This window comes from Pipra filicauda, unplaced genomic scaffold (assembly GCF_003945595.2).
Source record: "Pipra filicauda isolate LSUMZ 115617 unplaced genomic scaffold, ASM394559v2 scaffold132_size2486313_pilon, whole genome shotgun sequence".
Classification (NCBI taxonomy): domain Eukaryota; kingdom Metazoa; phylum Chordata; class Aves; order Passeriformes; family Pipridae; genus Pipra; species Pipra filicauda.
Window position 1 is genome coordinate 1,887,141 of NW_024103796.1, and position 60,925 is coordinate 1,948,065.

Below are 60,925 nucleotides of genomic sequence, written 5' to 3' on the forward strand. Positions count from 1 at the left end.
CAGGAAATCATATGTACACACGGTCCTACTCCTGTACTCCTAGCCTGCTGAGTAACCTGTGGGAGATTAGTTCATCTTTCTGTGCTTTTATTTCCTGCCAATAATGATGCACAGCCCTACTATGCAGCTGTAGTAATGTCCTCCTGTGCCTGTGTGATAACTACAGTCCAATGTCTAAAATATTTATATTTCTGCTGAAAAAGAAGGATGTTCACTAACAAGGTGTTATTAAGAGAAGTATCACAGAATCACAGAATTGTTAGGGTTGGTTGGAAGGGACCTCCGGAGATCATCCAGTCCAACCCCCACCAAGGCAAGATCACCTGGAGCAGGTGACACAGGGATGTGTCCAGATGGGTTTTGAAAGTCTTCAGAGAGGGAAATTCCATGACCTCCCTGGGCAGCCTGTTCCAGTGCTCTGCCACCCTCAATGTAAAGAAGTTCTTCCTCATGTTGAGGTGAAACTTCTTGTGTTTTAGTTTATGGCCATCACTCCTTGTCCTGTCTCTGGGCACCACTGAAAAGAGTCTGGCACCATCCTCTTGACACCCGTTTTTGAGATATTTGTATGTATTGATGAGTTCCCCTTTCAGTCTTCTCTTCTCTAGGCTAAACAGGCCCAGATCACGCAGTCTCTCCTCATAACAGAGATGCTCCAGACCCCTCATCATCTCTGTGGCCTCCGCTGGACCCTGCCCACTAGCTCCTTGTCTTTCTTGTACTGATGTTCTAAGTCACCTTTGTGACGTGTTTGGCGACAGTGACACAATCTAAAGGGGAAGGAAGGGCAGAGGTTTCCCGCCGACAGCGCGCGGACCGGCTGATGCGGGTTTCCCTCGCTCCGTGCCGGGCGATGCTGCCGCACGCGAATCCCGCTGTCCTACACTTCCCGGCGCCCCGCGCGCAGGGCGGTGCCAGCGGAAGCGCGGCGCGGATCCTTCCGGCTGTGCGCGCGCGCGCCGAGCGGAGGCGCGCCCCGAGCCTGCACCGACGAGACAAGATGGCCGGGCTGCCCCGCAGGATCATCAAGGTACCGCCGCCCGCCCGCGCCGCCGCCGCGCTCCGCCCCGCCCCGCCGCGGGCTCCGGGCGCGCCGGACTGGGGTCCCGCGCGGCGGGCAGCGCCGCGCCGGGCCGGGCGCCGCTTCCGGTGTCCGGGAGTCGGGCCGCGCCGGGGCAGGGCCGCCTCCCCGGCCTTCCCCTGGCCCTGCCGGGCGAGGGGCGACCCGCCGCCGCCGCCTCCGCTCCCCCCGCCGCTCCTCTCGCTGCCGCGGGGGCTCCCGAGCGCTGTGTCACGCGCGGGCGGCGGGAACGGGCGGCCGCTCCTGGGCCCGCGCCCATCGCGAGCATTGCCCGCCCCGCCGCCCCGGCGCTGCCGACCGCGGGGCCCGGGGCTCGAAAGGCACCGGGAGCACCCGCCCACCCTCCTCTGCCTCTCTGCGGTTCCTCAGCGGCGGCCCCCGCCCAGTCCCGGTCGCCGGCACAGCTCCCGCGTTGCTCGGGCCAGGGCAGGGCGGCGGCGCCGCGCTCGGGTTCCTCCTGTGCGCTGAGGGACAAGCCGCAGCGAGTAGTTAAACCTGGGCTTAAGCTGTCTGTGAGTCGGGACATCCGCACCGCTGCACGCTGGGTCAGCCCCGTCAGTACGGCGTGCGCTCGCAGCTGTCGGCCCGTGCGGTGTTAACGTGCCGCACTGGGGGTTCAGTGTCGTGTTTCGGCTTTGATTTACCGAGCTTTGTAAGGGTTCTCAGCTTTGGGGCACTTCCAGCTGACCCTCCGAATTCAGTTTCAGCTTAAGACTGGAATGATTTGGAGTCACTCAGCGGGGATACAGGTAGCTGCATGGCAAGCTATCCAAAGGCAGCTCGGTCCTGTAGCTAGCGTGGCTGATCGTGCTGGGCTGCTGTCTCCTGCTCAATTTGCAGTGATGTGAATTGAAGCCCTCAAATGGGTGATCATTTTCTACAAAAGTTATTTAGTGATTCCAGTAAGGTTCGTTTGCCCTCGCAGGAAACGACAGCATCCTCATCATCTATTGAAATGAACGGATGTTCATTTATAGCACTGCAAAGCTCTCTTGGTTGAGCATGCAACGTTGGCAACCATTGTAAAACACATAAATGTAGAATATGTTAAATAGTGGATGAAAAACCTCCCTATATTGTCTCTTAAGAAGTCAAATTGTCATGTAGGTGATAGAGAAGATGAGGTAAAAGAAGTAGTGTTCGTCTGGTGTGAAACAGACTAAACCATGATTACTGCTCAGAATTGTAAGCACTAAAAGTAAAGAAGACAAATGTTACAGATTGAATTTGATGCTCATCCAGCTACTCGAGTGTACAGCATGCTAAGCTGAATGTATTTCAGGTGTGAGAAGGAGCACTGTAATTTGGTGGAACTGGTATTTATCACAGAGTTGCAGTAAGAGTTCAGTCATGAGGCTGGTGTCTGTATTAAATTTTTTTGATTGCTCTTGACAATTCCTCGGAATACAGAAGTCCACCAGTTTGTAAGCTGATGCATAAATTTCATTCTTGGCACTTTTGTGTCTTTCATGCTTTTCTAGAAAAAAACCTGGCACAATTTACACAACTCACTTCAAAGATGTGTGATGGTGTGGGAATGTTTCTTTTCCTCCTGGAGAGGAAAGTTGGAGGGCAAAAGAGAGACTTAGAAACTCCAGATTTTCTTTGGAGGATCCCCCTTAGACATTTTTTTGGGATTATTATCTATTACAGGGTGGTCTGTATCGTGGGTTGAGTATTTCCATGCATGCGTTATCAATTGTCTGCAGCCAGTCTAGAGCTCTTAAATCTTGGATTGGCTGTGTTAGATGACCAGCTCTACAGCTCCTTCACTGTGTGTGCACTGGGTTGCCAGAGGTGCATATGGTCCAGGACTTGAATCTGACTAGCTACTACAGCCTCAAAAATGTGCAAAGTCATATTTTGAAATATCACAGCTGCAGAGGTGCAGACACAGAAATACACCTGCTTGAGACATCAGGAGTCTTGAGTGAGAATTGTTTTGACCTTTCCTATGGTGTCAATTTTGACGTTAGTGTTAAATTTCCTATTCCTTTTACCTTAAAGGGACGGGGGGGGGATTGAACTCAGTCGCTAGTGAGAATTGGAAAGATTGGGAAAGGAAATGGAAGAGAGCAAAATAGGAAAGAGCTGTAGAAAGGTAAAATGGCTCCAATAAAGAAAATTAGATGTTTTTGTTATGCACAGTAATAAATTTTATGATAAATAAATGGCTTAGGTTACTGTTAGGAAAGACCGTCTCCCTTTGCTCCACATACACCCTTTGTGTTGTCATCCAAGGGAGACTGTGGATGGCTGATTGGGGATAGGAGAGCATATTTGGACTGTAGGGTCTAGCTGGCTGCTCCAAATGCAGTTGGCATTCCTTGTCTTGACCGACTGCTGGCAGATGGCCTGGCTCTCAGGTTGACTAGCAGCCCTATACTCCTCAGCCTGCGTCTTTGCTATGCGCAGGCTGTCATCTATCCCAGTAGGAGAGCAGTAGCTTTCCTTGTCTCTGCAAGAACTTTATTTGTATTTCCCATACTTTCATCAAATTCAGTGAAGAGGTGACACTATGGATGTTGCAAAGCAGTTGTTGCAGAAGATACAGAATTATTCCTGATCTGCTGTCCTCAGATGACTTAGAAACACAGACTTTAATAAAATGTGGGGGGGAATGACCTGTAAGCTCAAGAGATGACTTGCCTTAGAGTTATGACAGTGTTAGCACATCACGAATGGTGAGTAGAAAACGTTGATGTAGTTTTGGATCTCCAGAGATATAATCAGAATTGGAAAACCTATCTTGTGAATAGAGAAGAGGTATTTTTGTTTTCTTCAGTAGTTCAAAACCAGGGGTCTTATGAGAATCACCTTGCCAAAAAAAATCTATTAATATAAGATAAAAGCGGTATGGCACATTTACGTAGATATGTGGTTTTGATGCTGTAAACTTTTTTTCCCAGAGTGACCGTTTCCAGTATTTAAAGGTGAGCCTTTGCAACAGACAATAAATAAACTCCGTGCTTTTTACTTTCAAGCACTTATTACATCAATTCTTTCCCATGTTGCAAAGTCACGTACCTCCAGTTGAGTAAGGAATTGAATTGTGTCTGAGTTTTTTTCTTGGCTGACATTCAATCCACCTCGTTGCTGTGTCAAGTGCAGTCAGTATATCTGAATGGGATGGGCAATGCTGCCTCATATAATCTTTTATTTTTTTTCCCTGCTGTTTTCTTCGCTGCAGTGATCTCATAATTCATGATTTCATGTCCAGGTCTATGTATTGACTGTATAGCCAGTTGTTGGTAGCCTTTGTGTTACAATCACTGCAGCTGCTCCTATCATGAAGTAACCATCTGAAGGACTATCTGAGACTCCTTCAGATTTTTTTCTTGTTAATAAATTTATCAGTGTTAAATTACAGAGGCTTGGATTTCCTTCTCTGCATGGTAGTGTGGTGTTGTCTGAGCTACTTGTTCCTTGCTATTTACTGTGAGAAGCTATTTCCATATGGCTGCCAGTGAACTCCTGCTTGCAGTATTTTTTGAGACTCTGGGAACACTTGGACTGCTAGTTACAAAATGCTGCCTCAAAATGTAAAATTTCTGGGAAGTTTTATGGAGATGCTCTCAGTGTGTGTGGCAATAGGCACCTACAGCATTGTATATTAGAGCTCAATGTAGTCAGCTTTATAAGTTTGGGGTTTTTTAAAATATAAATCAGATATTTAGGCCGCAACTGAAACTTTCTAGAAGTTCTTAAAAAGTATTACTGGCAGCCAACTTGAAGTTTCTTACTTTGTCTTGAAAGCTGTGGGCTTCTGAGGCATATACTTCTGTCTCCACATGAAAATTTAAATCACCTCTGCTTTTTGATAACTGACATTTCCGACCACTTTTTTTTGTTTCCTCAATAAAAAAATTAAATAAAAAAGACTTGAGGTAAACTTAATACCTTTTTGTGGTATTTTCTATTTTTTTGGTTGGTGATTAGGCACAGAAAACATTACTTTTGGACAGTGCTGTTCCTTGACATTTGTCAGAGAAGCCTGGTCTTTGTAATGTCTTTTTGCATCTTGTATGCTGTTTGAATCTTGTGGACAACTTCAAATTTGATAGAAGAGTGAAAATTTTTGGAATTCTTGGAGGTGGTTTTGTACTGTTCTTCTTAAAACCACTTTCTCTCTGCCCCCCCCCCCCCAACAACAAATGCAGGAATGTGGGAAGATAATACATATGCTGTTTTGCAACTCTCATTGAGACTTCTTGCCAGGTGACTAGTATGGCATATGCTGGCTGTGATAGTGGAAGGGTATTTAGGCAGGTATTGGAATCCTGAAGCTTGGCAGGACAGATGCTTTGTGCAGATGTGGGAGGGAGGCTGAGAAGAAGGCTCAAGTCCAGAGGATAAGAAAACTTTCAAGTCAGGTCAAGGTACCAGTTTTAAAAAGAAAATGTGGAGTCTTAATAACAAATCCTAAAAAGGACACTGATAACTTTTTGCAGCCTTTTCCTTAAAGAAGCTTTTAGTAGACACTGTAGAATAAAAACTGAGGAAAAACCAAGTAAATAATCCAGCTAGAGGCAGTAATGTTGCTTGAACCCTCTTGTATAATACTTGAGCAACTTTGAGGCACAAACTTATAGTACACTAGGGTTTTTAAGTACTGATGCTAATGGATTTTTATTGCTTTGCATACAATTGTTTTATACTCTATTTGTCTGTTATGTTTAGAGGGCTTTCAGAGTATCATCAAAATTTGTTGTGTATAATAGTACAGAACAAAATCACATTTTCATAGTTACATGTGACTGGTGGATTAATAGTGAGAAGCAAGTGGCAAATTTTGCCATAGATGGTGTGGTGGGTTGACCCCGGCTGGACACCAAGTGCCCACCAAAGCTGTTCTGTTACAGCCCTGCTCAGCTGAGCAGGGGAGCGAAAATACAACCAAAGGCTACTGGGTCAAGAGAATCACAGGGAGGGATCACAGTCATGGGCAAAACAGACTCGGGGAAGTTAATATCATTTATTACCAATCAAATCTGAGTAGGGTAATGAGAAATAGAACCTAAATCTTAAAACACCTTCCCCACCCCACTCTTCTTTCTGGGGTCAACTGAATTCCTCATTTTCCTCTCCCCCTCCACTGTGAGGGGGATGGGAAATGGGGGTTATACTCAATTCATGACGTTGTCTCTGTTGCTCCTTCCTTCTCAGGGGCAGGACTCCCTGCTCCAGGATGGGGTCTCTCCGTGAACTTCTTCAACATGAGTCCTTCTCATGGGCTACAGTTCTTCATAAACTCCTCCAGTGTGGGTCCTTTCCACAGGGTGCAGGACACTTCAGTATGGGTCCTCCACTGGGTCACAGGTCCTACCAGCAAACCTGCTCCAACGTGGATTCCTCTCTCCACAAGGTCCTGCCAGGAGCGTGCTCCACTGCAGGCGTCCGATGGGGTCGCAGTCTCCTTTGGGCACATCCCCTGCCAGAGGGGGTCCTCCATGGGCTGCAGGGGGTACAGCCTGCCTCACTATGGTCTTCCTCATGGGCTGCAGGGGAATCTCTGCTCCAGCACCCTGGAGCACCTCCTCCCTCAACTTCTGCACTGACATTGATGTCTGCAGAGTTGTTGCTCTCACATATTCACTCCTCTCTTTGGCTGCTCCTGCCCAGGTTGTTGTTTTTATGTTACCCCAGAGGTGCTGCCACCATTGCTGGTGGGCACAGCCTTGGCCAGCAGCAGGTCCATCTTGCAGCTGGTTGGCATTGGCTCTGTTGGACATAGAGGAGGCTTCTAGCAGCTTCTCACAGAAGCCACCTCATTGCCCCCCGCCCCCCGCCACTAGCAGAACCTTGCCATGCCAACCCAGGACAGATGGCATTTGGACAGAAGCTCTGTATGAATTATTGTTTGTTTTAACCACACTTTGATAATTGACTCTACACTGTGTATTAATGCAAACCTCCAATGCACACGTGCTCCATGAATATAAGTGCAGGAATGGTTTACACTATCAGCTTAGTGAATTTAATTATGCCTCACTTTACTATAGCTGGAGATGCACCATGAAAAGCTTGATCTGTGCTAGTACATAGATAACCCTCTAGGAATTTGCATAGGATCTGAGATTCACAGTTCTAAAATCATGTAATCTGTTGCGGAAAATTCAGGAATGTGGTCATTCTCAGGGGAGAGTGATGCTGACCTTAAAATGCTCCCCTTCATGTTACTGTTTGGCCACAAAGTCTTCTTCCAAGAGTGGGTAGATTCTGGATTATTGTTTTTTTTTCTTGTGCGAAGGCACAGTTACCTGGAGTACACTTGTTTTCATCTCACTGCAGGTGGCTTTGCACTGGTTAACATTGCGTGGGGATGGGAGCTGGAGAGCCAGAAGTCTGTGAGGGAAGATTGTGAGCAATCCAGAGCTCACGGTGCTTGCTTAGCACACCTGTAGTTTCAATTTGCTGACAGTTGTCCATAGATTGAGTACTAGTTAAGGTTTTCTTACTTTTTTGTAGGGAGGGGATGCTAGATACAGTCGGGGCTGGTGGTAGGGTCTGGGAACCTGCAGAGTGGTAGAAGCATTAATGTACAAGAGACATTAGCCCAGTAATGAGTTCAGGAAGCGGGGACATGTGGAATGCTGACACTTGGGGATTATATGGCAAGGAATAGAATTAATGTGGAGGCCAGCTATTGGGAACCACAAGTGCAGCCTTCTATTTATGATGTCTGACCTTTGCTTTACAGTCTGATGGGCTTTGCTGCTAATTCTTTCTTTTTTTTTTTTTTTTCTAAAAGGTAGATGTTATTTTTAGAAGATTTTCTTCAATGAAGTTGTTTTGCAGTGATAAAATTTTAATGTAAACATTCTGAAATCTCTTTGACAATTTGACATCTGCTTAGGTAACCAATTTATTTTCAGTAATGCTGGTTACAGCCAGATCTTTACATAATTGTAGCTAATGAATTGATAGACCCTGGAAGAATTTGTGCCAAAATGTGATGTAATGTTATACTAAGTTTTGAATTAAGTCTCTGTAGTTTTCTGAGGCAGTTTATCACTATATGTAGAAGACAGTTTTGACTGATAAGTTTCACTTTTTCCTACTACCTCCCCCTCAAAAATCGAAGCAAAAGCATGCATGCTTTTTTACCTTCTTATGTGCAATTTGTCACTTCTTGGTGCAGGAGATCAATGTGATCTTCCCCCTTATCGCACTGTGACAGAACAGGAAAGAATTGTCATTGGCAAGTAGTTATAACTTGTCCATGTGCCAATATACTGCTTTAAGTTTAGCCCTATGCAGCTAAAGCTTTTAGTTTCGATTTCATACCCCAAAATTAATCTGGACTATTGGGTGTAGTTGGAAGATAATGGCACTGGTAGCTGGTGAGGTTTTCCTACATTTAGAATAAAAATATGAAGCAAATGTATACTGTACATAGTCTGAATTGAAATGCAAAAGTTGGTTGCTGTACTGTTTTTTTGCAGAGACCTGGCACAAGATGGAGAAGTTACCACCTAGTGAAGTTAGATTAACTATAAATTCTCTTAGTCTGTGGTTTGTTCTTCTAGCAGCTTTCCAGTACCTAAAATGGGCCTACAAAAGAACCAGAGGAGGACTTTTTACAAGGGCATATAGGGATAGGACAAGGGGGAATGGCTTCAAACTGAAAGAGAGTAGGTTTAGATTAGATGTTAAGAAGAAATTCTTTACTGTGATGGTGGCGAGGCAGTGGAACAGGTTGCCCAGCGAAGTGGTGGATGCCTCATCCCTGGAAGTATTCAAGGCCAGGTTGGATGGAGCCCTGAGCAATATGGTCTAGTGGAAGGTGTCCCTGCCCATGAGAGAGGAATTGGACTAGATGATCTTTAAGTTCCCTTCCAACCCAGACCGTTCTATGATTCTGATTCATGTTGAAAAGCCTTACTGTATGAACAGATGTAGCTTGGACTGTGCTGGCACAAAAGTTGTTATGCTGATGAGGTGAACTTAGGCTGAGGAACCTATTTGGCTCAGAACTCTGCAGTAAAGGTTATTTCTTAAGCCAAATCAGTTCTGTGATCTCATCTGTTACTTGACTTTGTAAACGCCTGGGCTGATGATGGGTGTTTATGGAAGGGTGACTGTACAAATAAGCACTGCTGCTGAGGAGTTAGAGCTTCCCATTTGGGCAAACTTGTGCATTTTGTGAAGAAGGGAAGTGGTGGAGATAGTCACAGGTGTGAGTGAAGTTGATCAAGAAGGACGAAGAACTGAAATGGTGGGGAGAAAAGCAATGTGACTCAATTGTAAACTCAGCAGCTGAAGCCAATGAAGAATGAAACAAAGGACTTCCACTCTCAGTGACTAAAAATTTCTGCAACTCAGACGTAATTTTTTTTAATTTAAAAAAAAAATCTCTTTTTGTTACTGGTGGTGTCTTTTCATCTGTTTTAGAAATCTTCCTGGAGGACTTGGCAGGAAATGTCTGATTTCCCCTGGAAGCAAATATTGACGTGATTGATGAGCAATCAGTTAAACTGAAACATCTCTCTTTTTCCCCATTACATATTCTCCCACATAAATTGTTATGTGTGGTAGCCTCAAAGTGATAAGTGTTATCATTTCAAGTGTAGCAGAAAATGGAGCTAGTGGTTTTCATTTGAAGTGTGTCATCTCTTTCTCAAAAACTCTTAATTTGTAATATCATTTACAGAGCCTGAAGCTGTCTTGTGACATCCTCTCTAAAAGTGTTCTGGATACACCAGTTCAAGCACATCCCAGATTAAAAGTTACCAGGTGGTTTATGCTGTGGTGGGTTGACCTTGGCCAGATGCCCACCCAGTGACACTCTCTGTCCCCCTCAACCAGGCAGGGGGAGAAAATAAGATGGAAAAGCTCATGGGTCAAAACAAAGACAGGGAGATAGTTTACTGATTACCATCATGGCAAAACAGACTCAACTTGGGGAAAATTAATTAATTTGCTTCCAAGGAAGATAGAATTGGATGATGAGAAACAAGGACAAAATTAAAACAACTTTGCACCCCTTTTCCAATACTCAGCTTTAGTCCTTCACTTCTGACTTCCCAACTGCCCTATCCCTTATGGATGCAGGGGAATGCGGGTTTGTGGTCAGTCCACAACAGCTCCTCTCTGTTCTTTCTTCCTTGTGATGCTTTTCATGTGACCCGTGGGCTGCAGTGTGGGTATCTGTTCCAATCTGGTCCTTCATGGGCTACAGGCAGTCTCTGCTCTGGTGCTTGGAGCTCTTTCTTACCTTCCTTCTCTGGCCTTTGTGTTCACACTAGTTTTTCCCAGGTGTGCCACCAGCTTGGCTAATGGATTCAGCCACATCCTGTGGCAGGTTTATTGGAGCTGGCTCTGTCTGGCATGGTGTAGCTCCTGGCCTCTCCCCTCAGAGGTCACCCCTGGAAGCCTCCTCGTTGCGAACACCTTGACACCTACACCCTGTACATGTGCTCAGATGGTTATGCACTTAAATTAGATCATGCCAGGTACAAGTTTTATGGCCAAAAAAAGTGAGGTAAGCTGATTTGGATTTCTTTCAATCCGAATGCCTTTTTCATTTTACCAGTAACTTTTATTTTAGGCCATTTTGGGACTATTCATACAGTGTTGCATCCTATTGTTCCTTTTTTAAATCGTCAAGGTTACCAAAAATTTGTTTCGTTTTTGTAGCCAGCTGTTTGGAGACCTTTGCTTGTAGCACTCCTGGAAAAATGTGTCAAGAGATGTGTAGATTTCGTTCATTTGTACTGATGGAAGATGTTTTTACCCATAGCCAATGCCAGTTGTTCCGTGGTTTCTGTTGGAAGTTATTGTCCTCTGCTGGATGGCAGTAGTTTGTATGTAACCAGTCAGCATTTTTCAGGTTAAAGATCTAGTTAAGATAACCCAGCTTGTGTTTTCTGAGTTGCATTGAGAATGCTGACAGGGTTTACTTTCTCAGTAGATTTGCAGGATGGTGATTTCTGTAAAGGGGACAGCAATAAACACTGGTACTTGAGCTGTAGTTCCTGTTGTGGAGTAGGTCCTATTAAAACAAAGATACTCATCCATCATGTATCTTCCCCGATCTGTTCAGACAGAAAAAAGCCACCTATGGTTAGTTCAATCTACAAATAAGGGTGGATGCTACCTTCATTTTTTCACTGTCTGAAGTAGATTAGAGAGGGCTTATATCTGGCCTCAGCCTGACCAGGTTGTAGGAGTGTAACCTCCATTTTAGTAGCTGATGCTGAAGGAAAATTTCTTGACTATTGCATAGTGAGTTGAGCTAGTAAATGTGCTGCTGAAAATATGAGGAAAGATTCATTCCATTGAGACTTCGTGTAAAAATGTGGCATTGTGCCATTTTAAATACTTAGCAGCTTTAAGACCTGCAGTGTTTTCTCTTTATGTAAGAGGCCATTAATAATGTTTTCTGTTTTGAATTTTCAGAATAATTTTATCACAAATATGTCAACCTCTGAAAGGCTTAATGATGTTATCTTTCTTTTTAAGGTACTAGCATAAAGTTGCTAGCCATAAGGATGCTTTTCTGTAGTCTTAACACTATATAGTTCTTAGATAACTGTTTATAAGTAAGAATACATGCAGAGTCTTTGGTGTTTAAGACTTTTATAAATGGATCAAGACTTTAATTTAGCAGTTTACCATCTGTTACTGAAATTAGCCCTGTTGGTAGTTAAGCTTCTTCCTTTGGAATGAGGAGGTAGCCTCTGCATTTCCTTTTTAGGTTGGTTACAGAATAGTAATCTGTTATGCTAGTATCTTACTGTGATTAACACTGCAGTCTCAACTCTTTAAAGCAGCCCTTTCACCAAAAGGAGCAGTCTGTTCTTCCATCATTCTGACAGCATGTGTTTGTACCCTGCGTTTTGTTGGCACAGCTGTTTGCTGGACATGTGGTGAACTGCATCAGGGACTCTTCTCTCTTGCATGGCTTTGTTTTTCTTTCTTTTCTTTTCTTCCAGATTGGCTCCTGTTTATATTGGACCGTGAGGTCAAGAGCCGGCTATACAGTCAAAATTGAACGGGCCTAACAGGCTGAAGTGGAAAGGCAGCACAGCTTTTATTTTTTTTTTTTCTTTCCCCATTGGCCATTCATTTAGCAGCTTAAAATATGCAGACCTTGTAAGGTGTTGTGATTTCTCTTAGCTCCCGTGGTTCTAATGGTTCTTTACGAAGTTCGTGAGGTGAATTCACAGCTGGTATTAAAGGACAGTATAGAGCAGAAGACCATTCTGTCAAAAAGTGTATTCCTTCAATTGTAACACTCATTAAAGACCACTGTATTTAATATGTGGATTAATATGCAGTATTTTTCACTTACTGAAGGTAACTGTATAGCAGTAATATTGAATACGTAAGAAGAAAACTGGGGTGTCAGGAAAATGAACATGCAGGTAGCTGAATTACTAAGCAAAGCAAATTTGGCTGGAGATAAGGAGGTTGGATTTCTTCTTTGAGCGACTTTGTGCTGACTTTGCAAGCAAGCTTTTCTTAAATTCTAGTGGCTTTCATACAGTAGCTTTGAAGTTCATGTATTTTAGAGGTGATAGATATTGATTTGTTCTTAATTTTTTTTTTAGCCACATCTCTTGGCAGGCAGTGTAAAATTTGTGGTGATTAACTATTGCCATAGTATGGGGAACAGAATTGCAGCTACTTTTCCAAGCAAAGAATAGTACTCCTTTCTAAACAGCAATGAAGAAGCTTTAAAAATTGTCTAACCCCATGCAGAAATTTCTTCCTTCAGTACTGGAGTGGTCTCTGTCAGACGGGGAAGCTTTAGAGATTACAGTTTAGCTGCAGTAGCTCTGTTGTGTAAGAAATAATGTTTGAGTGTTTTTGCAAATACTTGCATAGGAGAGTCTTCTGATTGTAGTTATTTGCCACTTTTGTATTTTGCCACTATATTTGTAGTTATTTGTTTGGTCCTGCCTTAGTCTGTTGATAGCAAACAAGACTTGTGAAGTAGCTTTTTGTTTTTCGAAAATGTAGCGTACAGAAATCTTTTTTCAATTGTTTTGACTGAGGCCTTGGCAGCTTGAGGCTTTTGCAAACACTTCTGCAAGGCTGGGAGTGATTAGAATAGTATATTTCTAATGGATTCCTCCTTTTTAGCTTGTTCATATCTCCACGTGCACTAGCAGTTGATTTTCTTGTGTGTCTGTACGGAAGCATCTTCCAGGGTGTTCAGTTCACTTCCTTAAAGAAGTGCTCTGTCTTGTTCTGTGTGTAAGAACAAGGAGAATCCTGATGGTTATATCTGCTTTTCAGTAACTTCTTTTTCTCTTTCACTGAAAGCAGGATGACCAAGTGAAAACTCAGTGTGAAACACACTCTCCTGCAGATCTAGCTCTCCTGTTTGTGTGGCTTCTCTTACTCTTGGCAATTTCAAAAACCCTCACCCACCCCTCCTGCTCAGTTGGTCTCTTCTAAAGATCCCAGTGTTCTCTCTCTTCCTGAGGCTTCTTGTCCTCACAGGTTATTGTAAAAACAGGTTGAGAGCTTCTTCCCCCTCAGGTACAATTAGTTTTCAATTTAATGTCTTCATAGAAGAATAGCTATGCAGAATGTCAGCTACACCATCTGTCCCATCCGTATCATCTGTCACTTTGCTTCAGGCCACCTGTGATAATCAGGAAAGCTTAGCGTCTGCTTGTCAAAGCACTTTCAACACTTCCGTATTTTCTAACTACTTAATTAAAAATAAAAAAGATAAAATTGGGAGGGGAAGCATAATCAGTTGTGAATGAAAGATTTTTTGATTTATTTTTTTGAAGTACTGACTGGCATATATCTTCCTTTTGGATTTGTTAATTTATTTTAGTCAATGGAAATTATGACATTATTTGGAATTGGAAAAAGTGGAGTAAATGTGGGATCGAGAAGAGATCTCAATCTAAAAACATTGCAGAGTATGACAAATAGAAATAACTGCCTACGGCAGCATGGGACACTTCATTAAAAGCCGTAGAGCTCAAAATATGTCCTGAAATCTCTTCTGTGAAACTTACTTAAATATGTTAGAGGAGAGGTAATAAAAACCACTACAAATTACTGTTCCGGAACACTTACTTGATGGGAATTTCTGTTCTCAAGAAGACAAAATTAACTGTTCTATTGTAAAAACATTTATTGTGAGCAGCAGAAGTGCAAAGCCCAGTTTTCTCAGATTTATCCTTTATCCTTTCTAGCATGTTTATATATGAGTGTTCCAGCTCTTTCTATCCTTATTAGCAGGGATTTTTGCTGGGCAAGGTTAGTATATACTTCATTGGAATAAACTGGCCAAGCAGCAGTAGTAGTATCGGAGTTCATGTCTTCCTCTTTAGTAGCACTGAGCTTGGTTAGTCTCAGTCACTGACAGCTTACAAAATGTACAGAACATGTGAAATTGGACAAAGGGTTCAAAGGCAGTTTTGGGGAGAAAGGAAGAAGTAACATTGCATAAAACTCACTTCCTCAGCTAAAAAAGTGTTAGAAAGACTTTGCCTAAAAAGATATGGAAAAGTCGGGTATTGCATATGCTTGATTGTCCTGATTAGTTTAAAAAGGTGAGAATCTAAAATTTTAATTAGAAGAGATTTATTTATTTGAATGTGTTTGAGAGATTTTCTTCATTCAGTAGCCATCCTCTGGGAAAAGTAGTATGAAGTTACAGAATAAGATTAATATGTAGTTAAACATTTCCTTGTTTGCTTCGCATCTCATGATTCTCTTGTGGGTGATTTACAGGGTGATAGGTGTTTCTTTTTTGTTTTGATGTGTGTGGTTTTTCTGGGTTTTATTTTTAATTTGGTAATGTACACTTAAAAAATTAAAATCTCAAGGCAATTCTGTTTCCTGACCTGGTGCATAGTGTTGCCCTGTATGCTCACAGTTTTTTCTCTCAAATATTACTTATTTCTCCAATTTTTGTGGCAAATCAAATTTATTTTAGTATCTGCATGTCTGTAACTGTCCATCTTACTGTAAAATGTGCAAAATCAAGTCTCTGTAATCACCTTAGAACTGGGCCTAGTCGTCTAAGCATTTTATGTGCTTAAACCTTAAAATGTAACTTTTTGATTAATTTCTCCCTTTCTGTTCCTTTTCCATGGTTTCCCCCAAAATATGTTTAAGATATTATTATAAATGTCTTCATGACTGCAGGACAAAAACCTTAGTTACTCTCAGAATTTAGGAGGTGGTGTTGATGTATTTAAGTACAAACATGACACTTTCTTTTAATAAATGGCATCTCTCCTGGGTTTTTCGTAGTCTTAACAGACTTGTCTTTGTTATAGCGTTTTAAAAAGATACCTTTTTTGAAGCAAAGATGCTTCTCAGCTTTTGCTCAAAGCATTTTGTCTATATCGGAGAAGTTTAGCCTGGTGCTTGCTCTCTACTGTGTCAGAGCCTGGCAGGTGTGGAAGATGAGTGTCAACCAATTCCCTCACAGATTTCTTGCAAATATTCCTCCTCATTTCTGTTTGGAAACAGCTTCAATTATCCCAGTAGTGATGGAGCTCCATGCACAGCGCAGGAAAAAAGATGTGCTTGCTTAAAGGATTTTTCATGTAATAGTAATGTTCCCCAAGGAGCTGTGGGTTCAGAGTAGCCTCAGTACTAGTGTGGCTGTGCTTTTCTTTGCACTCCCCTTTTCTGTGGGATTTTATAGCATGATGACCACACCCATGTAATGTGGGGGCATAAAGGATCTCCCTGAAAGGGATGACACTAGCAGTGGGATAGCCCCTTCAGTATTATGGGTGTGTTGATTAAAAGAACTGTTTTTCCCATATATGGGCTCTCTCTTTGTTTCCTGACAAATGGTTTTTAGTGGCACAATGTGCAGCTTGCAGCTAGGCATTGCTTCCTCAGTTATGCTGGCAGGTAGAAGTGCTGAGGCTACTGCCAGAGAACTGCTGATTCTGGGTTATTTTAAGCCAGGATTGGCTGCCTAGTATTGTTACAGTCAGCATACTGGCATAACTAGGGAGGCAGTCTGGGGACCAGAGGGACTGGGGGGGAGCAAGGGACTGCTGAGATCAGCCCAGCTATTAAAATGTGTTATCTTTAATATTAAAAAAAAAAAAAAAAAGCCTCTAGCATGCCCATCAGAACCAAAGCCACAATTTGCCTACAAGCATATCTGGCGAAGTCCAAATGGTAGCAGCTGTGAAGAAGTTTAAGAATTGGTCTTTTCCTTAAGTTCCTTATTTTTAAATTTTGATTTGAACTCGCTGCATTAATTTGCATTTGATATAAGACACTTTCCTCATGCAGAACTGTCGATAAGTATATGGTCCTTCATAGACGGAAATCCAAATTGTCCCATTTACCTGTGGCAGCACTCATACTGACAACTTGCCGAAAGAACCTGAGAATGTTTTATGCATTTACAGGGATAATCTATAGTTTCTTACTGACTTTTCATACCACTGAATATAAACTATCAGAAATTGTTATAACTGCTTTTCTACATCATTAGTGTACAAGTAAATAGCCAACAGCGTACGAATGAGTAAGTTATAAATTTTTGAGTATTATTTAAAATATACTCATAGAAGTGAATGTAGACAGCTCAAAGAAGCTTGGATGGCCTTCCAGCAAGGTGTATGAGTGGCATTGGCAGCTAATGTCTATGAAGATAAGTAGGCAAAACAAGGAAGTAGACCAGATATATTTATTTTTAGGTTTGCATATGTACATAGTAATAATGTCAGTATTATGATTTGTAGGACCCTGACAATTCAGAGATGAGTAATTGAATTTTGGCATTAATTACTGTGACTTCACTTTAGATATTGATTAGTTTTTGTAATGTGAGGTGTTGTTTAACTGCATCGAGACAGGCATATCGCTTAAATGCTGTGTACATTTATTTCTACAAAATGGTATTGTAACAGCCCAGTTATGTTCAAAGAATTTATGAAGCCAAGGAGAGGTAATCTGTCTGTTTTGTACTTGTATTAAAGAGAGACTTATTGTATTGGAGAGAGAGTATTTACAGCAGCATGTACTGACAGGACAAGGAAGAATGCCTTCAAACTGAAAGAGGGTTTAGATTAGATGTTAGGAAGAAATTCTGTGCTATGAGGGTGGTGAGGCACTGGAACGGGTTGCTCAGAGAAGCTGTGGATGCCCCATCCCTGGAAGTGCTTAAGGCCAGGTTGGATGGAGCCCTGTGCGATCTGGTCTAGTGAAAGGTGTCCCTGCCCATCACAGGGGTTTGGAACTAGATGATATTTGAGGACCCTTCCAACCCAGACCATTTTTTGATTTTATGATTATTATTATTGTAGGCATATGGAATAAATATTCTATAAAACTGAAGTAATAAATCAAATTGTTACACCTACAAGTTGCCATTTTTTGTCAGTAGAAACAGATAATTTTTCTTTGTGAAACCCAACACAGAAAGGTGGTGAAAAATTGAACTGTGCATAGTAAAAGCAAGCTTGAAGAAAAATAAGAAATTACGCGAGCAAATAAGGCTTCAGCAGGATTTCTTGTCCCTGCCTAATGTCCTTTTGCCTATTTTGGCCTCGAGTTCTTTTTTATAAGGAGTAGAATGGTGTCCATAAGGCTTGTGAAGGCTGGCACAGGAGAGGGAAAGATGTATAGGACTTGGTCTGTCTGCTCAGTGCATTAGCAGGATGAACGATCAGAACGTGGGCAGCTCTTACCTGTGGTCACAGCTTGTGCCCGTGGTAGGATTGGTGCTATAGGCAGAAGAATTGAGTAACAAAGAATATAAGTCATTGTAGGAAACCAGCCTTCCCTAAGTTTGCTGCTTATAGAACAACTTAACTGTCTCCTACTGTCTGTTATGGTGACTTTAAACATGATTCTATTTAGGCTGAAAGTGCTCACACCAAAGCTGTGTTATTTATGCATGTATATGTGTAAATATATAAAACATCCTTAAAACACACAGTGTTGCAGCAGAGTAGCACTTTAAAGTCTTTGATGTTGGATCTGATTCCAGTACAAATGTTCAGCTTAATAAACCAGTTCACTCTTGTTAGAGTAAACCTTGAACATTTTATGTGAGTGATTAATACCTTTGGCTTTTCACTTAGAGGAGTTTCTATTTAAGGTAGAATGGGAAATGCTTTGGTGTTTTCATTGTGATATTCTTTAACGTGCTTTTAAGTATATTGAAAAATATAGCACCTTGGCAGTAGTTTAACCAAAAGTTAAGAAATTTGAGGACAGCTGAATTGTTATCTGTTACTGAGTGCTACAGAAGCACACACAGCAGGTGAGGGATCTAAAAGGAGATGAGTACCAGTTTACCGCAGCCTCGTCTTCTTTCTGCAGGTATTATTTGGCTTTAAGGTATTTGTCTATCATTGTTTCTCTGAATGTAGGCAGAATGAATGCTTATTATTTTTAAAATGGTTTGTACAGGTCATGTTTATTTGACATGGGTTGTATTTGTTACATTGCCTCCTCTTCTTCTAGGAAACCCAGCGCTTGCTGGCGGAGCCAGTCCCTGGGATAAAAGCAGAGCCAGATGAAAGCAACGCACGCTATTTTCATGTGGTCATTGCAGGTCCACAGGATTCCCCCTTCGAGGGTGGGACATTTAAACTTGAACTATTCCTTCCAGAAGAATATCCAATGGCAGCTCCTAAAGTACGTTTCATGACCAAAATTTACCATCCTAATGTAGACAAGCTGGGAAGAATATGTTTAGATATTTTGAAAGGTAAGTGCTACTGTGTGCTACTTTCTTTTTATCTTATTAAGTAGAGAAATTTTTAAATTGACCCTAAAAAGAGTTTTCATATGTTTAGAGAATATCTTTATCCGGAAAACTTGCTGTTTCTGTAGACTATGGTGAATATGGTGTTTCATAGTGCTATAAATGTCTCTTCAGATAAATGGTCCCCAGCTTTGCAGATTCGTACAGTTCTGCTATCAATCCAGGCTTTGTTAAGCGCTCCCAATCCAGATGATCCACTAGCAAATGATGTAGCTGAGCAATGGAAGACCAATGAAGCCCAAGCCATAGAAACAGGTGATTATCTTATACTTCTTTTTTTTCTTGTTTCAGGAATAGCTCTTTACTCACTGGCTGGGGGATGTAAATCCTGACCTCCTGTTTTATGTCTGCAGCTTTGCAGCTTGCAGAAACAATTATTGTGTACTGTCATAGTCCAGGTACCCTACATGTGCCTTAAATGTTCTATTTTCAAACCTGTGAGGCTTGAGTTTTCATGGTTTGAATTTGTTAGCCTGTCTAATTTGCATTTGTGGTAAAATGAAAAAGCACATCACTGCTTTTCCTCTAGAGCTTAAGGAACAGATTATCAGGTTCCAAAAAGTACATCTCTTTGATACCTGCTTCTGTTGCAGGCTATAGTGGATCGAATTACTATGTTATGCCTCTTCACTTTTGGATCCACTGCTGTCGGGCTGCTTCTTTAATGTACAAAAGTTGACAGCTGCTGGAATTCAAAATTGCACTTTAAAATTTCAGAACTGATATATTTTGTGTGCTTGCAGCAGTGATATAAAAAGAGATCTTTAAAAATATGTATTTGAAATTCCTTTAATCAAGCCTGAAAAATACATCTTTTCTTAAATGTGTTTCTTTTTCTTTACAGCCAGAGCATGGACTAGGCTATATGCCATGAATAATATTTAAATGCGCTTTGAACATCAAGTGTGCATCACTTCTCCTGTTCTGCCAAGACCTCTTCCTTTTTTTGTTTGCATTTAATGGACACAGTCTTAGAAACATTACAGAATAAAAGCCCAGACATCTTCAGTCCTTTGGTGATTAAATGCACATTAGCAAATCTGTGTCTTGTCCTAATTCACTATTGTACCGCATGAGCAGAGGCTAGAAGTATCATCTGGATTGTTGTGAAATTGTTTGAAAGCAGCAGCACATCTCTGCTTTTAATCATTTTTCCCGTCATGGTTTAAGTATAAGCACTGTGAATGAAGGTAGGCAGGGTTAGCTGCGGGGCTTTTTGTTTTAATTTTGTGGGCTCCTCCTCCCTTTTTATGGTGATGCTAATTGCATTGGTAAAAGCAGCTAACCAGTTATACTTTAGAATATACCCTCTAGCCCAGTCTAACTTAGACGCTGTAGATGGACAAGCTTCATTGTTTGAACAAAAAATGGGAACATTAAACATCCACCACCTTCACTAATAATATTGTGATTCTGCTTTCAAGTGTAGAAAAATCCCTCCAAGAAAAAGCTTGTGACCATTTTGTATGGCTTGTCTGGAAAATCTCCTGTAAATCTTATGTTTTAGTAAAATATTTTTTGTTATTCTACTTTGCCTTTGTACAGTTTATTTTGCTGTGTTTTCATTTCTCTAATGTGACAATCGTATTTAAAAAAATTGAATCCAGAGTTGACAATTTGTCTTCACCAGTCTGACAGATTAAACAGTAAAGAGGTGGAGTTCACAAGGTTTTTTTTTTTTTTGCTTCCGTTTGCTGACTTTTTTTAATAGTTTGTGTTATGTGGGTGACCTTACCTGGTCAATTTAACATGAAATTGCATTTGGAGTGACTTTTAGAAACGAGTCTGATGTAACAATTGTAACCATAATTTTAGTAATGCGTCTATATGTATTTTCATGGAAATAACCAGAATGAAGTAGGAGGTTGAGAGAAAACGACAGCACTAATTATGAGTATCTACATAACGTCTCATTGCTGATTGTCATCAGATGTTATGCAGCACGGTTTTCTAACTACTTTAATTCCTGCCCTCTCTTAACATGAAAAACCAGTGTGTAGAACCACTGTTATAGCCAGCTTGTGTATTGACTGATGTCTGCTTAACCACTTACAGCCAGCACCTCATAACACTGGTTTTCTCTACAAGCCTTATTAAGCTACTTACTTGAGCAACTGCTCATCTTAAATAGCAACAAAGCTTCTTTATTGGAGGGAAGGAAAGTGATGAACAAATTCCTTCTCATCCTTGTATTTTGTGTATGCATCTTGTCTGGGAACCCAGGATCTTTTCTGGGAACCCATCTAATCGCTTCCCTTCATTTCTTGTGTTTCTATTCTCTTTGTTTCCCTAAGCCCTCTCCCTCACAAAAACAAACAAACAAATAAAAAAAGGAAAAAATAAAAACTTAAAAGCTTTTGGTGAGGCCAACCTGAAGTGTATAAATGATGGCTTGTAGTGGTTGCAGTAGGGGGTGTTTTGTCATGCAGTTCAGGGGTATGGTTATGTAGTCTGTTGGTATTCTCCCTCTTTCACCTCTTCTTACTCGTGTCATCTGAAATTTCTATAGAATGTGGTGTATTTATTGTGCTCTTATGTAAGATGAAGAATATCTATTAAAAACTACGTTTTCCAACAGACAGTGCTTTCAGTGGTTAGTGACCGGTATTGTCCCTCAACGTCCTCTGTAACATGGTTGAAGCTTAGTTCAGAATTCAGCTTTTTCACAAAACTGACTTATAAAAAAACTGTGTTGAATGTAAGCCAAAGTTGTGTTCAGGGCTCATGACATGTCCTTCAGCTTGGGTAAGCACCATTAACCCTGCCTTCTCCTTACAAACGAGCGTGTGTTTGGCTTTAGCTGGCGGATGTCCCATAGCTTCTGTTAGCGCAGACAACTTTCACTGCAGGCAGCTGAGAATAAGTGAGCTGTAGGCTCTGGATTCACTTCTCCTACCTCTTAAAGCTTTACGTTACACCACATATGCAGCTTTCCTCAGCTGTCTCTCGCCCAAGGGTGAGTGACACCCCCAGAGGACAGTCAGACCCATCTAAGCATCCTGTTTGAAAGTGGCTTTCCCTTCCTTCAGTAGAGAAACTGGACCTGAGCTGGCACTTAAAACAATGAAACTTCATAGGTGGGATGAATCCAGACCCAGATGATGTATATTAAATAATACTTATTTTACTTTTAAACCTGATTTAAGAGCCCTGTATAAAGTCAAGCTGGGAATTTCATTCCAGCTTATGCCGAGGAACATGTGAAACTTTTAGGCTAAATTCTTCAAAGCCAGTTAGGTACAACCTTTTCCTCAGTTAAGCAGGTGTGTATTCCCAGCTGTTATGTGAAATTCAGTTATTTCTGTTACATCTGCCGTTGCAGCTGATTAGCAAATGCAGCTATCTTTTAGGGAGCAGTATTATCTCAGTTTTTAGTATGTGTCTATTGGAAATGGGTTTCCTCTACCATTACTGGTGCTATGTGTCAAATGTCCTAAAATCCTGAGCAAGAGTGATGAATTGCATTTTATATGTTAGTGTTTGGGTAGTAACTGTGTAGCTGTTGAGCCTGGGTTGTTGCATGGGCTCTACAGCCACACATGCAAAATACTTTTGCGGTAGTTTCCTGTAGATCAAGAGGAGGGATTGGAAGGCTTTTGGTTTTGCATAAACATTCAGTGGTGGTTTCTTAACGTGTAGCCATGTTCTCTCATGGATGTGAAGTGTATGATCATTTGGACCTGATGGAACAGGTTTTTTGTATTTTAGCTGACTAGTCTAAACCAAGTGAAACATTGCTTCTATAGCTTTCAAGAAAGTGTATTTCTATCACATCGAGACTATTGTGAAACATCTTAATGGACTAGTGACATAAAAAATTGTGACATCTCTATTTATATACATTCCTTCTTGGTTTGGTTTGGTTGTTTTTTTTTTTTTTTGAGGGTTAAAGTAAATGTCTGGTAGGTTTTGTTAATAACATGTCTTGACTGTAATGTAATGACACTGAAATAAAAGGAAGAGTGATTATTCATTACTTAAACACTGAGCTTCATTTAACTGTAGTGGGCTGCCATCAGTGTGCAATGGAGTTTCCTACTAGTTCTTAACATCTGGTAAAATAAGGAAGATAACCATGATAACTTCTCTTATAACTCACTTTTCAACTGCTGTGGCTTCTCCCTGCCATAGTAAGGGGAGAGAAGAGCAGCACCTCTGTTCTAAAAGCCATCAGAAGAGACTGTTCTGGTACACAGCTCAAAGGATGGTGGTTTTTTTTTTTTTTTTTTTTTTTTTTTTTTTTTTTTTGTGTGTGTGTGTGTTTCCCCTCCCCCCCTTTTTTTGGCCTGCATCTGTTTAAATCTGTCTGGTTCAAGACTTTCCTACTTATGTGCAGTTTGGACAATTTCTAGTGCAATCAAATTGATAGATTTAGCTTTGCTAAACTGTGTTACATCATGGCATGGGTTAATAATTACACGCTTACTTTTTTTGAAGAGTTTATTGCAACCTTTCCTGTGGAAGTGTGCAGGAAGATTTTAAAGCAAGTATCTAAATGTTATGTTGCATTGAAGTACATTAGAAAAGTGGCATCAAACAGCATGACTGCCTTACCTGTGGTGCTTTCATAAACTCCCCTTGACACTTAGATGGGGTTAGGTGAGAGCAAGTAGAGTGTTTGTCTGCAGGACAGAAAACTATGGGGAAAGACTGCTCTAATGGAAGCAGTCAGCTGAACACTGCCCACTGGCTGATCTGTGTTAGGAAAGGGAGCTGTATGATGCATCAGTTAGCTCTGTTAGTTGCTAGGGAGTTGTTCAGCCCATCACTGAGACACTGAGTGCTCTCTACCTCAAGGATTCTTGAGTACTGGAAGGTGCAGTACCTGTGGTTTCTGTCTATCACACTGCATGAACTTTCCCAGATAAAGTGATTGATGCAAATGTGGCACGTAACAGAAGCATTTTTATTACTTCATTTTTTTCTGAGAAGGTATATATAATTAATTCACATAAGAAACTTATCTCTGACTCCACTACTTGTTGCAAGGTTGTTCCAGATACTTTGGTGGAAGCTGGGGTCTTGTCTTCAGAGCTGCAGTGGAGGAGTATTTTTGGTTCAGGCCTTATCTGCACCTTCCTACCCAAGCTGCCTACCAAGGCTTGCAAGCTCAGTTGTAAATCTGAAAGATTTCATGTGTGGTGTTCAGTTGTTGCTTGCTGTAGCACATGTGCTTGTCTCAGCCCAAATACCTGGTGTGCCTTCAGAAGTACTGCTGCTGTAGTTTACCCATCAGCTACTCATTTTATATAGGTAACACTGAAGGCTGAGGCTGGGTACTGGTACATTTATGGAAGGGTGTCTGTGGTCCCATGTCCCATGCACAGTTACCAAGGGCAGATAAGACACAGTAAGGTGATTCTAATGGTGTTTTTCCTTCCTTCAGTTGCTTTGCATGTTTGCCCGCCTTATTCAAAGACAGGTTATGTTAGTGTCCTACTCAGAAAGGAGGAAAGAAGCATTCAGGAGAATTAAGCAGTTGAATGATAGCAAAAACTCCCTTAGGACACAAGTCTTGTTATAGAGTCTGTCTGGATCTAATGGGCACTAGGTCACAGGTAGGCCGAGAGCAGGGAAGTGCAGAAGGTGATGGTCTGGCTAGTGTCATGTATTGCTGTATGTGCTTCATTCTGTCCCTCCATCAGAATTGGTGGCAACAAATGAGGGAAAGCTGTTGGGAATGAGTGCTACCAGTGAGAGCTGCTGAAAGTGCAGTATGTGCCATTAGGCAAGCAGCAACTGATCACAGAGCAGGCTCATTCAGTGGTCCCCAGCTTCCAAAACAGCTCTTTGAACATAATTTCCTGCTTACTTGAATGAAGAAAATTGTCTGAGAGCAGTGTCCGGGGTGGTACGTAGCCCATAGCAATGAGATCGTCACAGGCAGGGATATGCCTGTGATTGCTGAGTCTGCAGATTAAAAGGTGATACCATTCCTTGTGTGGACCACTGTCCTAATGTTAATGTGGTGCTGGTTTCATCACTTGAGCTAAGGAGGCATTGTCTTGCTTAATGCCATAGCAGCATTGAGGCCAGAAGAGTGTTGCAAGTAAGAAGGTGAGTTTAAAACAAGGTAAGAAGAGGTAGGTCTGCAGCAGCAGGCTGAAGTCTGGCAGCAATTTCCAAGCTGGGGTGGGTATTAGACATCTATTCCTTGGAACAACAAAAAAAATTACACCTGAGCTACAAATGGTGGTAGACAGGGGGGATACTTGAGGCAAATACTGTCCTGTTACTCATTTGTCCCCACATTGATGGAAGGGAGGCACTGGGCTAGATGGACTTTTGGTTCAGTCTGATGCAGCTGCTCTCACTGTTATTGTACAGATATTTAATACACATCTATGCTGTGACTGATATGCACGAAGGTGGCACAAAGATTTGGAGTTAGAAATCTCTGTTACGGGCAGCAGCTATGTCAGAGAGCTGTACAGTGAGCTAGGGCAGCAGTGCTGGGTAAGCCCATCAGATGGCTCTTCCACCAGACTAAGTAAAGCTTGAGTCCAAGGACAAGGCAAGAAGTAGGAAACATTAGATGAAAATTAAGTTTAGATGGGATTGAAGACTTGCACAAACACTTCTGTTGCAGTATTTGCAATGGAATGACTACATCATCCACAGGACTAATTTAGATTTTATTCTGGTATTTCTCGAATATAAAAAGTCAAAATTCTTACATCGATCTTGAAAGAAAATCCATGCAAGCAGGTCAAAATGTTTACAACTTAATTTCCCCCCCTTCCCTTCCATTTTCACTTCGTAACCCAAGTGTCCGTCCCTCAGGTTTTTTTCACAGCACATTGTTAACAGAACAATGCTAGGCTAAGTCAAGGGTGCAGTAAGCACCAAAATAAGAGTTTTCATTTGAACAGCCTCTCTGCAATAGCTCAGTATTTCTTGTGGTGTTTAAAGCACATCCATTTCACTTAATTCTGGCTCCATGTGGTTTTGAACTTTAAGGCTCTTTTTTCTTTGATACCACCACAATCTTAACTCGTGAGAATCTCAAAACCTAACAGTCACGAAAAGCAGTGGTACGAAGTACACTGACAGTTGCAGATGACAACCTGTCTCTTCCCTTTCTCCCCAGGAGAACCAAATCTGGATACATTGTACAGAATTTACGGCATGAGAAAAATCCCAAATCTGTATGAAATAGGTTTGGCCCATTAAAATAGAGATTCACGTAATAACAAAATGCTTCTACATTTAAATTGATAGGTAGTAGAAAAAACTGTAGCCTTCCTATTTTCATTTTTACACAGACCCTTTCTGTTGTCAGATTTCATTAGTATTGAAGCCATACTGCTGTCCCTTTACCTCAGTTGTTCCCTGTAGCATAACTGAAGTGTTTTCAGTTTACATTTCAATTCACAAAACACTTATCTTTGAAAGGGAGTAGAAGTCAAACTAAGCAGTAGAGCTTCATTCTGAAGGTTGCATAGAGACTGAAGAGATTTATACAACAAATGCTGTGTAAAAAAAAATGGCACTACTGAACAGCTCAAATGTGTGTGACCAAAAAAAAAAAAGTCAAAATATTTATAGGCAATCAACTCTTGAGTTTGTTAGCAACAGCAACACTGTACATTTTACATTATTATCAAATACATAATTCAGGAGTTACAAAATAAGGTCATGCATTACCACTAAATCTCATACAAGCTTGGATTGGTTTCATTCCAAGAATCTGAAATGGAGACAACGCATTTTTTTATGAATAAGAACTCAAAACTCGATCTTGTTTTTGCTTTCACAGACTCAATATAATCTTGTTATAAGAAAACCTGTACAAGTTTGCTCAATTTAAAGTGATAAAATAACTACTGAACAAAAAAGTGAGCATTAAAGTGATCAAAAAAGGGAGCTAAATGATTTACTCTTTTAAAGGCAGCTTCAGAGCCAGAGGTACCCTTCTACACCATGGGTATGATTTTAACGAAGATTAGACATTCATCATGCTCAACTCCACCTTCTCCTGTTTCACCTGGCAAAACAGTGCATTTCATAGTTTAAAGTAGTGAGCTGAGCAAATGGTGTCCCATTCTGCATCAGGTTCAGTGTAAAGCAGGCATACCTGTGTGTGCACTAATGAAATAGCAACACTCCTTCCCTGGCCCCCTCCTCACATCTGAAAGGATGGATAAGCTGTTGGCAATACTTCCACCTTTAGGTGCACCTGAACAGTTGCGTGTTCTTTCCAGTTCTGGAAGTGATCTGGACCAGGAGCTAAGAGAGATGGAAAGGAGCATCCTACCCACCATTTCAGAAGTCTTCAGCTTTGTGGCTCATGCCTCTTGTCAGTAGTATTTATGCCTCTTCAAAGAGAGCAGCATTAAGAGATCAGATCATCTGTCTCCCTAGTTTCACTGCATTTACATATGGCACAAGATTGGTTTTCTAAGAGTAACTTGTGGCAACAACCTTTTTTTCCTAAAAAAGTGTAACAGCACAAAAAAATTCATAGCAGCATTTTCCACAATTTGTGTTAAAAAAGTAGAAGTTAACCATTTGTGTATTGAGTAACAAAAGGTTTAAATTACATTTATTTTCCATTTTACACTCACTATTTACTAGGTGGACTATTTACAAAGGTTCAAATGTTATATAAGAGAATGAGCTTTACCCAGAATTAACTTCACATGTGAGGTAGTGGTCTACCTCAACCTCTGTTTTGGCTGGATATAAAGGAGGTACAGTTGGGTTTAGATCCTAGAAAAAATTCAGAAGTAGGAAGTTTATGTGAATTAGACTGTGTTCTTGTAGAAGAAATCATGCACACACACACATATAGAGAGAGAGAAATCCTATGGTAAAAACATTAAGACCAACAGTGGATTTCATTTTCATCTTTATGGCTGAAGAAGAGGAAAAAATAATTAAGAACAGGGTAGTTGTCAGCTGTACCTCATTTATTCCAACTAACTTTTTAATCAAGAGGCCAGCTTTTAGTTGAAGAATCTAAAGAAATTGATGTTAAAACACTAGAGGTGAAGGACTTAATAATTAACTTAAAATTGGGGTTTTCAGCACACCCACCCTCTAAGTAAGACAAAGGAGTATTATTTCCCTACTTAGTGTAGTAAGTATCCTGTCTCAAGCCTGGGAGGTAGCATTACGAGCTCCTTGCAGGGCAAGACATCTCAACACATGGTTGCTAATAGACACCTTTGTAACGTAATGGTGCCCCCTGGCTAAGTCTTACTTTCTTCCGAACATTTTAAAATTGTAACAGACTGCAGGAACACTACATGAGGTGCTTCTAATTGAAGATTAGAGGTTTTTGGAACCTGCAGAGTAATTATACCACAAACAAAACATGTATCAATATTAAAAGGAAAAAAGTGGGTGGAAGAGGGATCTACAATGCTTTTCACACAAGTCTTCTCACAGTTCATCAGTTGACCAAGTTTTGGTAGCTGCAAGACAAAGTTATTTTTCTTGCTCTAGTTATACATTACATGAAGATTGCATAGGACAAGGCAACCTTTTGGATAACTGAGGCAAGCAGTGCTTAGTGTCGGTATCCTTTGCTCTTGACGGGCTGAATGTGGTTTAGTGCTTTATTGTAGTCACCCTTATGCATCTCTGCCTTCAGCACATCCATTTACTCAATTACTGCCAGCTTAAGATCCTAGCACTTCATCTGTGGATACCAAATAAGAGTTTAGTAAAAGACTATTTGCTCAAGCTTTAACTACTGACTAAAACTCACAAGTCTTAAATAAGCTGAACACCACTGAGATGCATATTTTATTTTAGCAGATATGGAAATTTATATACTCAAGTTTTTTTTTAAATGGCCTATTAAGGCATCTTAAAAAAATCCCTATATGGCTTTGGTTTGCTGAAATACTGTTTTACATTGTTAAAAAAGAAAAACATGTTCAAATAAATTTGACATTATGACACATTCACATATTTCACTTAGAGCGGACAGTTATACAGATGCCTACATGTGATCACAGATGTCTCCCGATGTGATGGCATGAATAAAAAGGTAATCCAAATGTTTATCTCACAGTAGAGGGCAACCCAGAAGTCTGTGCAGAAGTGACATATAGGGAGTTGTTATCTGAAAGAGGGGGAACCCCAGAGTTTCCATTGGTGGGTGAACAGCTCAGTTTCAGTTTTTCCAAATACTCTGCATGAACAGGCTTGTGACACTGAAGGACCTTGATTGCATCTTCTACTTTAAACCATTCTCTTTTCCTTCCTGAATGAGAAAGAACAGAGTTACAAAATTTAAACAGCACCATTGGTTGCTATCTAGTCATTCACTTTTTCTCAGTTCTTCAGAAGCTGAGGTTATCAGGTAAAAGAGAGTGAAAAGACCTTGAAAGAACTGATGAATGCAAGAGATTCACTCTTGCAAGCTTACTAAAATGCAATTCATAATAAAGCCTCTGAGATAACACTCTTGAAGAAGATGCTGGACAGAAACTCATGACTGTTCATATGCTCCAAAAGCCACATCTAGTCATTAGAGAAAAGGATGATATAATTTAAATTACTTCATACTGCCTTCCTACGTTGTCATGCCTAGTGGAAAACCAGTCTTTAGACTGAACATGCATGCATGAAGTTACAGAAGAATGAGTTGGTCTGATGTCAAAAGCAGAGTTACATACTCAAAAACCTCCACATATATCCATGTATGGAGTTACTGAGGTTAGCATAAGTTTTAGAAAATAATACACCTTATACCACAAATATGTTTATATTATAAAGTTTCAAGACTTAATCCTACTATGATCGTTCTAGGACCATCTTTTTTTATTTTTACAAGTCCTTCAAAATTCAAGGTCTCTGAAAATACTTACAGACAAGGTCAAGGATAGTATTATTAAAAGTGGGATTAATTCTATTTTTCATTTGGTTTTACAGCATTACAGGTACTATGCTTGAACATATATAAACTGCTTGTTTAAGATCAAGCATATCAGACAGCAAAACATTCTACTTTTTAAGGAAAAAACAATTTACCAGTATAGTATTTGGCCTTTAAAAAAATTATAAACTGTGTCTCGAAGTAATAATGATGTTTATTCCATCATAATACTTAGAATACTCTAATATAATGTAAGAGTAACACAATGTGTTGGAAGCAACCCTAGTTATATGTGTACTAAAGAGCGGAAGAACAGCATCCAATAACTTCAGTTTCTAGAACAGAATTGGTATTCCCCCCAAATTATACAAGTTGCTTTGGAAAAAGGAAAGAAGTCTGCTTAATACATTTGTAAGTGTAGCATGAGGACAGAGAATTAATTTACCTATATTAACTGAATCCTCCCAGTCTTCCAGTATTTCCGTCACAGTAAGAACATAAACATATGTCCTATGCTTCCGATCCTGGTTCTGCTTGAATATTAGAAGTAGAAGTTTTAATTCTCAGCAAAACTTACAGATTTACCACACCTATAAGATTAAAAATGACTTACCTGTAAAGGATACTTGCCAGCAAACCTGGCTTTTATTTTAACTAAACAAACTTCTGTACTGATGAGACCCAAAGTGATAGGAAAACAAAAGTTTTATTTGAAACAGCTATTCTGTTCTACTAGGCTAAGAAACCCCAACCAAGCCAAAGACAACGCAAACAATTTTGAAGATTGTGAAGTTGTGACCAAAGTATGTTCTTGGTCATCCAGGTCATCTACACAACGTTGGCTATAAAGTTTCACTCAGTAAGTGAGGCAAATTAAATAGGCTGTGCTTGCACTCATGACAAATGCAAAACTCATTACCAGGCCTTGCTCACTTGACGCGTGTGCCACAACTGCAGCACTAACACCTCTTTAAAAGGCACATGTTTTGCACAAGGCAGACAGAGGTGGTCTGCTCAGGGCAAGGCTGCTGTGCTGCAGCCAAGTCCATACAAGGCTGGCATGGACATAACTCCCTGCTAGCTCCAAAGCAGGCTAGTGGCAGTGTCTGAGGCGCTGCCTGACTAATCAAACCATCCTTCTACTTGGAAAAGGGCCGAGCTCCTAAAAAACCTAGGAACATCTACAATTACAACTATATTAAGAATCAAGAGATGTTATGGCCTAGCTCCCCTTACAGATGGTTGTATCCTTGTGCCTCTATTTGTTCCTACTTAACTCTGTTTCACTACAAGCTCAATATAGTTTTAGACTGTTGTGCTTCACTAGGAAATAAAAATTTTAAGAGAGTTCTTTGTTAGTATCACTATTACATGGATTAGATACATCTATACCATGTACCCTTTCTGGCTGCAGTTCTACAACAGAAGGATTCAGCAGCAGCATTGATTTCCATCTTTGCTTAGTTCCGTCCCCAGGTCACAAGGTGTGGCCCCCTCAGTGGTACTAAAAACTGTTTGTGGGGCCATGTTGTGAAACTGAAGTAGGGCCTTGATTTAAATTAGAAGTAACCTAAAAAAGAGACATAACACAGATTTTTCTCTTCTGGTCTAGCTGGTGGTTGATGCCTTCAGAAGAACATACAGCTCAATTACCAATGAATCACCATCCTTTGCAGCCCTCGTTTTAAGGCAAGAACATGATAGGTATCCTGGGTTTTTATTTTGGTCTGAGCTGGGAAATGGAAAATACTTCTGTAGACTGACCAGGAGAGTTAAAACACAGACAAGTTAATATATAGGACCATCCAGCTGTACTCAAACCCAAAACACATCAGAAAAAAGGCGAATGCTACTAACTACAAACAGGAGCTTCTCCAGTCTTGTCATGGCTTCCATACTTCTCACAATGGGAACACCTATATCACTGTATCAACTAGTAAGTAGTTGACTAAGTAATATTTCAGACAGGAAATCCCTGTCAGGAATACACTACTTCTGAAAGCTGGGTGAAGATTTGTACCTAACTGAGACTAAGGGACTTCCACTTAACATAATAACACTGGATGTTTTAGGAGCTGATGATTACTAATACCAGTCTACTTCTGTCTAGAACCTGAGCAGAAGTGGGCAACACTAACACTAAAAGAGAGTTCTATCTAGCATGCATCTTCTTGCTGTCAATAGCTCTGATTCTGATGTTTACACTACGAAATAGAAGTTTTGAACTACATAGTTTGCTAAAGGTTAGATTTATCTGTTATCCAAAGCCTTAGTCTTTTTAGTGAATCAAAGCCATAATGAGATACTTCATATACAGACCCATCAATTTAGCTGTGTGAAAATTAGGGTTAAATAGTTTCAGCAAAATCTAACCAGGGAGGAAAAGTCAAAAGAGCGCCCCAAAGAAGGCAGGCGTGATATTTTAAAAATCCTAAATCTGTCAATGTTGTTGTTTTGGTGGTGGGGTTTTTTTCTGTTTTTGTTTGTTTGTTGTGGGTTTTTTTGTTAGTTTTTTTTTTTTTTTTTACATCTAGGTGTTGTCCAAGTACTAATTTAATCTTTCCAGTAAAGGTCCAAAATGACCCTGAGATGAGCTCAGTTGGTTAGAGCATGGTGCTACTAACACCATGGTCATGAGGCTGATCCCTGTATGGGCCATTCACTTACGAGCTGGACAAGATGATCCTTTTAGGTCCCTTCCAACTCAGAATATTCTGTGATTCTGATTCTGTGAAATTGGTATAAGTACTTTGAAATCTTCCTATTCAAATCTTCATACATCGCGTAACAACTAAAGTCAGTCAACTGTCTAATGTAGCACATCCAGTCGCATTGCAAAATTATAGGAAGGTAATACTTATGAACTTAAGTCTGATGTTGCAGTTTATCAATTTTCACAAACAGACACAACCAAAAACCCATTGTTTTTTAAAACTTGAAAGAAATAGCTCACCTCAAATATCCCAAGTAGTCTGCCTAGCTTTCCCTTTACTCCAGCCTACAAAACAAACAGGAAAAAGCGTTAGCATGTGGTATTAATTTAAAAAACTAAAATATCAGTACCATTCTCCTACATTAATTAGCATGCTCCTCCTTATTAGGGCTATTTAAGCAAGTGTTTTAACTAGATAGTGCTGCACTGCTTCTGAAGTTTCTAGATTTAGAGTACTTACGAGCAGTAGAGTACAGAAGCTTGTCCTAATGAGTGGATCAAAGAATGCATAAATCTTTCAAGTTTTCCATCCAGACTAAAATACTGTATTACTTACCACATTCTTTGTGTACTGTATTTTATTAAATAGATAAATGATATCCAATACTGAAATAATCCAGGAAAGTAGATAGGACAAGAGATAATTTCAAGTAGTATAATAACTGATCTAGAGAAGCAATACTTGAAACTCCATTGCTATTTTACATAGAAACTTATGTACAAGTTTTCACAATACAATAACAAATTAAACTGTAGGTAATTGCATGGATCTTGCAGCATAATGATTTCATGTGTGCTGGTTTTCATATAAAAGTGTAGCTTTTGGCATGTAATTTGAAATCCAAATTTATATCCATGATTCTCTACATTTTTGAACTCTTTTTCTAGCTGGTAATATTACAAAAGGCTTTAAATTCAGAGTTTTACTCCAGCATTTTAAAACAATCCCTGCATGTATCAGCCTGTGCTTAGTGATTTTTATCAATCCAGTTCAGGTGGTTATTACTTTCTACTAAGATTCTAAGGTTTGCTTTTCTAAAAGTAATATATAATGCCTTTTCCAACACACATAGGAAATGTGTGTCATTAGAATTTAGAATTAATATCATCCATTAATTCTAAACAAAACTCAGTCCATATGCCTGAGACACAAAGGCATATGTTGCCTACTGGCAGACAAAACCATATTTAGATTTTGTTTTGGCTTGTTGTATAACTGATATTTAAAACAGGGCTTCCTAGCACTAAGATGACATTTTCTAATCTTTAGTCTTTGCTTCCAGCTTTAGCCAGAGACAGTTATTGATGTCTTACGTCTTTATATAAAGGAACCATACGGATCTTAATTACATTTTAATGAATACCTCTGACAAATCACTGGACAGGCTTTAGCAATAAGTCTAATCGAAGTATTACAAGTGAATGTTTTCTGTGACTGTCTTTTTAAAGAAAGCAGATGGCTGGTGATATTTATCAAGCCGTTTTGATAAAGGAAGTCTGATCTCAGCCCGTGCAACTCATCAAACATTTTGCTAATCTAGAGCAAGAGCTAGACAAGAAATTAATGCAAAACTATGTACAATATTCTGTTTGTCTGCTGTGATGACCTGTAGAGCTCATGAAGCTGAAATACATAACTAGACCTGCTGGATAAATGATTAGGCAGCACATTAATTAGAAAAGTGGCAGGCCCTTATTTTGGTCTGAAAGAGTAAGCTATGCAACAACAGGTACTAAAGACTGCTTGTGCTTTACACTAGGTAATGAAAAATCACTTATAAGCCTAAAGGAACATGATGAGGAAACATTAAAGTTTCACTGATCGGTCCTAATTTCCTCAACATTAGAGTATCTTTTAAAAAGGGGAAGCAGAACCTAAAAGACTACAAACTTATGCTTCCGTTCTCAATTTTTGCTTTTCTCATTCAGCACTATCTAGAATTATTATATCTTTCAGATTTCTACATTGTGGCAAAGTGAACAACTAGAAAAAGCAATTTCCCATTATCCTATTCCATCAAAAGTACACGTGAATCTGTGGGATTAGTGGTTTTTTTAAATACTTTAACTGTCCAAGTGTGCAGCTTTAGCTGCACAAGTTTTGTAACTTCATTTATCTCCTGAAGTTGCAGCAGAGAACAAGATTGTTTAATATGCTTAAATAAATGGCATAAAAGCATGACAGCAAGGCTAGTACAGACTCTGAAGTTTCTCAAACATTAAAATAAGCTTTTCCAAGTACTAGGAAACTGCACTAAAGGAGACTATGCTCCATCAGAGGGAAAAAAAAAAAAAAAAAAAAGATGACTCCTCACCTCAAACCCAAATAACTGCCTCCCCAGTCTGTGATCCCAACCTCCCCTCAAACTTTTAATATTCTTTAACCCTTTTAGAAGTCCTGGCCAAGGCCTTATTTACACTATAAAGATTTTTGAAGGTAGGTCTATGGCAACAGGACTGTGGAAGGACAAAATCTCATCATCAACAGACGGAGTAGGGCTTCTCTGAGTTGCTAAGTGAGAGTCTGACAACTAGTATTTAACACGTGGCAAAACCACCACGACCAGCTAAGTTTATCAATACTGAACAGCTTTCATATACAAGTTTTTTCAACTTATTAGCACCCCATAGTAACAATGTGAATTTATTAATGTTACTCTAAGTGGAATTTATTTAACAGTTTCTTCTTTCTCCCTCCAAGGAAATCAGTTCTTTAAACAAATACTCTTAGCTGGGTAATTCAGAATGAAGTGATTAGAAGAACTCCATTACATTAACTGTAAAAACTCTGCAAAGCTTGTAATGAAGCTCTGGTGCAACCAGATGTTACTATATAAACGTGATTACTGTCACTGATGTCTAGTTACTCTCTAGCCAAGGATACATGCTTCCAAAATGTAGCATCATTCCTGCAAACAGCAGTGTCTTTTGAAAACCTCTACACCCACAAGTGTAAAAAAGGTAGTAATTAGAAATCCCATGATTTTTCTCTGAAAGTAATATATTCAACTCAATAATCTTCATAGTTTTAAAAGTACCTTAGTTTTGAGACGTTTTGAAGGAACTACATTACAATAAGAACTTGAAGAAAATTTTTTTGTTAGCAAAAGCACTTAAAAGATCACTGTCAAATTTAAGTGCCAGAGGACCAAGAAACGCTTCAGCTTTATCCCCAGAATGTCAAATGAAGTTCCCCATTTCCCTCTAGTAAGCTTCTAATCCAATGCACTGGTTAAGTTCTAGACTTTGAAGCATTTTGCCTCCCATAAAAACATACTTCTTCCTTTGGTCTTTATGTACCCGTGGCTGTTAAAATATGGTTCTTCAAGTAAACAGAAACCTATAGGCTGCTATAAGCATGTGAAGAAGTCTGAACTTTGGGAGAAAAGTCTGAAAACCCCTCAGCACTACTTCTGACAGGCAAGATGTTAAATTAAGTGCTACACTTCCCCAGAACAATTACCTAAGGAAGTCTGAGTACTATGGAAATAAGACCCCAAATCTGAATTTCATGCATATATTTTAGCATTAGTCTAAATCCAACCATAAGAGGGAAAACTATCCACCTCATCCCATAATCTTTCTGGCCTGGAGGTCATTCCTGCTGGCAGCTCTAGAGGTACTGCAGTCTCAGATGTGCGTCAGACTTGTCTTTATCCTGTAGATGGAGCAAGAGTCATGCTGCAGTTTAATTTTTAAGCTAACAGTCTACCGGGGCAAAAAGTTGCTTAAAATCTGAAAAATCTGAGTTATTTTTAACTCTGGGATGTGTCGGATAGTACTTTAATGGCTACGCTCCTGAAAGCACAGTGTAAGATTATTCCTGCCCCTTTTTTGCATATTCTTATAAAACAAAGCATTTCACTGTATCTGCCATAATCTTTCAGCTGAAAGGGTGCTTTATTAATTTATTCCTGAAGTGTCTACCTAGTCCTACTCTGTAGCATCCAATCGTTTTTAAAATATCAGATGCTCACTGGAGCCGATTCCTCTATTTCCTGTGAGAGGTCTTAGATAATATTACTGCCATTTTCACTTTTGCACCAGATTAACCTTCAGGATCAGCCTCTTCTTCTCAGAAGCTATATTCACACAGGTCTGGAAATTGCATATTTTCTAGTGGGCATTTCAATATACCACTAAATACAAACAAAGCAAGAGTGTTTTTTGTGAGATGGAGCAAGAAAAGGGAGTGAGAGGGTGCTCCTCCATTGACAAGGCTGGACATCATCAGCTTGCCGCTCATTTGTGTCATTTTTCTTTTAACAGTGCACGTGCAATCAACTTACTTTCATCTTTCATGCTATGCAATTAGAGACTAAGCTCCAAATTCATTAACAGAGTAACTCCTCATTTAGAAAAGGTTTAATACCTTTAATACCCTTAGATTGCTTTATACTGTAACTTGATTTTGGTACTTTGCTTTCAGGTTTGTAAATGTTTATTGTATCTAAATAATTAAGACAGTCTGTCTGACACTTCATAGGTTACAAGAACTTGACAAACTTAAATGAAACATACTAAATATTCAGTAGAGGTAAAACCCCATATCACTAACATGAACAGAACTTAAGGATGGAAAAAAAAAGTCTGGAGTCACGTACACAGGGAGACTATGAAACAACTTCTGTCCTTGTAGATTTGATCTTTGCTTGGGTTTTAAAACAAAGATTTTAAATACACTACTGTTGGTGTCAAAGCGAGGGATATTTAAAGCCAGTGGGCTATCAGCACTCCTACCATTCAGAAATGCCATTATAACACTATGATTTTATCCATTTAAATAAATTAATAGAAACCAATGCTTAGTTTGTGCATGACCCAATACTGAAGAAACATTTCAAACCACTGCCAATGTGTGTTCTTTGCAGTTTATTCATTCACAAAACTCTTAACAGTTCACTGTACTGTAACCAGCTTGCCAGGTGACATTGACCTCAGTATAAAAATAGAAAGGACATCTACCTCTAGAAAGGTCAGTATGAATTTCCATGGCTCAAAACCCTAAATAGACCTGTTTTTTCTTTAAATATGGCACTTTCCAATCTTGTGGAAGCACTTAAGATTCAAGAATATGTAGTTCAAGAATATTTTAATTTAAGGCATGAGCTTTTAAGGCTGATCAGCTACACAAGCTATTAAACCCCAGAAACTCTGAAGGTGTAGAACAAATGTCACCAAATGATTTTTGCTTGTTAAAGCCTCTAGCCTTTGAAAAGTCTTTATGTGCTTGCAAGCACAGCTCAAGGCTGAACATGGCAGGCACTTTGTGTTGTACTCCAGATTATCATAAAAAGCATAGTCCCTTCAAGATCATCCATTCTTCACCATCAGAGAAAAATTCAAACATATGACTATAGTTCAGTCAGCTCTAGTTTGACATGGAGTTGGCACTTCACTATCGCTCATCTTGGGCTATGCCTTAGGTCAGATCAGGAATTAAAACTACTAGTGTTCACAAGAACCCTGAGCACAGGACTGTGCTTTTTAATCCCACCCATTGAACTTGTGGCAGTGGGAAGTGCCTGGAGTTTCTCCAGAGGTGCTACTACTGCTTAGAAGCCTAAATATTTGCTGACTCATTCCTAGAATCCTAACTCTTTGCTCCTTTCAAATGGACTGCCTTGTAGCTGAGTATGTCTTGTGTAGGTCTAAACTGGCTCCTCCAGCAGAACTGAACACTGTCCAGAACAACTTTGATTGAGTGAGGCTTATTTATGCTTTAACCTTGCTGCATGAAGGCTGCTAAGAGCACTGAATAGCCAACTAGTCTGTTCCCTATATAAGATGGGAGGAGAATCATTGACTCACAGTTCAGAGATCTCATTTTGACACTGAATAGCAGGCAGCATTTGGTGTAAGTCACATCTACATCAAGTTCCTAAGCCACGACACCACAACAGAACCAGTCTTAAGGCTAACCAAACTAAACCACTAGATAGCACAGCTAATTAAAAAAAATGTCATTCCACATACTAATTATCAAGAACATTAATGTATTTTGTGAATAGCAGTAGTCAAACTGGAATGAGAAAACTGTTTAAGACTAGTAGAAATCCTGTGGTTCACTCACTTGCCAGGATGCATCCCCTTTCTGCAAAATCTTATACCTCCTATTTACAAGTATGACATTCTGATTTTTCTTTCAGTTTTACTTGGCTTAAAGTAACATTTAACATTTTTGACAGTTTTCCTAGGAAAAATAAATAGCAAATGAAACCCCAGAATTTTGAATTTGAAATTTAAGCATTGTACTGGAGTGGGAAACTGCCTGAATTCATCACAACTTAAAGCTCTGTTTTGCCTAGGATAGGAGCAGAGACAGAAAGGCAAACTATGGTGCTTGCTTTATAGATAAACAATCTTAAATGTACGAATTCTCAACTGGTCAGATAGATCAGCTTCTAATCTGCTTAGCTTGGAATGTCCTCAAGGCTCTCTTTATTTCTCTTTTTTATGCAGATGCACATTGATGGTTAGTTCATCTTCAGTCCATTCTAGAAGAGATGTGACTCAAACATTTTCTTCACAAACACAGAAATGTAACACTACTAGAATATGTAATTTGGCATAAAGTCACAGTTCCACTTCCATTAAGTGTTTTCATAAAGGTAGACAGAAATTTAGCTAGGCAATGAAAGAGTGGTGGGAAGCAAGCTAAGTTAATTAGTTCACCTCACCACACTATACCCCAGTTCTAACATAGAACATAGAACTACAGCTCTTTGAATTTGACAACCACATAGGTCTCAGTCAAATACTGGATAAAAGAGGGAGTTGCCTCTTCCTTCTTTGTTCCCATCTGAAGATAGCAGTGGGAAACAGCAGCTGGATTTTTTGCTTTGTTTTGTTTTTGTTACCTCTTCATACACCTCTCTCACGGCTGCTCCCCCTGGCTCTTCTTCCGGTTCCATTCCTCCACCTGGTACAATCCACTGATCTGGGTATCGGCTACTGCTTACCAACAGCACCTATAAATAATTGCAAGTGACTGTTAAATACAGCTCGCAAGTCAGGAATATTGCTACTATCTGCTTTTTCAGCAATGCATTTATGCACCTAGCCAGGTGGATTGCAGACTTTAGAAATGAAACATAATAGGCAACCAGTAGTTGTAAAAAAGGTGAAATAATTAACATCCAGTCTTTTTAAAACAACTTAGTCAAGACAATGCCGTTGCAATCTCTTTGTACAAACACTTTCATTGGATGCTTAGACACAATGTGAAAAATACAGAAGACAATACGCACAGGAATGAAGGCATACAACAAAAATCTAGTAACAACTCTCCAATACTGAGCAAGTCTTCAGATCATATAGATGGTAAAGCATGAAAATTAAGATATTAATGAAGTTAAACTTCACATAGAAGTGTAACTAATTCTTCTGGAATGTCATCTTTTGGATAAAAAAAAAAGGACTTCTGAAAATAATTCTAATTTTTAGTCTGAAACAAGCTTCCTTTTATGTTACTGAAGTGTTACGTTAGTATGCCATGCTTACAATATTGCATAACTAAAATACAAGGAGAGCACTTCATTGGCCTTTCTCCAATTTGGCTTCTTTTAAACATTTATGTAAGAGGAAAAGCCACAACACATTGAATTTGATTTTTAAATTTAATAAAAAGTTTTTCCCAAGACACTTTAATTTCACTTAATTTGACTCTACCTTGGTCCTATCCTTGATATGCACTAATTTAACCCTCCCTGTCTTATAGGACCTGTCCTTCATAATATTCAGAGCTGAAAAGATTTTATCTACCTGTCCAGCAAACTGGAATGCCTTGTATTTGGAGTAATTTTGCAATAGAAGTTGATGAAAATAAGACCTTGATTCAGGACCACATGGAAATAAACAGTTTAACTGGTATTTGAGACACATCCCAATTAGTAAGACAGTCATTTGTGTAGTAAAACACTTCATATTCTAGGGAATACTTATATAAACTCTACCCTGAAGTCAAAGGACAACTGTGGAGAGTATAAGGGCAGGGTCAGTGCTCAAATCTTTAACAGCAATTAAAAGACTAGCAACAAGAACCTCAGTCTAAAGGTTAAAGTTTTAACTGGTGCCAGAAAACTGAAGTGACAGTCCCAGGTTTCACCAACTACCTTTATGGACTTTAAACTTATCCCCTGCTGGATTAAGTAGGAAAATGACTCCCTGATGACAGCAACAGTGAAATGATTACCACTTATACTCTGTCCCTTTGGCACTCATGGAAACAGGTTGTAGGTTCACCTACAGGAACTGGGGAGTGTAATTAAGATGACTGCATACTTTGTGAATGCAACAATGCATGTGCATACTGAGGTGCACCTGGAAGAGCCTTATCTGATAGGTACCATCTTGTAATGTTTACCTTATGTGCAGTCAAGATTAGTCCTACACTGAAGGATTCTCCACTGTACTAATTTCCTCCCCATTTTTTTCCTACGCTAAATAAGGAACACAGCAGAGTTAGTACAGAAGCATTCTTAGCATCTGATCTAAATGTTCATTTTTTTTCAGTCAACTCAGATATTTTACTCAACTATCTAAAAACCTAGGAGTAGTCAGCAAAAGCAACAAGGTTAGACACAAATGCACCTCAACTTGATCTTCACAGCCAAAGGTTTTGATTTCCTAGGATTCTTTCACATTAACGAAAGATTTCCAAAGCGTACGCAGCCCTACTAATTGTAATTTAGAAAAATTTAGAAATTTTAGAAAATTTTAGAAAAAATTTTTGAACATCTAGGTGAAGCACCTATATCATTACAAAGAACCACCATGTCAGCAGTACTTAAAGAACAGTTGTAAAATCCAAGTTATGAATTCACTTATGGGAGTCCAGATATAAGCATTACACATTATTTTCTGCTGATGAAGCTAGCATTCACTCCGGTCATGTGACAGGTAGCAACAATAATTAACAAAAGGACATTATATCACATTAAATCATTCCCAGCGTGGCAGAACAGTTTTAAATCAGCATTCATTTTTTAGTTAAGGCTAAACATAAAATTCTTAATTGCTACTATGGGATAAATCAGGTTTCTCATTCTGGCAGTGTAGCATAAAGCCAGGAATCTTTTATGCGTTTATATATAGTAGTTGACTACTGCTAATATGATCAACAGACTATCAAGCTGGGTTTGTACATCTATTAGCTTTAAATTACCCTTTTAAAAAGCAGAAACAAATAGATCTAGCAAGTAATCAACATTAAAATACATTAACTCTTGTAGATAGGCTCTACAGCTACATATACAATGAACTCCCAAGCATTACAACCTGGGAATTCATTTTAGCAACTATCCAAATCTCCACTAACCCTGGAACTGAATCATTTGCTCAAGCATATTTCCTTCTACGCTTTATTCTCCTACTGCTTTTACAGAATCCAAGGGATCACACTAAGATATATCCCTGAGACCTTCAGATGCACAATTTTTTTCATCCATTAACACTATCACGTGAAGCCACCAGGACATGAAGCATCTATCCTGGGGTATGCTATCAAAAACATACTTGGTGGTAATCAGATTCTGCAAATGCTGAGAGCTGACAGCTGGCAGTTGCAAGATTGCATAGTAAGGCTGAAAAGCACTCCACACAGATTCTTTCAGACACGGTATCAAGCAGTCTTGGAATCACTTCCAAGTTTTTGGTTTCGGTGTGTTGTTTTTCATTCCATGTAGTGAATGTAGTTTTCAGGTCTTTCCATCTGTAAGTCTCCAGAAGAGACATCCCGAATTACAAAATCAGCAGCAAAAATCCCGCAGTTCATCTTCCCTTAATAGAAGATAATCAAACTTAGATAGAGATCTAGGCTGCCTGGATATCCAGTCTTTTATGAGGAGATTCATGGTCACACAAATTACAGTAGTCTACTGAAAAAGAAGACTGCAGAATCTCACACACCTGCATTTTGTCTGGCTTATGCACACCAAATTTTACACCATAGCCTCATTAGGGTCAGAAGAAAAAAGCGAAAGTTCTTCCTATGCAGATAAATCTGTATCCCATGCAGATAAATCTGTATCCCATGCAGATAAATCTGTATCACCAAATGCAGAACAAGGATTAAGGTGTCTTGAGTTGTATTACTTGCTAGGGATCAGTGCCTCTCCCATGTCTCTGAAAAAGGCTTACTCTTGATAACTCTTGTTCAAAAAGTTTACAGAGCATCGACAGCAAATCTGCTTGTCTGGTTATACTGCTAAGTTTATTTAACTCCAAAGACTAAGGTAAAGATATCATTTTCCATAATGCTGCCAAGTGAGGAAGTAAAGCTGCAAAATTCAGCAAAGAGGAAACAAAAGAAAAATTCTTCCACTAAGTGTTATTGCCAAGTTCCACCTTGCTTTCAAGTTCAGAAATAGCAATGACCTTTGAGTGCAGTGAGGAGGAGTAACTGCTAGCTCACCTACTTGTAATAAGCACCTATTGATACGCATAACCATGATATGGTTAACCAAAAACCCAAAGGTAATTACAGTGCAGGTGGCAGCATGGAACTTGGTCGCTATAAATGCTAAGCCTGCAGACAAACAACTGAAAATTTCTAAAGATGCAAAAGTTTTGGCCTGTTTAGTGTTCTCAAGTCAAAAACACTTGTGAAACAGCAGTCATATATTCCAGAAGACCAAAATGGCAACAGCTCGTAGTAGTACAAATTACAACCACAAGCTATTCCTCATTATATTTTTTTCCTATTAAGCAGTAGAGAAGTAGAATATGGTTTAAGTTTATATAAAATATCATTGCTTTCTATCTTCCTTAACTGTAGGACAAGATAGCTTACAAAAATAATTGTATTAAAAACCAACTTACATGAAAAAACACAGTTAAAGTTGAAATTTGCTAGACAGAACAAACTCCCCCCCCGCTGGATTCTTTTGACTTCAAAACAAAGTCATCCACAACCTGAAGTAAATGGAAAAACAAGCTTACATTTGAAAACGTATCATTCCAATTCCACAATAATTGTCATTAGATGTAAGTGCTCCACTCCCAGCCTAATTACATCTATCCCTCTCTTTCTCACTGCACAACCCATTTTTTCCCCTTACATCACTCTCACTAGCTACATCCAGCTTGCTGTTTGAATTACCTGATGGAGACAGGCAAGTCTGCCTTTTTTTATAGTACAACTGGCAGTTAAAAGGAATAATGTTCAAGAGAAATGAATCAACCCCTCGCTCCCAAAAGATCACCGAGCATGTGCGACTCCGTTGCAAAGAACACCACATTGCTCAGGTGTACTACTCAACACTGCTCAGAGAAGGAAAGGAGAAAGCAGGTGCAGGGAAGACAAAGGATTTAGCTCCCAAGCTCTACAAAGCTGACTACACACAAATCATTTCAGAAGCCTTTAACTGGTCAGAATATAGGAAAGATTGTAAAGGCATTAAAAGGTACCTCTCAGGTACAAAACAGTGTCAAAATCCTGAAGATGCTCCTGATGCCTGTACATTACAGGCATCAGGAGCATTAAGAGGAGAAAACATCCAAGCCTACTCTGAGAAAAAAAATAGGAGCCATTCTGATGGAGGTTAATATAATCTAACTTAACACACTCAATGTGGAAACTTAGCCTACATGGCTGGTCTGCTAAAGTAACAAGCATCTGAAAGAGTCAGAAAGATGGTTTAATCCAAATGCAGCCAAAAGGGTCAGTCAACCCCTATGATTTGTTTTAAAATGGCCATAAACAGATGCTCAGGGAAGAATACAAACAGTAAATATTTTATTATTCCCTAACACTTTCAACCTCCAATTGTTTTCAGCTTAGGAGCTTCCTAAACAGCACTGGGAAACTACTCTGAATGCTGCAACACAGGAACACTATTGAGAAGCAAGGAAAAGCACCTCTTACAAACACTGGATCACATTTCCAGAATTCACTGTATAAATTCTTAGGCAAAAGCATACATCTTGAATTAAAGAGCATATGTCAACCTGCTACTGTGCTACTGTAGTTAAAAGATTTCCTTTATCTAACACTTTTTGCTATTTTAAGAATCACTGCCTCAGTAGTTCTGAAACAGTTTCTCAGTTTCACTATAGGCTAACGTGGTATCCTTGTCCTAGTACGCCATTGCCTTTTTAAACCTGGAGATATAATGTGCACAAAGTTATTGTAAAGTAGCAAAAACCCTTTAGGATCAGATTTCACAGCATTTTAAAAACCAAGACTGCAACATCTTTACTTTCTCCCTTACAATGGCACAATGAACTCAGGAAGCTGATGTGGCTGAAAACTGTTTGTCCATTAAAGCTTAGTTTAGTTTCCAGCCTGCGCACACAACACCGATCAGGACACAGCCATTCAAGGGTCAGCACTGCACAAACTGGGGCAGAAAGGCACAACTGCAACTACCCCATTTCAGATCAGCCTAAGCCAGTTCAAGAGCCTCTAGCAAAGTACTTCAAAGACGACAGACTGAGAAACAGTTCCCAGCTGTGACAGAGGTTAACAAGACAATTTAGCCTACACGAACAGGAACTGGCAAAACAGCAGAGAAATGGCTAACTAGCAATACATTAATTCTGTAACGCTCGTTAACTTGAGCACAATATCGTGAACACATCCCAGAAAACTGGGTTCTGGCTACACAATATATTAAAGTCTGAAATATCCTCCCAACTTTACCTAAAGATCACTTTTCAAAGTAAAGTAGCAGCACAATGCTTGGACATCAATCAGTGCAACTTTACCCCCACTCTGAAGATGAATGAGATCAAATTACAGATATAATTTTATAATATTCAAAATTAGATCTGGAAATTAATTTTCCTTTGAGATCTGACTTTAAGGCTATATAGCAATAAGGAGAGGAACATCAGCCTTTTTCAGAAGAAGTTTTGATTCTAACTTACAATTAAAATTATATTATTTTAAAATTTTTAATTCACATTAAATTCACATATTTGGATAACATGTTATAGTGATTCAGAATTTGAGTGCCTTCCTCTGGCTATTTAAAGTACTTTGTTTTGTTCTTTGGCTAAAGTGTTCATATCAGGAATAGACAGCACTATAGTACTATGGCATGCCAGTCAGAACACATTTCCTCTCATCAACAAACACTCAAGTCACCTGTAACATTAGATCTCCCCCTAAGCTTTAGTATGCTTTGGAGAATCAGATGTAACAGGTCTCATGGTGTGATGAAGGATGCAGATCTTGCACCCAGACATATGGCAAAAGGAGATTCCTGGCTGAAAAAAAACCACTGCAAACAAACAAGAAAATTCCCACAAGTGCCTATAAAAGAAGTTTTACTTCTCACACTGGGCCAGTTTACTTGCTAATCCACTTTACTTGCTAATACAGACCAAGGGAGAAAACACATAATGCAGCAGAGGTAGAGCTAAAACTCATATTGCTGTCTGTTTCTTTTAACTTGAAACCATGGTCTAATCTTGAGCAGGAGAACTGGGCTTTACTGGTTACTCAGCAACATAATCTGTTTGACTAAGGGATCAGCTTCCAAGCACTTGTGAGAAACAAGAGCTCCAAGTCTTTGAGAATGGTTCAGCTACATGTAAAGACATGACAAGGTTACTTCTTGACAAGTACAAGTTATCTTTTAGCCTTTTCTGTCTTTGAGATACTTAGAAAAAACCATACATCTCTGAAGACAAAAATTTGTTTTAAAGTATTTACTTTTATAGGACTAGTTTCACTGAAGTGCTTAAGCACTAAGTCAGAAAGCTACTGAATTAAAATAAGCTTTTCAAGTGTTCTACAAACAAGACTGGAAAAAAATACACATCAACCTATGGTCTGTGAACTCACATATCTACAAAAGATATTTAAGGAAACAAGTCTACAAACCCTACCTAGACATATGTATGCATATATGTGCGTGTATATAGGCATACCTATCTCTAGCTATGATTTTAATATATTTCTGAAGAAGCTGGCCACTCTGCTATTTCACAGAAACTGGTAATGTGGAAGTTTTGAGAACCACCGAGCCAACCGCAGCAATTCAAACAAAAACTTAGCCACCAGTTTAAATCCTCTAAGTAAAGTCAGGATGGTGCAAGTAAGCTATAAGCATATTTTCCTCAAGTATCTAAACACAAATATTACTAGTTCAAAGCGATAGCATCTACTAAACAGGACAAAAAGTGTGTTGCAGGACATCTTAGCCTGATGTTAGACAAGTACAGCCATGTTTCCTTCTCTCCTCAGCCCACTTTGAGCAACTATCCACCCCATTAAACACATCCGTATGGCATAGACAAGTAATACCATAGGTATGGGAAAAAAATAATTGATGTTTCACAATAAAAATAGGTCATGGTTGACTGATTTCAGTATCTGAAGATGCATGAATGAAGACCAAAGCTTTCTGCCATGGTGGACAGATGAATTCCTGCAGCTGTGCCAAAACCTGCAGGCTTCCACTGCTGCAAGGAGTTGCAGTTTGTCTAAAAATATTCCAACATGAAAGCAAGGTGCATATGCAATGCCTGCAGAAAGCTGTGTTTATTACTTCCACGGAAAAACAAGTGTCTTGTATTCTAAGTTGATCACCTGACATAAATCCTAGCATAGCAACGTAACATTCAACTTTTCTTAACATTAACACAAGCTTTAGCCACTGCAGAACCCCATACGAGCCTGTGGGGACACACCATAAGCAGACACTGTCTCTGTAGACACATCATAAAGAGCCATTTTGGAAGCTGTTTGTAGGTCTTGATTTTCCAAGCTATACCCCTTGGTATACCCCTACAGCACACAGATCATAGATTCAAAGGGTGGTTTGGGTTGGAAGGGACCTTTAAAGATCATCCCAGATCATGCAGTAGTTCCAAGCCCCATGCCACAGGCAGGGACACCTTCTACTAGACCAAATTGCTCATTCCACATGGCTGATGATGTCCAAATATCAAGAAAATGCTGAGGAAAATATAAGGCAGCAATTATCCTATGTCAATTACTCCTCCTATATGTCAGCAGGGCAGGGACGTAAGACAGAACAAGTAAAAACCACAGTGCATTTGAAATGCATATTGATATAGGTACTCTCTGGTATTTTAAAATATGCCCATATTCTATTAGACAATCACAGGTAATCCGTATCACTACGGAGACCACGCCGACCTTAAATATTGGCCGTAAATAGTCATACCCCATGTTATTTTAAAGCACATATTATTTGTTTGTTTACGCATGAGAGCTTACATAGAAAGATAAAGAAACCAAATGAAAAATTCCAAGCAAGGTATGAAATATCTTTCATCACCGTGCAAGTTTATTTACAATAATTCCTAGAACACCTCATTTTGCCAGAGTAGGCAAGTCATACTTCTGGGCCCTGGTTTATGGATCAGATGGCATTACAACAGGTCTTTCTGGTTTTCAGACAATTTAGACCAATGCACATAAAAATAACACTTTACTTTTTCCTTTATCCTTTAATAAAGGAGCTACAATGCTAAGAGCCTATAATTTTTAACTCAAGTTTAAGAGGCAATAGTTGTCATGCACGTGTATGCCCTGCTACAGGGGGGGAAAAATTAAAATCTATATTTCCCATAAGTGTATAACAATAAATTTTTCCTCACTGTCTCAACAGTAAAAGAAAACCATTGCCATCTGTTTTCATCTCATGCACAAGGCTGAACAACAAAGGCAAAATTAAAAATTGAAAAGCTTGAAGACTTTTCTTTGCATATCAAATTATTTTAGATATGCCACTAGCAACTGCTGGCTGAACACTAAAGTAGGGCTTTTGATACCATACTTGATTACATAAAGCAGTGTTACAGATGCCAGAATAATTAGAACGCACTCAAGGTTTATATTCAAGATAAAAATAGCTGCTCATTTATTTGTATAAGTAAGATGTAGCTGATAGGGGAAAAAAAATAAATTAGCTTTAAAAATTATTTCAGTTATCCAAATTACTAGAAAAATTATGTTTATTACTATTTGTTATGGTTGCTTTAAAGGCTTGTCTTGTTCTCTGCTTTGAGAGGAAAGAATTTCCATGTCTACCCTCTGCCCAGACCCCAAGACAGCAGCATTTTATGTAAAACCACTGTTTGCAGAACACGGAATGCATAAGCAATTCCAACCTGTGGAAGCAGTTGGTCCTCACAGTACCAAGAGGGGCTCTCCTGCAGGCTTATTCTAAAGCTGCCATCTACTTCTAGTTGCTCAAGAGAAACTTGCATTTCCTCATATACTGATCCACCAGCCCATCCCAGCCTGCTGAATACCATCAGCTTTTTGCACACATCTAACAGCTTCTTGTTTGTTCAAAGCAAAAAGCCTGCAGCCACCACACACTTCATGCCCACATAGCCTTGTTTCATTTTTTCATAGGATTTCTCCTGCTTCATTTCTGTTTTTTTTTTTTTTTTTTTCTTCATTCAAAGGGCAGATAATGCCTGCAATTACTGTTTTATTTCCATTAAGAACAACAAAAGGAGCCAGCACTTAAGCTCATATCCAGGCATCTTGCTCTCTCTTCAGCCCAACAGCACTGAGACCAAATCGGGCAACACTTTAATGACAGCAGCCTAAGATCTCCTATAACACTCAAAAAATCCCAAAGCTATTGGCCACATTACTTGACTATTTGGGCTTCCTTTAGGATATTTTTCTTTTTAAATCATACAATATCACACCATGAAGGCTACAAAATCTAAACCAAACTGGACTATACAGCATTAAAGTGTCACGTGTGGAGGCACTTGAAGATGAAGAAACAGGAAGGGAGGACTTTCACAGTGGTCCATCTGCACAACCATCAGTCATTGCAGGTACGTACTTTCGGCTACAATACCAGCTCTCAAGACAAAGCAGAGGCTTTTGACAGGTTGCAGGACTGTGGGCAAGACCAGTTTCCAGCCTGTAACACTCAAGAGAACTGAATTTTAAGTTTGGAAGCAAAGTTGGTAAGTCTAAGTGGACAGGGTACTGTAGCCAGAGAGTAGGAGTTCAATGGCTGTATTTAAAACTGTATGCAGGAACCACCAGACTGAATTTTGCCTCAGCAGTATTCTACAGCCCACCTGTGTTTCAAATTAAGAAATAAGTAAGAAAACAGAAAACAAATATAAATAGATGCATAGATGTATAATAATAACAGAATAAATAGATGTACAATGGAATGTAAAAGATGGGTTTGGTCAAACCCATCCTTTGCTACCACAATTTTTCAATTGACATGTTACTTCACTGTCCAGAAAACTCAGCTGTAACACTGGCATCAGCAAAGATACAAAGGTAGCATAAGAAGTGCAATATGGTTAGAAAATGGACCAAGAAGCCATAACAAGCAGATTTTGATAGATGAACAATAGAGACATTAATGTTTTAGTAACTTGCCCAATTTTTGTCAATGAGCATAAAAGGCTATTACTGAAAATGTGGGTCTCTAAATTGAGAGGCAGTACCCATAAGTCATGATATCAACAGGGGATATCAAGCTGAAGTTGCAAAAGAAGGATCACATTCAGTTAAGAACAAAATACTGTGAATTCCTGGTGCAAGTTGAGAGTTCAAAAAGTGGGAACAAGTTACATAGATATCACCAGTGAGCACAAGATGACTACATGACAGCTTTACTGTCATGACAAAGATGGGTCCTATTAAATTATTTTTTCCTGCTATAGCTAGAGAAGTATTAGTAACCTTTTACACAGTACAGTGAGATCCCATCTAAAGCGACCACAAGTGTTTCCCACGTTAAAAAATATGCCTGTCAAACTGAAGGAGATGCAAGACCTACCATGATTATCAAAAGAGAAAACTGGTTTTAAGAGAAGGGGTTTTAAGACTTCAAGTTCATAAAAAATGCTAAGAAAGGAATGACTGCTGTCTACAGATATGTCAGAAAGCTAACTGTGAGAAAGGAGAAAAAGAAGCTAAAGCACAGGCACAACTGGATACAGACTGGCCTTTCTGACAGTCAGAATGGAAGTAGAAAGACAGGTTAATTCTAGGATTTGAATCAGAAGATTGCTGTAGATACTCATTCCTCCAGAGAGAAACTAATCAGCTGAAAAGTAGAACAAGAGCTACTGAGTCTTGCAGACAGTATCTCTAGTTTAAAAAAACAACAACAACAAAAACAAAAACTTGGGATTTGGATTTCTTGCTTTTAAGACTCTTAAAAAGAAATATATTGCTAAAAATTGCTTTCAGTCTGTTCTATTTTCTCTCTTCTAATGTCAAGCAACTATTTGCTTATGGGGTAGTAATCCTCTAAATCAAAATAACTAAAAAATCTATTCTGCCTTGTGGTTCTTCTCCTCCCCAGCACCCAACAGCTTCTGCAGCAGTCTCCTGTTCCCCTCTTGTCACAGTCACCCAGGTACCACATTTGTGTTCCTTCATACTGGAAGTCACCCTGCACTTTAAGACCCTGGAGATGCAGGTCAGTGGTACGATCTCTAGAGACTTAAAAAGGAAACACTGAAGACACTTACATGGAGTTTGAAGTAGATCTACATAGAAACTTACCAGGACAACAGTGTTCAAGAACACAGAAGCAAGCCTTATCCAGCCAATTTTGGGAACGTGGCTGGTGACTCAAGTTAATCACAAACAGCATTCAGGCATCAAACTTCTAAGGAATAGGTTCTGTACTGATACAAGTGAAGCTGGCACTTAGGAAACAGCTACTAAGCAAGTTCAAGCTGTTCTCACTGCTTGCTTGGAAATAACCTGTCAGAAAGCAATTTGAACTGTTTCTACACACTTAATCTATGTCCTAAATCTGACGTGGTGTTATCCCATTTAGTTCACCCTTGAGTGTGTCAACTTGCATGATGCCAAAGCCCAGCCTCACGCCAGCCATACAGGTACTCTATCTGCAATACCACAATGGACTCTAATCCAATAAGTGTCAGCATCCACTCTTACAGCCCAGCAAAGCTGCTACCACCATCCTTAGCCTCAGAGGATGTTATTACACACAACAGTATTTTGAAGCAGCCAGTGATCTCATATGGATGCAAGACTCAAAGAGAATAACATGAAGTTGCATCAGGAAATGAAGAATGAATGGAAATTACTGACAAAGGTGACCTCAACAATGAATTTCCAACTTCAGTTGGTGCAAGAAAGCTGTTACAGTGGCTGAAGTGTTTGAACTCCAAATAAGTCTGAGCTGGAGTAGCATCCAAAAATAAATACTAAAGTCACATAAATGGAGAAGCATGCTGGAGTATCAGAAACCAAAGCAAAGCTAGACCAATAGCAAAACCTTGCAAGATTCCTGCTGAGGGCCTTTCTCCCTTATAATATTAGGAAGAGCTGATCAGCATGGTCCCAAGGTTGTATTTATACCACACAGGGAATGGCATATACTAGAACACCATACAGATTTTTTGCCTAAACTCAAGTGTCTGTATTTTGAGATCAGGCCTCTCCCTGCTGCATTATATTGCTTAGTAGATATTTAAGCAAGACATCTGCCGTATTGGCAGCTTGGGGAGGACACCAACATCTTCCAGCATATAGATAAAGGGGAGAAAAAAGCCCAAACCCTAACCTTTGTAGTTATTTCATAGCTACTAAATAACAAAATGAAAACAGAAATCAAAAAATGGTATGCTTCCAGCCTGAGACCCACCTATTAACGAATTTTGCAATGAAACCATCAGCCGAGTACCCAGATAACGGGCAGTGCCATTGACCTTGGCTCGGAACACGGGGCAACTTTGTTGCCACCTCTCGATTCTGCTGCAACATAAAACCCCGCGTGAGTGCTACCTCCTACAACCAAACTCGCAACACCACCCCTCCGGCTCCCGAGCATCCTGACAAAATACTTCCAAGCCCTGTTTTACTCTCTTGGTGGGAAAATAGAGTTTTCCGAGCACAACTTTTTTATTATCCTACCCCATGGGGGGCACAGAGTTCGCCTTCAGGGTGACACATCAGCCCTGCCCTCCACGCGCCATTATACATTAACCGGTTTTCCGCGCGTTGCGGGCACACAAAGGATAACACTGGAGTTCCAGCCAGTGTCGTGTCGTGTCGTGTCCCGGGAGCGAGCGAGCGAGCTGCCTCTCCCTCCCTGCTCTCCCTCCCTGCTCTCCCTCCCTGCTCTCCCTCCCTGCTCTCCCTCCCTGCTCTCCCTCCCTGCTCTCCCTCCCTGCTCTCCCTCCCTGCTCTCCCTCCCTGCTCTCCCTCCCTGCTCTCCCTCCCTGCCGAGGGGCGCCGGGGCCGCGCACAAAGTCGGCGCCGCGCACGTGGGCGCGCGCCCCGCCGCCCCAAGATGGTGGGCGAGAGGCGCGCCCGCCCCGCCCCCGGCACGGCACGGACCGGACCGCCCGGTGACCGCCCGCCGCCGGCTCCGGCCGGCAGGGACGCGCACGGCCCCGGCGTGTCACCCCCTTCCCCGTCTCGGCGCGGAGGGAGCCCCGGCATGACTGTGTGCGCAGGGGGTGTCCCCCGGCAGACGCCCGCGCCTCCCGGCCAGACAAAGGGGTCCCGCCGGTGGCGGCGGAACGGGAACCTGGCCCGGGCCGGGCGCGGCGCCCCCCGCCCCACGTGCGCGGCGGCTCGGCGGGCTCACCTCGTCCTCCCGCTCGCTGCGGAAGCACAGGCACGCCGCCCGCTTCTTGTAGCCCTCCCGGTCGTATGTCCGCGTCTGGTTCGGCTTGAATTTCATCATAGAGGCGGTGACACGCCGGCTGCCCCCGGCCGCCGCTGCCGCCGCCACGGCTCCTCTCTGTGAGCGCCGCCGCCGCGCCCCCGGGACACCGGCGCGGGCCCCCCGCTCGGAAGCGGGGCAGGAGGCAGGCCAGTCCCAGCTGCCAAGCTGCTGTCACAACAGCGCCGCGCCGCCGCCGCCGCCGCCACCACCGCTGCTGCTGCTGCTGGCGCTGCCACCGCCGCCCCAGGAGCCGCGCCACGCCATGGAGGCTCCCCCGGAACCCCGAGCTGCCCCCGCCCGCCCGCGGCGGCCGCCCCTGCGCCCCCACTATTTAACCGTAACGCGCATTCCTGCGCCCGCCGCGCCGCTCCGCGCAGGCGCCGGGCGGGGCCGGCGGCGGGAGGGGCGGGAGGCAAGGCCCGGTCACGGCGGGTGCGGTTCGGCAGCGGCGGGGCCCCGCGGGGCGGGCGCTGCGTGGGGCCCGAGGCCGTGCCCGGCGCGGCTCTCGGGGCGCGGGGCGGATGCGTTCTGTGCCGGCAGCTGCCGTGGCACCGAGCCTGGCCTAGGTCTGCTTTCCCTGCCCGGTACGGGGGGGATGCACGTGTCTCAAGTGCCGTAATAAGAGTGTAGCTTTGGCAGTGTAAGTTAAATTCTTTTTTGGAATAACGTGTTTTTTAGAAGATAGGGTGTCTGCAGGCTGGGAAAGCGGGCAGCTCACGCCTTTTTTATTTTGTTTGTATAATACTGTTTGGGAGCTAAGGATAGACAAAAGGCTTTCCCAGTGCTGCCAGCAAGCCAGGAAAAGATCTGCTATCCTCATACCTTTATTATCATCTGGCATTCTGAAAGCCCTGGTGTTTTCATTGTCATTAAAAAAAATAATCCCACGAAACCGAATCCAAAAGCAAAACAAGGAAATGCTACTCTTTTCAATGCACCCAAATTTCTGTCAACTGCAAGTAGCCATCAACAAATTTAGTGCTTGTGCGTGAAAGATTGCTCAATTGCGTTGGCAGACAGAAGGTAGTGTGTCCTTATTATGGTGATGTGTGACTGTAGAAATCACCCATCCAAACTGTTTCATAAACTTCTTCCTTCATCTGAATCTTACTGGTGTTTAGCAGGCTCTTTTGTGCTTTTAGAGTGGACCAATGTGTTTTAGACTTCTATCCTACTTGTTTTTTTCATCCCAGGGTTATTTTTTGACAGTTTTTTGATCTGTAATGAGTCAGACCTTTTATATGCTGTTTGTGGAATGCATTGAAGTGCATAGGTTCATTGAAGTGCATAGGTTTATCATCATTAGTTGCTCTGGTTCTTAGTGAAATTTGGACCTTCTGTTCTTCAGTACATGAACTAAATGTGATAACTCAGTCCAATGTCACGCTTAAGAACTGTAGAAGTTGAAGAAAGGAAAGCACAATTTTATTGAGTTACGTTATTTTGGGTGAAGTTATATTAAGCTGTAAAGTCAAACACCCAAAGATTAAGAAACTCAGTTTTTAATTTGCTTTTACACATTAATCACTTGTATAAACATATCTTTTTAAGAAGGCCCCTGCCACTTTTTCCACTTTGCAGATGGACTGGCAGATATCTTTTTTTTTCCTCCTCATTCAGTGAAGATCCAAGTCTCATTTATTACTACTTGTCATGAGTCAGTCCTCAAGCTACATGTGATTTTAGCAATTTAATGGATCTATTCAGTCAGGATAAATCTATTTATTTATTTTTTTTTTTTGATATTGATATTGTTGTGAGGGAAGAACTGTCTGAAATTTTTAGTTCAAAGTTTATAGTGTTGATATCTGAAAGCTTTGAGAATGCTCAGGAATGGTTTTGATACTTGATTCTTAAATTCATCCATGATACAGAAAAGGAGATGTGGTATGGTTTGCTGTATTCCCATGTAGTTTAGAAGACACATCTTTATAAACAGTAAATGTCATTCATCAAAGGCATATAGCAAAAAAAAATCTTGCTTTTTATAATAGACCATGATGGAACTCATTTTACTTTGGGTTGTTCCTTAAGCTTACTGCTTCAGGCTTTACCTTTTAAGATAAACCCATTTTAAGTCTTCAATATAGATCTTTCTGAATTATCTTTTTGCTGTTATGTTTTGTTTTGTTTGTTTGGGAGGCTTCACCTCTTATGCAATTGGAGTAAGTTCAAAAGTAGGATTTATACTTAATGAGAGCAGTGTCCAAAGATCAGATTACCTTAGGCCAGGTTTTCCACTTCTGTACAACTCACCCCTCCCGCCTCCCAAAAACAAACAAAACATTTGACTGCCAAATCCGAACACAACACACAAATTTGTCTGTTGTGAAACTTTCGTCACGTAGCTCAGAGGTAGGAGCTGGAAGATGGAGATTTGTGAGATGGGCCAGTTCGTAGGCTGGCTTTAGTTACAGTTTCTAGTCCACATATCCTCAAACACGATAACAATTCCAATGGCTTGTCAATTCATTGGGGCCTTCTTTGTTTTTGTGAAAGCCCCAACTTCTGCCTATATGTACTTGGGCTTTTATTTAACAGAATAGAAGAAATGGAACTTTGTGAATATGGAAAAACATTAAAAAAATAATGCTAGATGAATCCTAAGAAGTGAAGTGTTAGGACCTTTGAACTTTGAGGGATTTTGTTTTGAGAGGTGCAGCCTTTTTTTCCTCTTTTTTTTTTCCTTTTTTTTTGGGAGAGAGAAGTTGAGATTCACTGTAAATGCCTGAAATTATTTTGGTTTTTTGTTTGGAGGTGTGATTCTTAAACGGTCCTTGGTTTTTAGAGTCATCGGGAGGCTTGAATCTTCAAGGTGTTTGTATTTTTCAAAATTATTCTGTCTTGTAAATTTAAGTTATATGGTCTGTGTATACACTGAAGTCAGCATTAACTGTGTGAAACAGTCAACTAATAAGTGAATAATATTTACAATGCTATCAGATACTTGTGTTCATAATAGTTCTATAATGATGCATTGCTTTGTATTTTGTTAATGCAGTGTGTGAATACTGAGTATCAGATTATGATTGCATGGGATATATTACTGAAAGGAACTGCTACAGTGTGGTACCAAAGATCTATTTTATTCAGAGACTTTTTTTTGTTTTGTTTTGGGTTTTTTTTTTTGAAGAGTGTCTCTGGATTTTGAATTTTAGCTATAGTAATTGTGATGTAACTCATAATACCTTGAGAACAAGTGTGAACCAGAGCTGAGTGTACAATGCAGGATGCAAAGTTACTTTAAAGGAGGTTCAAAAACCTCTACATTCAGGCAAAAATAGCTTTCCACCTAGCTGTAGTTACACTTTAAAGTGAAGTCTGCTTAAATGTGAGGGAACAATTTTCTTTTCCTTGAGAAGAAAGAAACAGGTTTAAAAATTTACAGAGTAATTAGATTTTCCAGTTCCCTTGACCTACATTATTGCCGAGATTAGAAACTAGAGTGTTCAATAACTACGTTCTGGCAAGTTGTATGTGACTTTCTTTTCCACTCTTAGTTTATGATGGTTTATAAAAAAGAAATATTTCCTTTGGAAGTACTTTCAGTCCTCTACTTAACATTTGCTCTGAAGAAGAATGGATACTTAAATTTTTTTCTCACCTCTGCAGATAGCACATCAAGTTATTTACTTTATTTTGGGGAAACCAGTGTCTTTAGTTACAATTATTCTAGATGATCATTTGTTCTGTCACAGTTATAACATTTCTTTGGTATTCAACAGCTAAACCAGGACAAAAAGTGAACAGTGTCTTGAGAATGCATCCCTCTAGTGCTGCATTGTAGCTGGGTGAAAGACTGCCTGCAGCTGTAGGCCCAGTCACCATTTCAGCAGAATTTTCAGTAACTGTAGTGTTGAGGTTGGAAAGGTTAACCTGACAACCAGCCTGGTTAGCACCTTTCCCAAACCTAGAAAAAAATCTTAAACATATTTGAATATAAGAACATTTGGTTTAGGGAACAGATAAGGATTCACTGTGTTAGTTCTTATTTAAAGTGATTTACTACCCAAGGGAGTAGTGATTCTTCTGAGATTTTATATTATTTGGCAGGAAAAATATTACTCTAGGTAAGTATGCAAGTGAGAACAGTGCCAAGCTAACTTCCTTGCAGACTTGAAATATCATCTTTCTAATGATTTAGCAGTTATGAAAATGCCAGCATTACTTTTAAGTGCCAAAAAATATGCAAGAGGCTTGACAATTCATGCATGAACTCTCTTCTGGTAAACACTGAACAGGGAGAACTTTAAAAAATGGAACTCTTACATATTTCTAAATTGTACTTCTGTGTAAAGGAGCTTTTATAAAGTAAGTCCCACATTGTCTTTTCCCTTAGAGCCACATTGTCACCTGAATCTTTTGTAAGCTGCGCTTTGAACAGAATAAATGTGCGTGCTCACTATGATAGGATTGCATGCACCATCCACAGGGCTCCCCAATTTTCAGGTTAATCTAGAGCACTGCTGCAGCTGCCAACAAGTATCTTTTCCTTTGGTTTATTATCGTTGAACAACATGTATGATCCATATGCAATTGCACTATTACTGTATGCCAATCCATCTTTATAATTTTGACTTTGATCAAAAGTAAAGTTACCATTGCTTTGATGTCTGGTAAAAGTGACCCTGCCAGTAAAGATAGGGTTTAGTATCAAATGCTTATAAAAGGGGATAAATAATAGTCACCTGTTAATTAAAAGGGAAAATCAATTAAATAACAGCTATGTTCATTTGAAAGTAGATATCTGAGCATGCTTATTTTTATATATTAAGAGAATTGCATGATTTTTTTGTGATTTTTGTGTTCAGTGAATTGTGATTGGTTTGGATTTGCTTAAAATTGAATTTCTTTTAGCAAGATAGAAAAAGGAGTACTTTACATAACTGTTGAGCATATATTATTTGGCTTCTACAATAAAGCTATATTGATGATACGTAACTTCATCAAAAGTACCTGAAGATTTTTTTAAACTAATGCAAAATTCTTTTACCTCTGTCATAGAGGCAACATAAAACCCAAAGGATTTGTCGAGACTTTATGAAATAAGTAAGTATGAATTAAGATCACTGTTGTGTATTTCAGATTTTCTTTGAGATTATGTAATCTTAAATTTAGGTTTAAGCTTCTAAGCCTCTAGAGTAGGGCTTTGTCAATGGGATCTCCCATTGTTTTATATTCATAAATATTCTTCCCATGAAATATGCATTTCACATTTGGGTCCTTAGTATTTTCCCCTCCTTAGTTACAAATTCATTGCCGTAACACTATTCAAGTTTTGATTTAATTCTGGTAGTAGACTATTTTTAGTGTTAGTAGATGTAGTTTGGAGAGACTATATGACTTACTAGTCTTGTTTATGGTAAAGTTATGCCTTCCAGTGATTGCAGTGAAATCCTGCTTTATGTGCAAAGAAAATTAGAAGTGTGGCTCGATGAAGATTGTAGTAGTAGAAGTAGGTTCTTCATTGGTCCTCGTTCAGTTTTCTGAATAAAAAAGGGTAAAATATGCCTAGGTTTTGAGGACTTGGGCTTCTTGGAAAAATAGGACTTCACTGACTCAAAGCTGAGAAAATACTCAAATAGTTTTGGAGGTCTACCTATGGTTAAGATATTATCACCCCCAGAGCAGCAGCAAGCCTTTAACAAATATCAGTTGCTCCAGAGTCTTAGTTTAAGGTACAGAGGAAATGGGACCATGAACCGAGTTGCCAAGAGATAGGTTCATGTTCTGTTTGGCTAAATCTGCTGTGGAATATGTTTTCCAGCAGTGGGCTGAGGCAAAGAGTTGATAGTGGCCTTACCTTAAAACTATGCAGCTCTTTCTGGCAGAACTTACTTCTTAGAAGCCAGGTTAATAAAAAGAGTTGTATTATTTTCAGATGCATCAAAAATAGAATGATAGAATGTCATTTAAGCAATCTTCTTTCCTAATCTAACGGAAGTCTGCTTGGCTAGACTTGGTACTCGATTCCACTGAACAGGTCATTTGTTTATTATGTTTATTTTGTTATGTTTGTGTAGCCAAGTTACTGACTATTTGAGCCTATCTATTTCTGATATGACACTACATAAATCTAGCAGAAGAGTTTGTATGATAATGCACATCTTTTTTGACTGTAGAAAAACATAGTAATTTGTGGCAGAAACATTGGAGACTTGACCAAGCTACGCTTTATGAGGAACTGTGCTAAACAGGAGTGTACCTGTGAGTCCAAGAAATACTTGAGATAATTACTGAAGGTAATTCCACATGAGAAGTAAACAGTGATTAAATTTTGCTCTTATGTCTGGTTGACTTCCAAAGGTAAATGGAAAAAGTGATTACTGCAAGGTGTGGTGGCAGAGAAGGCAATAAAAAACCTTGAGCCCTCTCCACTGTTTTCATCTGAAGGCTTCGTTCCAAAATGTTGGCTCTTGAACCTTATGCATTTAGTCAGGCCTAATATTTCTTATTGGAAGCTACCTTTAAAAAAGAGCAGATGATAAAATCATAGAATCATTTAGGTTGGAAAATACCTCTAAAATAATCACAGATCTGTAGGTTGATATGGGTGGAGTAGACTTATAATAGGTAGCACACAATGTTAATCACAGTCATTATCATTTTCATGACCCTTTACAAGACTATAAGATTGATTATGGGCTATTTGAAAACATCCACACATGTAAGCTGATCATTGCTCTGTTTTTAAAGAGGGTGTATGGTGAACGAATGCATTACTAGATTTGGAGCCAAATTACAGTGGGGCCTGGTATTGTCACTTTTATTTCAGTGCTTTTGTTTCAGACTGTGGTTCTTCTACTGTTACTAAATATATGCATTGGAGCTGTTTGCAATTTAAGAGTTGAACCTCCTAGTTTTAAGAGGGCCAGCAGAAGGTAGCATTTAAGCTATTCCTAAGGGCTCTGCTGAGGTCAAAAGCACAGATGTGTGCCTGTTTTGTTTTTGCACATAGGAAATGGTGCAAGGACAGTCTGTGGGCAAACAAAAGATTTGCATTTAAATGTACATGTTGGCAGCAGTAGGAAATCACTATGGTGGCTCTGTATTTAAGCCTAGTGGTTTCCATATGCTTTGGGTTCTGTTGCTCAGCTTCTGCGCAGGTGGGATATGTTTTCTGTGTATGGCTACAATCAAATGGTATCTATATGGGGGATGGATTCAAACAAAAATATCTTATTAGAGCTAGACAGGACGCCTTCAATTTCTTTTTTTTCCCTGGAAAAGAAAGTTTTAATGAGGAATTGTCTTTATTTTATTTGTCTTTATTTATTTGTCTTTATTTTGACAAGCTGTCTTCAGACAGCTTGTGAGATAGAATTTGTACTTGAGGAAGATCATCGGAATGGTCACTGAGACTCAGTAAGCTTCAAATTAGAAAAAGTCAAGAAAGGAACTTTTAGTTGTTTTTCTGAGCAGTGCTCTGAGTGCTTTTCTTTATTGAACAGTCTATGTCAATTAATTAAATATTTACATGTATTTAATTGTAAATTATTTAAATTGCACATCTTGATAAGTATCTGTTGAAACTTTTTCCTTTTTGTATTTTGTTTTTTTCCCCTCATACAACTAGTATGAAAGTCGTCAAATATATGTATGCAGGTAGTCTTGAGAAGCATTCACCAGTGATATAGTATTCCTTAATAGTAATTTCGATTTCCCAAATTTTAGGAAGATAAATAAAAAAAATGCACTTATAAAAAAAAAAATGCAGTTATACAGAATAAAATCAAGTTTTCCTCCTGGAATTCTGGAATTTCTCCCAAAGTTAGTATATTGGGCGTTAGTTACTACTTTCTAGTAACTACTGCTCATTCCCGATAGCAGCTGAGGAAATGGTTACTGAACTATGTCCTGAGAGATAATAAATGTAGGCGATTTCAAATCAAAGCCTGGGGGTGATTGATTCTGTAATTCAACTTCTTGTTGAGATGTGTGTTAA

The 60,925-nt window shown here is 39.8% G+C and overlaps 2 protein-coding genes and 1 long non-coding RNA gene across 4 annotated transcripts; 2 read left to right on the forward strand and 1 right to left on the reverse strand.

Annotated features, from left to right (window-relative positions):
* The first annotated feature begins 849 nt into the window (after positions 1-849).
* On the forward strand, positions 850-21,388 carry UBE2N (ubiquitin conjugating enzyme E2 N). The gene is made up of 4 exons (XM_027732241.2): positions 850-1,030; positions 18,506-18,752; positions 18,924-19,064; positions 19,654-21,388. The coding sequence occupies exons 1-4, from the start codon at positions 854-856 to the stop codon at positions 19,692-19,694; spliced, it is 606 nt and encodes a 201-aa protein (XP_027588042.2). The 5' UTR covers positions 850-853; the 3' UTR covers positions 19,695-21,388.
* Positions 21,389-25,423: 4,035 nt separating this feature from the next.
* NUDT4 (nudix hydrolase 4) lies at positions 25,424-53,254 on the reverse strand. Of its 2 annotated transcripts, none has more exons than XM_027732257.2 (5): positions 52,900-53,254; positions 39,214-39,324; positions 32,594-32,638; positions 30,086-30,173; positions 25,424-29,025 (listed from the first exon to the last, which is right to left on the reverse strand). In XM_027732257.2, the coding sequence occupies exons 1-5, from the start codon at positions 52,996-52,998 to the stop codon at positions 28,823-28,825; spliced, it is 546 nt and encodes a 181-aa protein (XP_027588058.1). In that variant the 5' UTR covers positions 52,999-53,254; the 3' UTR covers positions 25,424-28,822. The 2 variants fall into 2 exon arrangements, with proteins under 2 accessions (XP_027588058.1, XP_027588059.1); XM_027732258.2 differs by having other exon boundaries at positions 30,086-30,170; positions 52,900-53,248.
* A 214-nt stretch (positions 53,255-53,468) lies between these two features.
* Positions 53,469-59,162, forward strand: LOC120322580. Its single transcript, XR_005562377.1, has 3 exons — positions 53,469-53,620; positions 57,985-58,029; positions 59,103-59,162. It is a non-coding gene; the product is annotated as an uncharacterized LOC120322580 (long non-coding RNA).
* Positions 59,163-60,925: the final 1,763 nt, after the last annotated feature.

What these genes read in the sequence shown, in the direction of transcription:
- UBE2N (XM_027732241.2), top strand. Translation starts at nt 854, where the DNA reads ATGCTGCCGCACGCGAATCCCGCTGTCCTACACTTCCCGGCGCCCCGC. An exon ending in TGCCCCGCAGGATCATCAAG is followed by an intron (nt 1,031 to 18,505) that starts GTACCGCCGCCC and finishes CTCTTCTTCTAG; the next exon opens with GAAACCCAGCGCTTGCTGGC. An exon ending in AGCCCAAGCCATAGAAACAG is followed by an intron (nt 19,065 to 19,653) that starts GTGATTATCTTA and finishes TTTTCTTTACAG; the next exon opens with CCAGAGCATGGACTAGGCTA.
- NUDT4 (XM_027732257.2), bottom strand. Translation starts at nt 52,998, where the DNA reads ATGATGAAATTCAAGCCGAACCAGACGCGGACATACGACCGGGAGGGC. An exon ending in GACTACTTGGGATATTTGAG is followed by an intron (nt 30,174 to 32,593) that starts GTGAGCTATTTC and finishes CTAATATTCAAG; the next exon opens with CAGAACCAGGATCGGAAGCA. An exon ending in GGAGGATTCAGTTAATATAG is followed by an intron (nt 29,026 to 30,085) that starts GTAAATTAATTC and finishes TTTCTCATTCAG; the next exon opens with GAAGGAAAAGAGAATGGTTT.